The sequence below is a fragment of the Coregonus clupeaformis genome, unplaced genomic scaffold (assembly GCF_020615455.1).
Source record: "Coregonus clupeaformis isolate EN_2021a unplaced genomic scaffold, ASM2061545v1 scaf1657, whole genome shotgun sequence".
NCBI lineage: Eukaryota > Metazoa > Chordata > Actinopteri > Salmoniformes > Salmonidae > Coregonus > Coregonus clupeaformis.
In genome coordinates, this window is record NW_025535111.1 from 34,903 (window position 1) to 106,991 (window position 72,089).

The 72,089-nt window shown below is 43.2% G+C and overlaps 1 protein-coding gene across 2 annotated transcripts; it reads right to left on the minus strand.

The window, feature by feature from the left end:
- Nucleotides 1–8,812: 8,812 nt before the first annotated feature.
- On the minus strand, nt 8,813–45,297 carry LOC123487330 (sodium/hydrogen exchanger 1-like). Of its 2 annotated transcripts, none has more exons than XM_045218545.1 (12): nt 44,186–45,297; nt 27,079–27,542; nt 25,610–25,860; nt 22,719–22,936; nt 21,843–22,045; nt 20,003–20,092; nt 18,114–18,184; nt 17,005–17,181; nt 16,386–16,509; nt 15,732–15,833; nt 14,539–14,620; nt 8,813–13,280 (listed from the first exon to the last, which is right to left on the minus strand). In XM_045218545.1, exons 1-12 carry the CDS (start codon nt 44,496–44,498, stop codon nt 12,961–12,963), a joined length of 2,415 nt encoding a protein of 804 aa, XP_045074480.1. In that variant the 5' UTR covers nt 44,499–45,297; the 3' UTR covers nt 8,813–12,960. The 2 variants fall into 2 exon arrangements, with proteins under 2 accessions (XP_045074480.1, XP_045074481.1); XM_045218546.1 differs by lacking the exon at nt 8,813–13,280 and adding an exon at nt 13,846–14,018.
- Nucleotides 45,298–72,089: the final 26,792 nt, after the last annotated feature.

Genomic DNA, 72,089 nt, shown 5'->3' on the forward strand with positions numbered 1-72,089 from the left:
TTGGACGACATGGTTCCAGTAATGGACCTGGACGACTTGCCTTAATAGAAGGAACCATGAATTCTGCTCTGTATCAGAGAATTCTACAGGAGAATGTCAGACCATCCGTCTGTGAGCTGAAGCTGAAGCTGAAGCGCAGCTGGGTCATGCAGCAAGACAATGATCCAAAACACACAATCAAGTCTACATGAAAATTGCTAAAAAGCAACAAATTGGAAGTTTTGGAATGGCCTAGTCAAAGTCCAGACCTAATCCCAATTGAGATGTTGTGGCAGGACTTGAAACGAGCAGTTCATGCTTGAAAACCCACACGTCACTGAATTAAAGCAGTTCTGCATGGAAGAGTGGGCCAAAATTCCTCCACAGCGACGTGAGAAACTGATCAAAAACTACAGGAAGCATTTGGTTGGAGTCATTGCAGCTAAAGGTGGCACAACCAGTTATTGAGTGTAAGGGGGCAATTGGGTGTTGCATAACTTTGTTTATGAAATAAATATGTAATTGTTGTGTTATTTGTTCACTTATGTTCCCTTTATCTAATATTAGGTTTTGGTTGAAGATCTGATAACATTCAGTATCACAAATATGCAAAAGTAGAGAAAATTAGAAAGGGGGCAAATACTTTTTCATAGCACTGTATGTCATTGGACATCACTGTATTGACCTGGCTTCCTCTAGACTCACTGACCTTGCAACCTCACTGCACATCAATGTGTATCATTCAGAGAACGTGCTTGCTCTGCCCCCGACTGCCCTACAAAAAGTGTATTTGTTTTTATGTCCAAAAGTACTATAAAACTTAACTGGTTCCAAAGTAGCACCCACAGGGGTACTCCAGGAACGACAAATAATACCCTCAAAATTATTTTTCCTCCATCTCCTTCAGCTATATTTGGAAATAATGGGAAATAAAAATGACTTCAACAGTCTAAGGTATTATTCCACATGAAGGACACCTACTCCTAACATTAAAAGGCGATCAAGAGAAAATAAACAGGAGTATTCATGCAAATAGTGCACATTTATCTTGTCCCACCATATTAGAGAGCATTGTGGGTCCTCACCGCAAGCCATTTGACAAGCAAATGAGTCACGGCGACTTAACTGCGGCATAATATGAATAAACAGATTGATGGAGCCTAAATGTGTCGCTGCTTTCGGTCTAGGCCCCTTACGCATATTTGGGTAATTCTGCAAACTTTGTGACTTTGCCTCCCTTTGATATTTTAAGTAGAAATTGTGTACTAATATTGAATTTTAAAAGCCTGTTATATTAAATGAAGTGCCCTTTAATATAGACCACAAGGAGAATTCAATACATCCAGCAGTTTGACATGTCCCTCCGTGCATCATCTATGAATTCTATTAAGATTTTAATCCACTTATCCCCAAAATGTCTCCAAGTTTCACCATAATTGTAAAGCCCTAGTTATTTTGTTGCTTTCACAGTCATTTCTGAAGACTATTAATAATTTGTGATTAGTGATTTATTTACATCTGGCCCTCATTTTAAAGTCAACCTTGTTATGTGAACTGAACTCTCGTTTTAATATGGTGAAACTATTGCTTTTAAAATATTTGTTTCAAAAGAAACATTGAACATCTAATAGTCAAATCATAGTGTAAAAGCATGTGAGCTGGTTATACTCTTTTTGGCCATTTTCTGGTGGATAACTGAGTGGGACGAGCATAACACGTCAAACCTTTCACCCATAGATAGAAAGGCTAGAAATGTTTTAACAATTTCAACTTTTTGGCTTGCATTCAATTGCCCCTCCCTGTTGCACACAACATCTTTTATTTTTATTTATTTTTTATGCCATTTAGCAGACGCTTTTATCCAAAGCGACTTACAGTCGTGCGTGCATACATTTTTGTGTATGGGTGGTCCCGGGGATCGAACACACTACCTTGGCGTTACAAGCGCCGTGCTCTACCAGCTGAGCTACAGAGGACCACGTCCCTCTGTCACATTCCCTCTGGCTGATTTAAGATGAAATCTCCAACCCTGTTACAGTCAACTCTGTTGCTTTATTTGGCACTTACTATAGCCGTTTTTTACTTAACCTCTTGAGATGGTAAAACTATTTTTTTATAAAGTTGAACATGAGCTCTTTATCACAGAATGTTAAAATGTGAAATAAAATTATAATATATATATATTTTACCTTGTTACACTTCTCAAAAAGGCACCGAATTGCTGGAACGACCCATTTCACACTCCCGATGTGAATTGGCTGTGCTATGCCAGGATGCCAGTAACATTTTGGCAGGGCAGCCAACTCAATCTGGGTTTAATTCTGAGTGTCAAAAACAAATATAGGGCACATCAAATTAGAGTAAGTTAAGCATGCACTGTTTGTTCCAAAAGTAGTAACTTTATTGGACTTTTCCAAACTCAAAAATAAAAGTTCCTCAAAGGTTACTATGAGTGACCACTATCACATCATATATCACCCCTCTCTCTCTCTTTTACCCCTCCCTCTGCACGGTTAAAAACAACCCAACTTGGGTTATAGCCACAATCTGTATTGTGTAATTCCGTAAGAAATACACTCCTTGACATGGCATCCCAGAAACACAATCCTTTAATAAATGTATTGTCCCTCCTTCTTGAAGCAAGTGCAGGCAACGCCATAGGGTTGAACATTCTCCATCATGCTATAGGTAGCCCCAGATAGTTCCTCCCAGCATGTCGTGCTGCCATCTGTCCAGAGCTGTGTAGCGGCAGGCCTGTCTGTGTGGCAGGCATGTCTGATAGGCTGAAGAGGACCAGCAGCCAGTTAATGGCTGGCCCTTATTTTCATCTGCTCCAGGGGTAGTGGTTTACACACTAGGGCTCATTGTATTTCCTACTGGTCAACTCTTTTAACCCTTTACAGAGGAGAGGCTAGTTGTGACCCAGGGGTCGGTGTGTCCATGTTATATTTGCTGTATTTGATGCTTCAGGAAGAGTTATCTTCAGCTGGTTTGATGTGGAGTAGCTAATGTCCCTCAGAGCCTTTCAATAGAAGATCCGACGAGTCCGTGCGAGTTCTCGTTAATGGAAGGAAAACAAAAGAATGTCTCTAATGATTTTCTTTGCTCATCATGTAGTATTTGGTAAGATCAAAAGCAAATGATATTGCATTTTTCCCTGGAGACTTCAATAGACTCCTATGTTGCTATAACTTGTAACTAGTCACTAAAATGCTTCACTGTCAATTGTTTGTTTTTCATCCTGGCAGTTGTCGTGCTTTGATCCTCGAAGAGCCAGATTGGCAGCTTTGACTTCTGACTTCGGGGGATGGAATTTCCAAGTTGCATCATGATCGATCCCTGATTTGTTTTAACCACTGGTAATTACTGTGCTGTGATACTGACCAACTTTTCCCCCACGAACAGCCAATTAGATACAAAGAGCATCCAATGGTTCACTGGGCGGAGCCTGTTTATTTAGATCTTATTTACCCCAGTGAGAATCCGCCCATCTATTTCCATCCAAAGGTTGCCTCGGGGGTGGCGTGCTGGGGCTGCTGTAGCTGCCCTCGACTGGTGCCGTCTGTCTTCTGTGCGTTGGTGATGAGTGAAGGGTTGTTACTCCTGTGATCCTTGAACTCTCATGGTTTCTACTGATAATCACTAACTTCTTAAGGACCAGAACTGGTAAAGCATGTGTCTGTTGCCTACTCTCTTTGTCATGGTGCTTCGAGACGGATATGAAAAACTACCCCAGAACAACGACCGACTGACATGAGTCTCAGTCCACTTTTCCATTAGCGGATTATCCAGCTCTTCTTTTTCAATGGAATCCATTTCTATTTCAATTAAGAATGTTGAGCTTTCCAAAGGGATGGTGAACCTTCTGGCAATAAATCTATTTAGCAGGGGCAGTTGGGGGATTCTGAATCCCATTGTTTAGCTGTGTGGTTTGTGTGTGATAATTGCATGCTTGTAAATGTAATCCACAGCAAATCAATAATCCACCATTGACATTGGTGTCCACCCCAGTCCAATATAATTAGGGTTATTGTTGAAACCAGAGGGATATACTATAAAGCAGGATCAATGAGTTAGTCAGCTAAATTTGATAAACAACCAGAAAAACGGTTGATTTTCTGGTTAATTACAAAAGTTAAACATAGATATTTGTTTTTGGTTGATGAATCAATAGACCATGCCCATTTCAAGCATATGGTTCTGAAAACTAAAAAGTTATTTCAGAATATTCAGGCAAATTAGCTGGCTAACTCCATGATGCTGCTTTGTTGTAGGCGTCAGTTTAGTGCCCGGTTTCTTTGCTTCCGGTCTTCATTTTGGATGCACAACCGACCAAGGACAGATGCAAGGCGATCATTTTGGCTGAGTGATGGTTATCAACCAGGGGCTAACAGTCCCACCCACAGGTTTCTCTCAGCCTTTTCTAATGTGAAGTCCTCATGCGTTGGAATAAGATAACTGAGGAAATAATCCTCTCATAATGGATGGAGAAGAGGCATTTTACCCACCCACCCCTTTAGTAGACCTCTAGAGCCCGTTTGGTTTGCTCAATTCCAAAACACTCTCTTGATAGGAACATTAAAGCAATGGCTTTTTAATGGCTAAAACAACAATTAGCCATACTTTACAGCAGGCATATGGACCATGGAAATTAGCATAGAATGCAATAAACAGACCATTAAGCCGATGGAATTTGAACACTGTAACCCTTATTCCCTATCAACTGCAGTGATTAAATGTCTGCGTTTGCTAGGTAGTTATAAAAACAAAATAACTATCAATGGGATACAATCTAAAATGGAAAGCCTGCTCTATGATACTAGGATAGGGCTCACCCATCAGCAAAACCCATGTCCATTTTTGGTTGCACAGCACCATCTTCTGGCTGTTCCTGCCTATGTCTCTCAGGCAGGACAGATAAACCCTGCCCTTAAAACTATTTTCCCTGGCTCTTGTGCTGAATGTAAAAATTATCAAATATATGACTTAAAATGTCACATGTATTATTCCACCTACTCCCAACATTAAAAGGTTATCAAGAGAAAATAACCAGGGTGTTTTCATGGTAATAGAGCAAATGTATGTTGTCCCACCATATTACAGCGATCATTGTGGGTCCTCACGCAAGCCGTTTGGCAAGCAAACGAGTCACAGCGACATAACTGCGGTATAATTAGAGAATAGGACAAATCGACAGAGCAAAATGTGTTGCTTGTCTTGCATATTTAGCAGTCTCGATGCATGCGAATTCGCTGCTGCGCCAGAGAATGTAGGCGAAGTTACATCTTGGCAGGGCAGTCAATTCATTCTATGTGGGTCAAAAACAAATATATAGAGCACATCAAATTAGAGTAGGCCAAGCATCCACAGTGCTGTATTGTGTTCCAAATGTTAGAAATTATTCCCCAAAAACGTCAAAACCCTAGAGAGAAAATGCATCAAAGTGCAATGTTTACTTTGTCTAAAGTTATTGTACAGGGTTGCTGTAATATGTTGTTATATCACTCCCCCATCTGCAAATATTAAGAATTACATGTTAATAATGTACTGGGAAAGCATACAGAAGTATATAGCTGTACTATACTTTGGCCGGGATTCAATGCAAGGCGCGTCATGGCCCTGCGGACTATAACAACTTTACGCTTCGAACACACCGACTGTGTTTTTGCGGTTTGACACACCAGAAGTACATTAATTTTCAATGGAACGCTGCGTTTGCCTTGCAGCATTGTGTTGCAGAGGCAGTTGTAGTACGTTCTGTGTGGTGCATTCGTTGGATTTATCGAACGTATGCATCAAACTGTATGCGTTAACGGGTTGACAGAAATGGTAGCAGAAGGTGAATGTTGAACTTTTGTTGCACACATATCTAGATGATGCATCATTATGCAAAATAGTATGCAGTATCATCTAGTCGGTGTGTTCGAAGAGTTAGTCCACAATTTACGCTTGAGAGGACATGGGCAGTGTTTACCATAAATGTGAACTCCGCAAACGTTATGGAAATGTCTTTAAAAGGCCATTGTCGGCTGTATAGTGCGCCACACGATAACACCTCTTGCATTGAATCCAGGCCTTGTTCTTTATAGCGGACCTTTGAAGCAAATTGGGACTGCTTTTACTGGAGAATCAATAGTAATCGTGTCACAGAAACATTAATTTTATAAATTACAACTTTAATTTGGTATATTGTTTCATTTCAACATTACTGCATTAGTTAGTTTTTTCGAAATACAAGGATGGAATGCTTAAGCTAGGCTAACCAACAATACAGTGCACAGTTGTCAATAGTGTCATTTTTCATACAGTTTGATGTTTGTACAGTAACATTATATAATTTTATATTAACTTATATATTTGAATTTACTTGTATAGAAAATAAAATGGTTTTATTATTGCAAAGTATACATTTGCAAATCACTGGAGATCAATTTGCCGACATATTAAAACAGAAAAAAAGAGAAATACATACAAATACAACAGATGAGTGGCTGGTGGGCGATACAATAGCCATGCTGTGGACGCATCTGTAGTGGAATAAGGGAATTCATGAAGAAAAGCATTCATCCTAGTCTGATTTAAGTCAAAGTTAGACTGCATCCCTGCTTCTCTGTCTTGCATGTGGCATTGACAGATCCAAATTCGCACCTGACCTTACCTTAAACCATTATGCCACACATACATCCCCTGTGTCACACTAGCCATGCAAAGCCAGTGTGACCAAAATACACGTGCTTATTGCTCTTGCTTTAACGTGAGTGTTTTTAGTTAAAGGTATCGCTTAAAGGTATTGTTTAAAGTGCTTTATCAATATGGTGTGGCAAATTGTTACAGTCTCAGAGGTAGGGAAAGGAAGTCTAGAGGGTGGGGTGAGAGGTGAAGAGGAAAATCGTGTCCAGGAGAAAAAAGAAAACATGAAAGCTCTTTTAAAGTACAGACAGTAATGGGTCAGGCCATAATAAACATTACCTTCTGACAGATTGTCAACCATCATACAGTCCTATCAAAGTTGTTTTTATACCCATGATCTACTGCTCCAACCAATCCAAGTAAGCAGAACAATAATTTTGTAACGACACTAGTTTGGATGAATGAAGTGTTTGGTCTCTAATGGCAGTCTGTTTCGTTTCCAGTAAGGTAACCAACCATAAGATGGAGTAACTATAAAAGCACATGTACCCATGTAGAGCACATGTACCCATGTAGAGCACATGAAGCAATATAAAGCAAATTACACAAATAAAGCATATGAACCCAAATAAAGCACAAGGACCCAATGTAAAGTGTATGAACCCAAATAAAGCATGTGCACCAAATATAAAGTACTTGAAGCAATATAAAGCAAATGAACCCATGTGAACCAAATGAAAAAAATCATATGTAGCAATAATTATAAACACAAATAAACCCAAAGTAAAGCTCGCATAAACCAGACAGAACCAAAAGTGTGGCCAAACTTAATTCTGTATAACAAACACCCCTGCTCCTTACGATTCCATAAACACACTTCCAAATGAGGCCAGAGAATTTACACAGACATAGCTTCAACAATCCATTACGGTGAAAAATTATTCAGCGTGGAAACTTTTGATTGAGAAAGGAAACAAACATTAATTTGCATTTGACCAATGAAGAAAATGAGTAATGCAAGCCACTTAAAATGTTCACCTTTTGCTGAGTTGAGCAGGACATTTCCTTCCCTACATGAAATATTGAACAAAGGCTGCTGCAACGTGACAGACATAGCATTGTCATACACAAATTAATATTAATGTCCCTAGACAGATTGTACGGCTTGAGATTTAGATGTCTAAGGAACGATAACACAACGATGCCGAGAGTGTTATAAACACACTGCATGATTTTTCATACATACCAACCAGGGGTTGCTTCGACACGAAAACATCTGTTGGGATGGACAAATCACAGTATGGTTGCTGAGAAACACCCTGAATTTGATTTTAAGATAGCCTACAAGTACTAGGCAACTACACTGAACAAAAATATAAAACGCAAGATGTAAAGTGTTGGTCCCATTTTTTATGAGCTGAAATAAAAGATCCCAGAAATTTTCCATACGCAAAAAAAGCTTATTTCTCTCAAATTTTGAGCACAAATGTGTTTACATCCCTGTTAGTGAGCATTTCTCCTTTGCCAAGATAATAAATAATACAATATGCCATTTAGCAGACGCTTTTATCCAAAGCGACTTACAGTCATCCACCTGACAGGTGTGGCATATCAAGAAGCTTTATTTATTATTATATTATTATTATTATAATATTATAAGAAGCTGATTAAACAGCATAATCATTACACATGTTCCCTTGTGCTGGGGACAATAAAAGGCCACTAAAATGTGCAGTTTTGTCACACAACACAATGCCACAAGTTTTGAGGGTGTGTGCAATTGGCATGCTGACTGCAGGAATGTCCACCAGAGCTATTGCCAGACAATTTAATGTTCATTTCTCTACCATAAGCCGCCTCCAACGTCATTTTAGAGAATTTGGCAGTACGTCCTCACAACAGCAAGCCATGTGTATGGCGTCGTGTGGGCGAACGGTTTGCTGATGTCAACGTTGTGAACAGAGCACCCCATGGTGGCGGTGGGGTTATGATATGGTCAAGCATTAGCTACGGATAAAGAACACAATTGCATTTTATCGTAGACAATTTGAATGCACAAAAATACCGTGACAAGATCCTGAGGCACATTGTGAGGCCCATTTTTTAAAAAGCTATCTCTGACCAACAGATGTATATCTGTATTTCCAGTCATGTGAAATCCATAGAGTAGGGCCTAATGAATTATTTCAATTGACTGATTTCCTCATATGAACTGTAACTCAGTAAAATCTTTGAAATTGTTGCATGTCGCGTTTATATTTTTGTTCAGTATACATTCAAAGATCGGTCGTCTGAACACTAACGATAACAGTTGTTCCTCCTTTCCAGCAGCAAATCATTGATGGTCTTAAAGTGCTGGCCAAATAAAAGAGCGATGGGAAAGCTTCGAAGTAAACTGCTCTTCCGTTAGCGCTACAGTACAAGGCTCATATAAAAAGAGGGGCTTAGAAACAGTTTCAGGGCTAGTTTCCAAGTTAAAGTTGACTTTCTATGGCTGCCCTTACATAACCTGTTTCTGAAACCTTGTAAATGTCATGTTTATACTATAATACATTTCTGTGTCCTTTATATAACAATACAATGGAGAGAAAATCAGCCAGGGAAGTATCAAATGTCAATCTTTCCGTAAAGCTTCATTTTAAACCCCTATCTGACCAATAAGACCTTGTCCTCGTCTACTCTCACATCTGAAGCAGCCTGTCCTTTACAACAAGCTCTGACATTTCAACACCTAATTCAATTTGGTTTAGTGAAGGAGGTGAGATGCTTTATCTATTTCACCTTCCTGGACTCAACCTACAACTACCCTCCACTGCAATGCCCATGTGAGGGAATGGGGACATGACAAGGGGTGACCTGCTGGAAAGGAGAACATTTCTCTCACACACAGTGTAGTACTGTGTGTGTGCCGCGTGGCCATGGTTTCTAAGTACCACGCCATTACATCGTCACCCCGTTCTCATGTTCCCGTCTCTACTGTAACCTCAGTAACCACGTGCTGACAGGGTGCTGAGAAAACAGGAGATGAGAGTAAACAAACACACTACGCACTTCTTCCTCACCCTCTCTCCTCCCCTAAATTGTAACGAGACCCCTCTCTCTCCTCCCTCCTCTCCTAAGCTGTAATGAGACCCTCTCTCTCGCTCTCTCTGGGCGTAAAGTGATAGCACATAGAGGTCAGAGAGGGACAAAGGTCATTCTAACACCAAGGTGACAACTAGGCCACGGTCTTGGACATCTTAGGCTTCTCTAGTTGAGACAGTTACAGACTCCAGCTAAAGCTGTCATTCATGCAACAAATCTAAGATGGTTATACAGTAGGTGGGTTGAGGAGTTGCTATGCTATTGAATCAATGTTAGGTGCAATGTAGTTTGCACCTAAAAGTGGTTGAATGTCCCGTTGAGATGTTCAGATCGATGAGCAACTGTAATCACATTGACAATATAGCTAACAGCCTTTTCAAATCAAATCAAAACCTAAATCAATTATTCCTATTGATCCTAAGGCTTTGTGGAGAAAAGAAAAGCAATGTACTGTATACATAATACCTATACAACCATATACTGTACATATCAAGGTTTTCATAGTCTTATACAAACCCTAGACTAGGCTTACGCTGTTGTGCTAGCAGAATAGGTGTTGGCTCTTGCTTTCGGACGTGAATTAGCTTACAACTAGCTAGCATACTGCCCATGATGGTTATGGACCTCAATGTTAGCAGAGGAGCGATGACCTCTTCGTTTGCATTGACAACATTACAGCATGGCTTTTGCTTTAAAGGGCATCGTTCAATTAAATGGTTATAATTAATAAATCGCTATACACATTTTACACCAATGTACTGCATTGAATTACTAGATTTGCCCATGTCGTCATGCCTGTATCTCCAGGTCATCATTATAAATAACATGCAAACCTCACCGGCCATGTGGTGCTTGCCCGTGTGACCAAGCGTCTGCGTTGCCAAGCGCTAAAATAGAACTTGGTTCTATTAGTCGCATTGCAAGTCCCCTCCTTATTGGATATCAGGAAGATACAACCCAAGCGGATGTTTGAAAGATAAAACGAGGCGAGATTAATTACAGATAACGAACTAAAAACGAACTAATTTTCCCTTTTTATCTGTGGATTAATCGTTGGCGTAGGGAAACACACGATTTGTATGACTTCGGGTCAAAATTCTACAAAGAACCAGGTAATAAGAGGACCATATGCATGTCAGGTAAAATAACGACCCAATGTTCATCTCCTAGGACAAACTAGCTAGCTAAATGTCCATGAATGTTTCATGTGTGTTTCAACCTGCCCCCAAATAAATATAGTTGGTTTTGATATTTGAACCTGCTTGTCATGATCGTGTCTGGTGTGGATGGACAATATCATACGGCCGGTGGTCAGCGTGTAAGAATTTGTTTTTTAATTGACTCACCTGGATAAATAAAGGTTAAATTAATTATATATTCTTGGCCATTGAGGTGGTTAGACGATAAAGAGCCCCACACCTCATATCCTATACAGTGATGCCTAAAACCCCAAATGCCTATGGAACACTAGATTTTCAAAAGGGGAGTGCTAAAAACCAATGGGGAATGTTAAACTGGCGACAAGGTCTTTTAAAAATGTCAAAACACTTGATGTGAATAAGGTGCAAGAGAGTAAAGAACAATAGATCAGGCCCATAAGATGAATTGTAAGATGCGACTACCGACAAGAGAATATGGGGGGAAAAAACACCACAAAATGGTTCTGAAATGGCCCATACTAGAGCGTTTTCTTAAAGGGAACTTGTAACAAACATATCCTCCTGAGACCCAGCAATTCATTTTTTTGTCAACTCTCTTTGAGGCCATACATGCCACTGTGTTAAGTCCTGTTGTACCTGAGAGGACATTCTGGGCTTTTCAATGATATCACATGTGTGGTGGTGTGACCTGGATAACTTTCTCTTCCTGGATTTTCAAAATGGCTGCCAACACAATTAGCACATGTGGAAATGGTAAGTGTGTGTAATTGTGTAATTATAATTTTTGTGAGTTTGATATTCAAATTGCTTCTAGTAAGTAAATATCTTAGAAACTGTTTGAGTTTTCAGAGTAGTGTAATCATTTTTTCACATTAAATAAGAGCTTGTTTATAAATGTCCTCTGTAGTGGACATCAGGATGCGCCTACTATGTTTTTTTACCTACTGTACCCATTTGGTGTAATGTTAATTTTCCATATTCACTATCAACCGTTTCCTTGTGTCCACTACAGTGCACATACAATAAACTTTTTTTTTTTTTTCTTCAAATGTGTCTTTGTAAATTATTTTAATCCAAAACACTTAAGTGAAGTACAAAAAAAAATAACATTCTAAAACCTTTTTTTGCTGGGTCTCAGGAGGATAACAGTATTTTATGACATTTTAGGGTTTGGCTTATATAGGGGAGTTTAGTCCGTTCAAGATCAACAAATCTCTTTGTGTTGGTTGCATCACAAACCTCCCCATATGTAAATGATGAGCATATACTGTACAGTATAAACATCTCAGCGATGCTGCCAATTTTGTATGTTTGATTAAAATAGAGAGACGATGCTTGAAGCGGTGATGCCAGGTTTGCGTCTCAACATTTTCAAGTCTGCGCTTGACACATTCCTTAGCCTTAGGGCGAGGTGGTAAAGAAAGCGGTTCATCGAGTTTAGCACAGTGAAAACATTACATCCAGCGTGAAGTACATCGATTGTACAGCACCGAGTACACCAACTAGAATGACAAACGATGACAAAAGACAACCACATAAACAACAATCTCATATTAACCCTGAAATTAAAATCAAGCAGTTAAGAGGTTAATTGTGTGATAAAATGCACCTAGTGAAAAGAGGTTTACTCTAAGTGTCTGACTCAAAAATAAGGCTAACTTTTCTTGAAAGTAGAAGAACGATTGTAAACGTTATGAAAACAAATGTGGAACATTGTCTGTGACTAAAACAGTCCAACCCTTTGGTAACGCATAATTATGTTCCCTCGTCTCTCAGGCTAATTCCCCCAAAACCCAAGATCACCCAAGAAGGCGACTGCCTTCCTATCACTTAAAAAAAGAAAAAAAGAGCAATGACGACTATTGAAGAAAAGATGGCTATTTAGTCTCATTTTCTCTTTTGGTTCATAAAACAAGTTGTCCTAAGTCCTTTCTTAACAGTTTTGGCTTTATCGGTTCCTCAACCAATGGGATAGCGAACTCAAATGAGGTGGTGGTGGAGTGAGAGGAGGTGGACCTTTCCCCAGTAGTGCCCCGCTCAGGGGGAGGAGCTGCTGCAACCAGGCCCCTCCCTATTACTCACAATGGGAGGAGCTAGTTGTTGTTTTTTAGGGAAGAAATGGTTCATCCTCCTCATCCTCATTACTAGGGCCCGGGTCACTCAGACACCTCATCAGCCCTGGGTTCTTGTTGCCCCCCTCTTCCTCTCCCTTCTCCCCTTTCCCCGCCGAGGACGGCTTCATCATCAGGCCCTGGTCCTCATCCCGGTCGGCCCCCTCCCTCTGACCCAGGCCCTGGCCCGTGGCACCCCGCTTGGAGAACTCGTCCAGCATGTTGACAGAGTCCGGGGACTTGGGGGAGGCTAGATCCACCTGGATGGTGGGGATGCCGTCTGAAGACGCCTTGATGTTGTAGAAGGCGTTGGGGTCTGCGTGGGACAGGCAAGGAAAGGGTTAACGTACGGTACATTACTCCAAACAGGGGAGGCCAACCAAAGGGCACGTTGAGTAGGCAAACGTTGTGTAACGTTGGAGATAGAAATGTCATGAATAGAGCTTACTTGATTCCTATTCTACACGTCAAGTGTATGTTTGTTCCATATAATATCTTTATTTCTGAACGTTCCACAACGTCATGGCCGGCTGAACGTAGCCCTGGTAGTGGTGATGAGCCACAATGTGTGCAGGGATTTTGTTCCAGCCCTTGTTTAGTAGAAGCATGTGTGCTAGTGCAGAGATGGCCTAGAACAACAGCTCACACATTGTGCCTCTCCACAACTAGGGTTGGCCAACCCTGACTAGAACAAATACTTAAACTGTTACCGAACAAAAACCAGATATACAATACAAATTTTTAAAAAATCACAAAGCACCCACATTACACATTTTTAAATACACAATCATGAACAGACACTTACACCACAACTGTGGTGCTGCATCATTCCGTAACCTGATCCTGTCAATCACATTAACAATTTATGCTAGGATCATGCATATTGCATTTACAACTGGAAGCAAGCAACAGTTAAAATATGACATGCATATACAGTAAGTTTGTAGCCGAGGCCATTGGTCGCCACAGCCCATCACTTGTCTACACTCACTAGAACTGTACTACATACCTGGAATTACTTTGGCCCCTCCCTTTTCAGCTTTGAAATCACTGCCTAAAATAGAACCAAGTGCAATACCGCTTTACATGCCAACTTACACATGCAAACATATTTCCAGTAGAAATGTAATAAAAGTGGAGTAGCCTACTGTATAACAGAGTGACATAATAGTGCATTCTGTAGATAGCATCATTGGCAGCCATTAAACTTCATAAACGTTAACAATCTTGCCAAACTAAGTATACTAAATATGAAGCAAATGGGTTCCTTCCGACTCAAAACTCCATCAAAAGTGATAAAGTGCAAAGGTGCATGGTGTCCAAAAGGTCTGCAATGGAACAAGTCTGTTTCCATCATCTTTCCTATTGCTTCATAAGCAACCTTACAATAAGTGTTGATTCACACTACTAAGCCAAGCTAGCCTGGTTACACATCTCCATAGTTACTGGAACCATGCTGGAAAGGACAATTGTAAAATAAATATCAGCGCCAGCACAGTGCGGTAAGGTAGGGGTTGGCACGGTAGTGTAAAATGGGAGCTTCAGAGTGTGACGTGGGTGTAGGATGGACTCACCTGAGGCCAGTCTGGCTCTGCACATGGTGGGGGAGTCAGGAGGGGCGGCAGGGACCGTGAGATAGTTACTCATCTCTGTCATCTGTTCACAGGCACACACACACACAAGCAACCCTTTCAATATACAAGAGCTGTGGGTTCAATTCCCGCATCAGACACACATAGTGAATACTGTATATGGATTGTCGTCGACTGCCAGTCACTTTAGTTGAAAGCATATAGCCATACAGCCATATTATTTACGATACAATAGGATACTTTATTGTCCATTTTAATGGAAATACTTTTAGTGAGGTCAGCAATACATTCAAACACTAGATAAGCCTACACCAAATCAATACAACACAATATGGCTGCCAATATCATAAAGGCCAACCAAGACACTTCTTGAAGACACCGCTGTTTAAAGTGCTATTAAAAAGTTTGACAGGTCAGTAAATTGTGTTTACTGGTCTGTTGGGATCAGCATTTTCCTCCACTTTTAAAAAGTTATATTAAATCAAAATGTTAATTTCCAAAATAAACAATGCTGCTAGTATCTGCAGATCTCTCAGGTCTACAGTGTCCTTTTTAATCAAACAGTTCTATTTAATCAAGATGTTAGTTCCATTTTCATTACATAATTAGAGACTGATTAAATGCAAGTTGGCCGTCGGGCCACAAGGCTGCATAAATAAATCAGGAACTGATTGTGTCAGGCAAATTATTTGAGTGGAGGGGGGAGAGACAATTTATGGAAAACTTTAAATGACTAAATCCATCATAGTTAGACTAAATTAATGCAATGGTTTTAAAGAAAGTTTACTACTGTGAGCAGTGAGATAACTTTGTGTCTGGTTGTCTGTTGAAGTTCTCTCTATGTCTGGGGGAGTCTTAGCATGGCTTCCAAAAATTATTTTGCTAAATTTCATTGTTTCACCCAGAAGAACCGATGTTTTGACCAGATCCAAAGAGCAGCGTTTGGCAACGTGGGCTTCTATCCTAAATCCCCTCTTTCAGAGAATAGGCTGTTTGGACCGGTTATTTTTGTGAGGATTCCACGTACCCGTCTATTTGTGTGTCATTTGGCCATGAGGGGATAAATAAAGTTCTATTGAATTGAATTAGTGGCGTTCCAGACTAAGTGAGCACAACAATGGAGAGCGCAGCGTTCAATCTGGTTTAACCAGGCTAGGTGATTCTGGTAGTCTTACCTTCTTCTCTAGCTCGATCATCCTCTGCTTCTTCAGGATGAAGTCGTTCCATCCATCCTCGAAAGGATCAGCCACCAGAGTGTGTCTGTTGTATGAGCGCAGCTGGAGGGAGAGAGAACACACACTCAGCTCACACTATGGGACAGCAATGTTATAGAGCTAGGATCACACAATAATAATAATAATAATACACTTTTCAGGCACCAGAGTGCATCTGTTGTAGGAGCGCAGAGACAAAACACATTCATTCAACTCACCACGAGACAGGGAGGTCTAGGCTAGGACCACACAGCAACAATGCACACTTGTATCCATAATGATACAGGCTCATGACTACTTTAGTACTATAATCTTAAGAGATTTGACGTTTGACAATACTAATGAAGAAATTACAAACTGCGAAGCAATGTGATGAACGTAAAATAGATGAAAGCATGACTAAGTCGCTGTGGATAAAAAGCATATATTATATTATTATATTATGTACAATTGTAATCTCTTTACAAACAGAGTGAGCATCTGAATTCCTACATTACTAGCTGAGAGCAAGCCCCTAATCGCTAAAAACGGATCTGAGATCAGCTTTGCAGTTGCCCTCCTAATGTTACCCCTCAGATAAGCTGAGGGTAAATCTGATCCTGGATCAGTGCTCACCCTCTGGCGGGTCTTCTGCAGGTTACTCCTGAGGATCTTCCTGATCTCCTCCTCACGGCCCTTGGTGAACTGAGGCAGGGCCCGCTCTGCTACAGGAGGAGGCAGCTTCTTGGGCTGGATGTTCCTGGGAGAGAGGACAGAGAAAAACAAGATACATGTTCAAATCAAATCAAATTTTATTGGTCACATACAAATATTTAGCAGATGTTATTTCGGATGTAGCGAAATGCTTGTGTTCCTAGCTCCAACAGTGCAAGAGTATCTAACAATTCTATCTAACAATTCAAGGAGCTAGAAGCAGAGCTGCCATGTCTGTCGGCGCCATTATTTTTTTGACTGTGGTTCTATGGTTGTTTTTGGCCATTACCAAGCTCTAACTCACTTAGCAATTACTTCCTGTAACACCCGCGAGAAAGATTCAGGCACATTCTCCCATACCAGTTATTTACAGGAAGTAATTGCTAGTTCAGCCTCTTGACTTTCAAACCTCTCTGGCGCTCGCACGCACAGGCTTGTGCAGATATAGGCTAACACAACAATGTGGAAATGGCTATTAAGTGTAGAGCTGGTTGTGGTGAGCTAAAAGGAGGTGGAGGAGGGAAGAGGGTGGAGCACTCACTGCATGGAGACCTGCGAGGGCATGGCGGAGGGCAGCTTGACGCCCCCGCCGCTCTCCACCAGCTCGATGGCCTGCTTGAACTCCATCTTGTGGTAGAAGGCGATGAGCTGCGGCTCCTTGTAGCGCTCGCCCGCTATCAGGCACTTCTTTATGTACTTCTTGTTGAAGCGGTTCAGCCTGCAGGGTGGGGAAGAGAGAGAAAACAGAGAGAAAAGAGAGAGAGGAGAGAGAAAGAAGAAAACAAGTCAACCTTCCCATCACACAGCCATTACCAGCCTCATTAAAACATTAGAAAAAGGTTAAGAACACTTTCCAAATTGATGAAAAGCTCTTGAATAGGCGTAGAGCACACACACTACATTGGAGACAGTGTGGTCACTGGCAGGAACACACACTGTGAAAACCGACCACTATAGGATGAGCCCAGAGTTTATCATAACGCTCTAAATCCAGAAATCAATACAGTTACAAACATTGTTTTATCCCGCTGCTCTAAAGTCTGTATGGAACTGGATCTGAAGGTGAAATATGACAACTGTCGGGTGATAAATCGGCTTACAGAGCTGTCTGAACAAATCTTATACATGGTTATCTTCAGAGGATAACTGCCACATATAACGCCCAAGGCTGTTCAAACGCAATACTGTTGTGGGTAAATACTGCATAGGGAAAGAAAACTTACAAAATGATTCAGGTTCACTTGGTTATGAATGGCAATGCTTTATGATTACCATTACATTATTGGATTCAATAAGATTTCATTGTAGGAAAAACATCTGTTCTGAAAGATAATCAACTTAAGGCGCTAGCTGTTACTAACAATGCCTGAGGGATCACAGCTTCACCACCACGTTTGAGTTAACCGTGTTAACAAAGATGCTAAGGCTAAAAGTTCTAACTTGGAACACAATTCAAACAGAAGGAAATAGACAAACAACTATAGACAACACAGGACAACTAACAAACAGATTACTGGACTGGGTACTAGAAAGTTGTTGCCTTAATGATCGTAAAACTTGAATAAGAGGTATTCAAATGTTTTTATACAGTGAACAAAAATATACAGCACTTGTCATCATGACCATTTTAGCCCCGCCTCTGCTACGTACTTGTCTTTCCAGTGGTGATGGCCGTAGTGTCCACAGATGTCCTCGATGCCAGTCAGCAGATGGTCCAGGAACTAGGGGGAGAAAACAATGTTTAAATATTGTATCTACGCTAACCAACAAGAGGAACAGATATTTGAAATGCTTTTACAATGGGAAGTAAAAGTGTAACCAAGCCTAATCTGTTCCTCCTTTTTTTGTTTCTATTACAGGTAAAATAGTCCAGTAAAGTATATTTTCACGTCATACAGGCCACCATTTTGTCATTTTTGGATGATCCCTTAAGTAGCCTTTTCTCCACGGAGATTCTCCCAGAATCTGGCCAATAGAGAGAGCATTAGGCCTAGATGATGTCCATCACATTCACAGATTGAAGCAGAGAAATAGGCACTGACAGATTACGTTCAGTCGGTGGTCAATTTTGTTCCTGTACTTTGATTATGGCAACTGCTGTGACAGTTCTGCACAGGGACAGTTTGCAGAGTTGCTATGGGAACAAGCAGTTTGGTCGTGCCACTGAATTTATTGCATAGCAATATTTTCAGGCAGTGAAGGGATTTTTTTTTTTACAGTAGTTTCTGCATCAGTTCTATCTCTGGTAGAAAAAAACTTTACATTTGTCACAATAAATGGTACTTTATAATGAAAGCCTCAAGCAAGGTGACACACAGTATGTCAAAGTCAGCCCCAGGTGCCAATTAGTCAAGAGCTTCAAATATCCATTCATCAAACAACCTACTGACCAATTTGTGAGACCACAAACACAATGGTCTCGACATTAAAACCCTGAGGGACTCTAAAATCCAAAAACCCACTAGGCTCTTAAACACCCTTATCCACTCCTGGTGCACTCCAGGAGTCCTACTACAGCTCTGTTTACTTGAATCACTGCCATTTACAGTGGAGAAGAAACGATAAAGCTGGTGACTGGGCCCTCTAGCCTAGAGCGCCGGTGACTCATCGCTCCTCTGTGCACCAGAGAGCCAACAGAGCCCCGCAGAGAGACATTGTGTGTAAAGTACGTGTCACGCCACTATTCTGTGGCTATTATTAGCAACAGGAGCTACTGAGAGACGGTGTGCCATTCTGCTCAGTGGTCACTCAAGGGCAGAGAGAGAGAATGATCAGTAGCACCAGAGGAAGCCAGGCCTAAGCAGGTGGATATTACTCGCCAATCTGGCAACCCGGATCGATGTGTCAGTGGAGGCAGTGGAGAATGAGAGGACGGTCCATTGGGAGCCATGGAGAAATGTAGGAAGCTTAATTAGTCTGTGTTAAGAGGAAGCAGGGGAATACAGCTTTCCATTGGCTTTCCATTATTAAACCCCCAGCAAGGCAATGTCAGCAAGACAAAATTCATTAGCAGAAGATCATTCTATTAAAATGGCCAGTAGGGGGGAAGCGCAGAGCAATGTTTGGCACTCAACATGTAATGACAGTACTGTACATCTGGACAGACACTGAATTTGAAAGTCAAATGAACATCCCTCAGGTGGAAATAACCAAATCACTAATTGAACCACAGCCACTAATGCAATAGCCCATTTTAAAGGGCAAGCTGGTTAGATAATTAGAGTGAACAAGATCAGCCTTGCAGTGTAGCTTCAGTGCGTTTCTTGTTCTTGTGCTGCAAATGTCATAACATGACCAGGGCCTGTATTTATAAAGTGTTTCAGAGTAGCAGTGCAAATCTAGGATCAGTTTTGCCATTTAGATCACACAATATCAGCACTCTTACTATGAGACGCTTTATGAATACGGGCCCAGAGCTCGTCTATCCCAGGAAAAACATAAGGAAATTAACTGACTTGTCTGATGGGTGGTCTGGCTACAGAGGAGGGGAAGAGTAGGAGGGGCCAGGAAGTGAGGGGGTTGATGGGGTTAAAGGTTACCTGGGTGTGGATCTCCTCATTGATGGAGCGCTTGGCCTCCTGCTTCTTCTTCACGGCTAACAGGTCCACCAGGGGTTTGATAGTCATGCCCTGAGAGGGGGAGGAGAAGAGAGAGAGAGAAGGGAGAGGTTAATAAGGTAACATTTGAGATCCTGAAGAACAAATGATAAATGTCCATCTTTAAATACTACACGACATCAGCGACCCAAGAGAAGCCTGTAATGTCCATTACAACACCTTTCATTCGTGTGCATGGTGTTTACTTACTGCACAGAGAAGCACTGGCTATGGACAGATGCACACATTCACACTATGAGGTGATTTGTAAACTAACGCATATTGACTAGGCCTTACCCAAACTAAAACATGCCGCACACACACACACACACACACACACACACACACACGTCAGGCCCCTCCCCCCGACCCTTTTTTCTCTTATGGTGTGTGAGGAGTTGCTAAAAACCTTTACTCTTGACTAGAAGCAGCAACTCAGGTGGAAATAAAATACATCCAATGTCCTTCCATAAAACACACACAAATCAAAAGGAATACCTCGGATGAGGGGTGACTTTCATATCATTTATTTTCAAAGCTACTGTATTCTGTATCCATTTAGTGTATGTAGCAGTCAAGCAACATTTGCATTTAAATGAAGTTATGCGCAGGTGGTTGGTGGTCCGTGCATAAGGCCGTTCCATCTATGGCTGAGTCGTGCTGGGAAAAGGTTTGATCAGTGCTGGTTAATATACAACTTGGCATATTTGTTCTAGCAATCTCTTTTATCCTGTTCTAGTGTGTGTCTGTCTGTCCGTGTGTCCGTAGGCTTTAGCGTATCATTCTCTCTCATAAGGAGATTAAGTCTATCTGGTTAACTATTACACCCGAAGTAGATGACAACATATTCTGGCCCTTAAATAACACCCCTGTCAGTACCACGCACACACTCCCAATCAAAACACATGCATATAAACACTTATGGACGATAGCGCACACACACAATTCAAACACACACACATGCATGCACTTACACATTCTAAAAGGCTAATACCACACACACATTCCTACTGCAGCAGTCGCAACACTGTAGGTGAAACCCCCACCTAGTCTATAGCTAAGAACATCCCAGACTGCCAGCACTGAGTCATTTCCTGAAGACATTCATTTCATAAAAGGCTTATAGAAGGCTTTCTTTTAGTAGCTGCCATTTTGGGGATACTCTGCCAGATGACGCGTGTCCTAGAACGTCAACATGCATCAACAGTTTCACTGTAAGATGAGTTTGCTCAGCAGGACTGGGGAATATTTGACGCAAGAAGCTTCAAAACGGACCGTATGTGCACTTCAAAGTAGTAGCTGCAGTGACATTTTGTCACACCAGCATTGCATTGGGCTCAAACAAACCATGAAAACCACTGACCACTTTAGGCCTTAAAATATACTAAGGACAAGAGAGCAACAGCACAATTGAGCAGCAAAGCAATCTATTTTGACACAAAAGCACTCTGTAATATAGTCAACTTCCTACTAAATTCGGAATAAATAAAAATGCTGTCCTTAGTGTTCACTCAGTGACAAATTTAATTTGATAGTCTTTTTAACTTAATTTGAAGAGTGCTTTCGATTTAATTATAAATCTGAAGACATAAACAGAAGTAGAGGGTTGCTAGCCAGGTACCAGATGTTTTTGTGCCGTCTTGCCAACTCCTATGGTCATTGGCGTGACTACTATGGCTGGCGTGACCCCTGTGGTCATTGGCGTGACCCCTGTGGTCATTGGTGTGACGAGACGGCACGAATCAGATCTGGGACCAGGCTAGAGGACTGGCCCAGTACCCACCTGTACAAACACTGTGAAGAAGATTTCGGTGATGATGGCGGTGAGGAACATGGTCCTCATGGGGAAGTGGTCCTCGTCTAACAGGTAGCCCAGGGAGAAGGCGATCGCCCCTCGTAGGCCACCGTAGGCCACAATGAACTGGTCCTTGGTGGTCAGCTTGACGATGCGGAACTTGTTGATGATAAAGGTAAGGCCCACCACGCCTGGGAGAGAGAGAGAGAGAGAGCGCAGAAGAGAATCAACCTGATTGAGTCCATGTCTGCTCCCGCCTGACACACAGCCAATACCAGCCTCTTAACAACCTAAGAAAGTTTAAGCATCCACTTTCCAAATTGATCAAAAGCTTGAGAGAGAGAGAGAGACAGAGAGCACACAGATTGTGAAACTAGCAGAAACTATAGGATGTTTGGTGAGAATAGAGAATGGTCAATGGTGATAAAGTGCAATGTCAAGTCACTAGGTTTCAAACTAGCAACCAAAGTCAGATGGAGGTCTGCTTTGGGTCTATCTATAACTGCGGAAATGACATAATACTTAAAATATTTATGCCTCCTTTTTTAGGGACGTGTATCTGACGAGTCTGTTGAGATCTGGGCTTCCTCGATGTGAGGACCATGTGGAAATCACAAGGGGCACTTCCTCTAACAGTTGCCTCATTACCTAACTGAAATGTAGTGACTGGTATTTCAGTCTGGCTTCAAGAATAACTATCCCTAAAAAAATCTGTATCACATCATCTACTGAAACAACTTGACCAAATGATGACAAACTATGAGAAAGTTGGGCCTGTCATGTAATTTCTCTCACTATCTTTTGGAGTCATATGATGTAGAGACTTGTTCAGTACTGTGAAGAAGGTATCCATATCTGACTCACCGATGACACGTGACACCAGACAGAGGATGACGGTGACGGAGACGAAGGTCCAGTTCCAGGCATGCGGCCCGGCCACCGTGGCCACGCCCAGGAAGATGAAGATGAGCGTCTCACTCACGCTGCTCCACATCTTCAGGAAGTACTTGATGGTGGTGTGGGACTTATGGGATACGTTGGCCTCCACGTAGGGCCGCATCACCGCGCCGCACGCAATCAGCCTGGATTGAGAGCGAGACATGGGGTGATTATAAATGAGTTCTCTGAGAAATAAAACTTTTTCTTGTCTGACAATGTTCCATCATTTAATGTATATTCTGAATTGTAGTATCTTAGATCAAACACTCCAGACATGTAAGTACATTTTAGAATTGAATTGTAACTTAATCCTGCCATCTATTGGTAAATAGAATACTTACCATAAATATACCAGGGGCAACATATATACACGTTATTATTGATCAATCGGAGCCATATTATATTTGTGCGCTCGTGAATGAGCCCTACAACCCCACCTTTTATGGTAACAAAAACACCATAATTTGTTGTATGATTTGGAAATGTTGGAACTGGGCCATGATCGTTTCTAAAAGAAAGCGCAAGGGCAAATTTGATCACATTTCTGTAGAAGTGTGGGCAGAATGTTTGAATCTTTTGCAGTGACTTTTTCAAACAAAAAATGCATACCGCCTATAGCGAGTGCCAAACACTGGCCACACATTCTCCAAGATTGATTGTCCTTTCAAACTACTTAAAAAGTAGCCTAAATGCTATAGCCTACACTTGTATGCAAAAGATGAATTGTTGTTCAATATATTGTTTATCAATACATGATTGTGTTTCTATCTCCTGCCTTGGTATAGGCTCAGATTATATAGGCTTTGATGTCGCGCTCCTATCGCACAGCACTGTAGCCTACACATCCTGTCAAATATGTTAAATAGGCTACCGGTCTATTTACTTTCGAGCACGCTTGGCTATTGAATGAGCAGTTGGTAAATGGTAGTCTACTATTTGTTGTGTAACGGGAATAAACCAGTCAGGTCAGAAAAGGAGAAGGAGAGACATGTCCTGCAATAGGATTATGACTTAGGCCTATATAATAAAGGTAAAAAGAAACCGTTAAGACTACACGCTGCTATGCGATCTCCTTACCAACGGCAAATGAATCCGTTTTATCAATAGGCCTACGTTTTCAATGTTATTAGCCTACCATTATTATAATTCCTGTGCATCAAACACTTCCATTTCATCCACAAAAAAAAAAACTACATTTACGCACACTTTCCCGTCAACCTTTGCGGGAAAACTGGCGCACAAAAGGTTTAGTATTTTTTGTGCGCACGCACTTTAATAATTACGCCCCAGGTTCCTACATGAATCCAACTACCTACAGTGTAAATATAGGCTACATTACATTCAAGTTAAAGCTAATGACTAAGTTATAGCCTAGTACTTCATTGACATGGCATAGAAAGCAGTCAATTAAACTGGTTTAAAAACAATACAGTATATGTATTTACATGCTAAGAGAACAGTAGAGCCACAGCAACAAGGATACAGTTTGTTTTGGAAACTGTGTTGTAAGAGCTTATGAAACAAGGGCTCAATTTCCTCAGCTTGTTCCACGAGAGAACCAATGACTCACTGTGATTGGACTTACGGAATCCGAGTTAAGATGTCCACATCCCCTCCCCTGTACAGCATGGCAACACCTCTCTATTCCTAGTGTCTAGCGTGAGGCAACCCTCCTCAGTGACTGTAAGGGCTGCTTGCTACGTCATTCCCTTAGATAACACACTGCAGTTGTCCATCATTCCGTCCAATTTCACTCCGGGGGCGAGATCTCTGGCGTTCAGCTAATATAAAAAACAATAAAAGATAAAAGGCTTGGGGAGAGGTGAGCCTTTTCCCATTGTATATATAGGCCCATATACAAGCACTGGACAAAAAGCACTATATACTAATCTAAAATCATCTTTATGATGGACGGCACGGACGGAGCACACAATAAGCCTCGGAACAGACTGTCCTACAGTCCTACCATTGCTCCTGTCAACAGGAAACTTAATTCATCAACAGCACCTATGTTTATGATGCATATTTCATAACTCGCCACCTTTTATAAAAAGAGGAGACGAAAGCGGAGGAGAGGAGAGGAAGGGAGACGAGAATGATATTTACATTTTTGTCATTTAGCAGACGCTCTTGTCGACAGATTTTTCACCTAGTCGGCTCGGGGATTAGAACCAGCGACCTTTTGGTTACTGGCACAATGCTCTTACCCACTAAGCTACCTGCCACCCTGTGATATGTATCACAGGAGTACTTTGCTAGGGCCAGAGGCATGACAGGGGGATGTAAATTGAGCGTTGTATCCCTGCTCTGGGTTGTACATCAGATGGCCTGTCATGACATGTAGGTGAGTTATTGCCGCTGTGATATAATTCATATGAATCTCCTTGGCTGGGTCAGACCCGGTTACATTGTATTTATTTGACCATTTAATCATCAATATTGCCAAGAAGCTATTAATCTAATTCAGCGTACACTTATGAGTGAGATCTTTTCCCAAGGAAATGTAGAAGATAATGCAGGAATTAGACATAGTCATACTTTTCCTTTAGCTAAACATAGAATCAATGGTGTTGCTGGACCAGCCTGACAGAGGATCATGTATCACAGCCACTCTGTCAATGCATTAGAAACACTAAACCTCCACTTAGCCTAACAATTACTCTCACAGAAACCGTTTTTTATTGTCAACAATATCTAGGATTCATGACAGAGAGAAACTCAAAAAACCTTGGCCACTAGGAAGATTGTGTGTGAGTGTGCGCACGCGTCTGTCTGTCTGTCTGTGAGCGTGTGCGTACCCCCCACCCCCTACTTACGCCATAATTCCAGACAGGTGGAACATCTCAGCCGACAGGTAGGCCATGTAGCTGTAGACGAACACGAAGAGGGGCTCGATGACGCGGGTGTGCGAGGTGAACCGGGAGGTGAAGGCCGCCAGGATACCGTAGATGGCGCCAACGGCGATGCCGCCCAGCGATACAATCAGGAAGCAGATGACCCCAAGGACCACGTCCATTGGCGTTACCTCACCTGCGCCAGAGTACTCCTCAAACAGATGGTATAAGACCTAGAGAGATTGGAGGGGGTTTGACACTTTAGAGCCTACAATCGAAAATAAACAACCTGTTTGGATTCCGTTGGTAAAAGCATGGTGCTAGCCTGCCAGGGTCATGGGTTTGATACCCGCTGGGGCCACAATAAAATGCACACTCCCCCTGTACTGTGGATAAAAGGGTCTACTGAGTAGCATATAAACCAGCGATATTATATGGTCTAACGTTTTGGTATAGTCACTACAGAAAATATAAATGTTCTCAATCTCTCGTGGACAGAAACACGTAACATAAATGGTATCATAGCGTCTGTCAGACTGTGAGATGCGACAACTAACATGGAACTTTGTTCCGGGGCCCTGATTTTGTCACTGATCATTTGGACAAATCACAATTTCACAGGTGCTTGCATTTCTGCACACTTCGCCTGTCTGGCCCACAATATTAAAATGGTTCGGCTGAACTATCATTGATTTAAGTCTCATGACTCCAAGGCTATTTTAAGTGAACTAGTCCTATCAAACACTATGGAGCAAACAAGACAGCCAGTGTGTGGGTATAATCAGTAGAACATAAATATAGCAACAGGAACCACTGTGCCTCAGGACGCAAACAGGAAAAGAAAATACTCCAAATGTTTTTTCTACTTTATATTTTCAATGACCAACCCATAAGAGAGAGATGGTCCATCCCACAGAGGAAAGAGAAGGAAGTGGTGAGAAGGCACTGGGGGCCCACTAAACTGGGTCATCTTTTGTAGAAGGTCACAAATTTCCAAAACATCACTTGTGTGGAGTCAAATGTGACGTCAGCTAGAAGGTATGAATTCTATATCCAGTGACATAAATATGGTGGGATTTTCCTAAAAGACTAGGCCTAATTGAATCTGGCAAGATGGGCCAATTTGGAATTAAGCTATTCTGATTTCTTGTGCCAGTCCAAATCAATATCCTGTCCACAGAAATAAGAACACAATCACAGGCCAACTAAAAACTGAGTCATCTTATATGGAGGATGAATGTAGCCTACTTCTGAAAATATAGTTTTGTTTTATTATATTGCAGTGCATAACATAGTGCTGTATAGTACTGTAGTGCATGGCATTATCTTATTTGGGGGGTGACCCTGACGTGAATGTACTGTAATTCATTCATTGATTGACTGTCTAGAATTGCATTGTACTGTATTTCCCTGCATAACACCGCTTACCACCCCACCGACCACTCACTCACCACAGTGACGGCATCATTGAGCAGCGACTCTCCGAACACCAGAATGTGCAGCAGCTCGTTGATGTGGATCTCCTCAAACACAGCCAGCACGGCCACCGGGTCCACGGCCGAGATGATGCTCCCGAACAGCAGGCAGGGCAGCAGCTCCACCTGGCTCAGGTTGGTGCCCTCGATCTGGCACACGGCGTAGAGGAGACCCCCTACGAAGAAGGCGTTCCACAGGGTGCCAACCACGGCGAACATCAGGATGGTGCCGATGTTCTCCATGAAGGGCCGGATTGGCAGGAAGTAGCCCGCATCCAGGATGATCGGGGGGAGGAGGCACAGGAAGAAGAGTTTGGAGTCCAGCACTGGGGGTACCTCCTCGCCCGCCAGCTTGATGAGGCCCCCGACCAGGAGGCCCACCACAATGAGCAGACAGGACTCGGGCACGATGCTGGACAGCCGCGGAATCAGGTGGAACCCTGAGGGAGGAAGGGAGGGAGGGATTAGATTAATTGTTCTCATTGTTACCACTTTCTAGGCGGCATCTCGAATGTACCAGTCACCTGAAACTTCATTGACGATAAGAACCATAAAACAAATCACCAGTGACTCACTGAACCTGTTTGAGTTAAATGCACCACCAAAAGCATATTCAGTTTCTAAGTGAGCCACCACATTCATAGTGCGTAGTAAGGTCCAGATACTGCCAAATTCAAAAGGATGAAATGTATCAACTAGTCTTAATTACCTCTGAAAAAAGTAATCAGTATTCAGAATAGGCTTAGTTTATAAGTGGAACAGAATCACATTATTTTTATATTTTTCAGAGCTAATTTAACATGCCATTTCAACAGACCAGAACATGTCTAGGCCTCGTAGATATGGCTGGTGGGTGAGAATGCACAGAAGAAACAAACTTGATAGATGGCCAGAATCTGCAAGTCAAAACAACCCTGAACATAACACAGGAAGTCACAACAAATAAAGGGCCAAAGAACTAGGAACAGAACACGAGAAGGGTCTGCTGCATCTTAGCAATGTCACATACCACACACCCACAGTAATCACATGCATTTCCTCAAAAGTGGAAATGGTTACGCAAAACAAATTCCTCACAATATGAATCTTGTGACTCCATTAATAGAGAAACCACACACAGACAAATCGGCCACATCCATAGTGATCATATGACATCATCACAGAGGAAAACTTGACTGAAAAAAGGTTCCCTTTCTACGAGATGTCGCCAAGCCAACAGATGGCGCTGCTGTTATGTGTATCTGAGTGTGATACTATATAGCACTAGTGAGCCAAGTTACACATGCATGTATGCATGCTACAGAGTGATGCTGAAGTAAATACTTTATAAATCAACATTAACTTGCTCTTGTATAGAATAAACACCATACAAAACATGGTGTCAGAAGTCAGAACCAAATAGGTATATCCTTGAGGAATCAAAATATCAAAACGACACACGGATAAATGCACAGTAGGAAGGGACGTGCCAACTAGCTAACCAGCTAAAAAAAATTGGAATAACGACAATGGCTTACCTGGTAATTCCAGTCCCAGAGCCTATGGACATGAAGGGCGACACATACAACAACTGGACATTTTTTCAAGCACAAATGGGAAAACTATGAGATAGCTACCGGTATAGACAAAAAGGAAGCAAAAGTCTGCATAGCAACTCTGCTAACCGTGATGGGAAAGGACATATGACCCCAGCCATTCAATGAAATGTGAACTAGACACAGGATCACCAGTGAATGTCATAAAGCTCCAACAGAGGGAGTTAACAGTTCTCCGGTACAGCGACTCATGTCCAGTTCTCCTGTTTATGAGTCGAGGAGGAGTTATCTTCATTTGTTGGGTAAAGGAAGATGTTACAAGATGTCGCCACGCCAACAGATGGCGCTGCTGTTATGTGTATCTGAGTGTGATATTATTTACAGTGAGGGAAAAAAGTATTTGATCCCCTGCTGATTTTGTATGTTTGCCTACTGACAAAGAAATTATCAGTCTATACTTTTAATGGTAGGTTTATTTGAACAGTGAGAGACAGAATAACAAACAAAATCCAGAAAAACACATGTCAAAAATGTTATAAATTGATTTACATTTTAAATGAGGGAAATAAGTATTTGACCCCTCTGCAAAACATGACTTAGTACTTGGTGGCAAAACCCTTGTTGGCAATCAGAGGTCAGACGTTTCTTGTAGTTGGCCACCAGGTTTGCACACATCTCAGGAGGGATTTTGTCCCACTCGTCTTTGCAGATCTTCTCCAAGTCATTAAGGTTTCGAGGCTGACGTTTGGCAACTCGAACCTTCAGCTCCCTCCACAGATTTTCTATGGGATTAAGGTCTGGAGACTGGCTAGGCCACTCCAGGACCTTAATGTGCTTCTTCTTGAGCCACTCCTTTGTTGCCTTGGCCGTGTGTTTTGGGTCATTGTCATGCTGGAATACCACATCCACGACCCATTTTCAATGCCCTGGCTGAGGGAAGGAGGTTCTCACCCAAGATTTGACGGTACATGGCAACGTCCATCGTCCCTTTGATGCGGTGAAGTTGTCCTGTCCCCTTAGCAGAAAAACACCCACAAAGCATAATGTTTCCACCTCCATGTTTGACGGTGGGGATGGTGTTCTTGGGGTCATAGGCATCATTCCTCCTCCTCCAAACACGGCGAGTTGAGTTGATGCCAAAGAGCTCGATTTTGGTCTCATCTGACCACAACACTTTCACCCAGTTCTCCTCTGAATCATTCAGATGTTAATTGGCAAACTTCAGACGGGCCTGTATATGTGCTTTCTTGAGCAGGGGGACCTTGCGGGCGCTGCAGGATTTCAGTCATTCACGGCGTAGTGTGTTACCAATTGTTTTCTTGGTAACTATGGTCCCAGCTGCCTTGAGATCATTGACAAGATCCTCCCGTGTAGTTCTGGGCTGATTCCTCACCGTTCTCGTGATCATAGCAACTCCACGAGGTGAGATCTTGCATGGAGCCCCAGGCCGAGGGAGATTGACAGTTATTTTGTGTTTCTTCCATTTGCGAATAATTGCACCAACTGTTGTCACCTTCTCACCAAGCTGCTTGGCGATGGTCTTGTAGCCCATTCCAGCCTTGTGTAGGTCTACAATCTTGTCCCTGACATCCTTGGAGAGCTCTTTGGTCTTGGCCATGGTGGAGAGTGGAATCTGATTGATTGATTGCTTCTGTGGACAGGTGTCTTTTATACAGGTAACAAGCTGAGACTCCCTTTAAGAGTGTGCTCCTAATCTCAGCTTGTTACCTGTATAAAAGACACCTGGGAGCCAGAAATATTTCTGATTGAGAGGGGGTCAAATACTTATTTCCCTCATTAAAATGCAAATTAATTTATAACATTTTTGACATGCGTTTTTCTGGATTTTTGTTGTTGTTATTCTGTATCTCACTGTTCAAATAAACCTACCATTAAAATTATAGACGGATCATTTCTTTGTCAGTGGGCAAACGTACAAAATCAGCAGGGGATCAAATACTTTTTTCCCTCACTGTAGTACTAGTGAGCCAAGTTAGACATTACTTACTATGCACTGAATGGAACTGTTTGCATGCTACAGAGTGATGCTGAAGTAAAGACTTCATAATGAACATTACCTTGCTCTTGTATAGAATTAACACCATACAAAACACACTTCAACTTGTTAACTAAGCCTAAATGTAACAGAAAATGATACAGGATGTGCCAACAGTCCTTTCTCTGATGGTTTATTTCATAATCCCATTTCTTTGTGAGTCATTTCAAGTAAACTATCGCAATTAGCTGCCATGGCTCAAGGCAACATAATTAATGCAGGCTCAGATAGGCTAGCCTAGTCCCTGGGCTCAGTGTTTCAAAACTTTGAATCTTAAATCAGAATGAAAAAAAATGTGGAAAAAGTCAAGAGGTGTGAATACTTTCTGAAGGCACTATATACTGCAGTCAATTTAACATAATGAACCTTTGGTTTTCAAATGTAAGAATGTTTTTTAAACCTTAGTTACATTTAATTTTCTTGGTTGTAGGGCCTTTCACCTTTCTAAATCTACCGTGAATCCACCCTTCCTGTGGGATCGAGATAATCCAGATTTTCAGCATCAAAACTACACTCTTAGGGAAAATAAGTGCTTTCTAGATCCTAAAATGGTTCCTCGGCTGTCCCCATAGGAGAACCCTTTGAATAACCATTTTTGGTTCCAGGTAGGACCCTTTCCACATAGAGTTCTACATGTAACCCAAAAGGGTTCTATGTGGAACCAAAAACAGTTCTCCCTGCAACCAAAAAGGGTTCTCCTATGGGTACAGCCAAAGAATCCTTTTGGAACCCTTTTTTCTAAGCGTGTATCCTAATCACTACCTTTGAGTTTTGAAAAACGCAAAAACAACATTCAAACCTCCTGATTAAAAAGGTCAGATTGGATAACCTTATCCGGTTTTGAAAAACCCAATTCTAACATTTAATCCTATCTGATTGACGAAATCCGATCACATAACCTTTGAAAAACTGGGCCTGGGAGACTCTGCTAAATGAATGCCTTTTCAAGCCTTATGTGGAAACTGCCTGACAAATGTTTTTAAGGGGGAAATTGTTCAACGACTAGTTCTGATAGGCTAGCCAGTCAGTCAATGGACTGCATCAGACACTATGTGACCCTTCAAATCCCATTCCTCCTGAAGCCTTTCTGTAGTCTGACACGAAACCCTGACACAGTATCCACACAGTGTATATTTACACTGCTGCCGCATGAGGTAATGTCACCTTGCAAATGACATCGTGCCACCGAGTTACATTGCAGCCAGTCAAGGCCCACCTTACAGACCATGACTCTGCAATATTAAAGCCCTTCTATTCAAGTTTTTTTCTGGATCAAAAGGAGCTTAGGTGGGCGTGGCAGGGGGCGCGGTCAGCCCATCGGTGTATCTGAATTTGAGAGAAAACGTTAAGAGACGCTGTGTAGAGAAGTTTCTGCATTTCTAAGTCAATTTCCTGCATTTCTACAAATTTCTTCATGGAGCGGAGAGAAAATGTTGCATTCTAAAGCACATTTTTCTGCTATTCTATGCATTTTGCCATGGCCAATGCTGTGTTATTTTGCTCAAACATAAAATCAATACTGCTAAATTCATTGTTTTGGGTATTTTCCTTTCTCCCTGATTGTCTAGCTTTTATATTTTGGTCATTCTTAGTTCACAAAGATTATATAATGAAAAACAGATATAGTAGGTCAATTATCGTTTCTACATCCTTTATATCTGGTTTTAGTAGTTTAAGTTTACACTGAAAGCGTTTTTCCATCACAAAAAATTGCCCAAACATTCTTTTATTTTCATGTTTTACTTTTTGGACGCTTAAGCACCCTGCCCAAGAAATTCATTAGAAGAAAAATCCCTGATTTTAAAGTGTGGGATGGCACGTTGGCAGCCATTCAGCGAGGGTAGGGGTGGCACATTGACAGCACCATCTGGTCTGGCTAGCACAGGGTGTGATCCCACTGGGACAGAGAAAGGAGATGAGAGGCAGGCAGGAAGGCAGGTAAACTGCCCTTCTCCAACACTCACACATAGTTAATTAGCATGTCATCATTAGCAGATCACACAGTTACATAATGGTCAGGGTCCTTATTGCCGTCAGAGGTTTTCAAGGATAAGGGGTCAGGAGAGGAATGTGTGAAAAAGAGCAAGCATTTACAGTGGGAAACAGTAGAGTCTGTGAATTATAAAATAATGAACATTGAGAATGTCTGAGCAGAGGATGCCTTTGCCTAGCTTAAACGCGCTCAGCAAACTCCTAGGTATACAGGGCATCTGATGTTTTTCATCAACTCAGTCAGCTGGAAGGCAACACTTTCAGTGTTGGACACACTCTTTCACAGGCTAAACAAGGCCATCTCTATGGAGTCCAGAACACTGCCAAACACAGCTGCTGTTTTAAAGTACTACAGTGCTAGTGCCGAGGAATGTCCAAGGAATTCCAGTGATGAACGGCCCAAAGAGGCCTAACCTTCCCATAAAGAGATGTGGTGCTTGGGGCACTCTCTTTCAACCGGCTTCGTCAGGAGACTGGCACCCTTCCACAATTTAGAGGAAGCATCTTCACCATGTGGGCGAACAAAGGAGTTAAGATAACACAGACTGCTTGGAGGACACTACAAAAGGCTCAGGCTAGATTTGAGCATCACTCGTTTGAGAGCTTGACGTGTACCATTCTTACTCCGAGACTTGTGTTTAAGCGAGATCTGAGAAAATGCATTAATCTCTGACTGATTTGATAGAGTGCTGGCTGTTTAATTAAAGTTGCAATTAAAACAGATAGACATTAGCCTACTGTCATCATGCAGTCAAATCTATAACCACTTTTGGAGCCAACTAGTGCTCTCAAATCATATCCTGATGTCGCCAGCAGATGGGAGTTGTATTCATAACATTGATAACTTAGCTAGCTAACATACATTTCGGGAAAAGTTATATTAAGTGGCTAACTAGCTAGCTAGCATTAGCAACGTTTGGTGGTCAATGAGACAGAGCTAGTTAACCAACTGAGCTAACAAGCAATGTAACAAAAGTATAATTTTGGATTTGAAAAATCCTCCATCAACAGGCTCTGCATTTCAGGAATCACAGTAGAAAGTGCTCCTGATGCACTGTTCAATTATTAAGCCATTCAAACAATTCATTATTTTAAGAAAACTCACTGGCTTTCATGCGATTTAAACGTGAGATTGTCCGACGGTGTTGGACTCGACGACAGTTTCTATCCATTGGAGCACTGCGATTGGTTGGCCAAAATTCTGGGACGGGACTTAGCAAAGGGTCAATTGTACTTCTCTGACATGCTAATTATTCCACCCACTCAATAGAATAGATTACTTAGAACAAGGTTGCCTAGGAAACCCACACCCATAACAACAGTGATTTCTGCCAAACTACTTCTGAGGAGCTGTCAGAATGCCTCAGTAACTTCCAGGCTATTATTTCCTCACAGCAAGACAAACAAGAGTGCAGAGAATTGCGATGCAAGTGTTTAAGAAATCCTTGTCAACAATCATTAAATCACATTTTATTGGTCAAGTACACAATTTAGCAGGTGTTATGGCAAGTGCAGCGAAATGCACATTCCTTGTTCTTGAGGTCCTTGATGATCTTCTTGGCCTTCCTGTGACACTGGGTGCTGTAGAGGTCCTGTAGGGCAGGCAGTGTGCCCCCGATGATGCGTTGGACTGACCGCACCACCCTCTGAAGAGCCCTGCGGTTGCGGACGGTGCAATTGCCATACCAGGCGGTGATACAGCCCAACAGATGTTCTTAATGGTGCATTTGTAGAAGTTTGTGAGGGTCTTAGGGGGCCAAGCCACATTTCTTCAGCCTTCTTCACCACACTGTCGTGTTAAGGGAACATTAAAGGTCCTCAGTGACGTGAGATTAGTCATTTCAGAATCAACACTGTCAATATTGTCAACAATATTAATTTATGTAAGCAGAACCCAAACTCTAGTTACTCATCGCAAAGGTGTTATTAGTAGTAGAAACATAGCAGGGTTGGAGTCAATTCCATTTAAATTCAGAAAATAAACAAAATTCCTATACAAATTTTTCCTCATTGAAAAGCGAATTTACCCCAACCATGATACATAGCCTGCAAAACATAGTGTTGGTCCCTAAGAGTTGTGTGCCTTCTATTTCCTCTGAGAAGTGAATCTGAACCGGAGGGACTTTAGGTTGCCAGACTCCCAACTTCTGAATCACGATCCATAAATAACCTGGCTGCAGCAACCGGTCAAATTCCAGAGATTCAACAGGGAACAGGATACCAAGTTTGTATGTGTGTCAGTGACTGTGTGTGTTTGGAAAGTTCTGAGCTGTCAGCACTCGGTCTGCCGCATCTCCTCAATGCATTTTCTGATGTCTAATGTTGTCACTATGTCATGACATTTCTCAATGTGTTGTTTATTTCAGTCTATTGTGTCAGTCAACTTTGGTACAACATACTATGGGGAGTCACGCTCTCGCGACTTCGGTTTAAGGCTCTAGAATCACGCCTGACAAGGCCAAATGAAATCTGTGCCTTGCTGGAAGCCCCACCTTCCACAGGTGATAAGCGTGAGGCTCTGATTAATTCCTTCAATTATTCCGCTCTTCACCTCAGTTTGAACAGGAACGATTCACACTACTAAAACAAACAAATTGGAAAACGAGACAGACAGTCTTACGTTGTGCCAACTAAACTGTCCCTTAGTGGCAGAGCGTGCTCACCCCCTGGAGGTTGTATGGTTCTCATCAGTTTCCTAGTCACGAACAATTAGTTATTCTTCTAATTACTTGGCCTGGCTATAGCAATAAATTAGATGGCTAACACGACCGAAACGACGAAGTCTGACAAGCCGGGTTCAGGTTTGTGACCATGCCCCAATGAATTGACCCCCTAGAGTCTATTGACACTGAAAAAAAAAATATAAACACAAAATGCAACAATTTCAAAGATTTTTCTGAGTTAGTTAATATAAGGAATTCAGTCAATTGAAATAAATAAATTAGGCCCTAATCTATGTATTTCTCATGACTGGGAATACAGATACACATGTGCTGGTCACATCTGATCAGAAAACCCGTCAGTATATGGTGTGACCACCATTTGCCTCATGCAGCGCGACAGCTCCTTCGCATAGAGCTGATCAGGCTGTTGATTGTGGCCTGTGGAATGTTGTCCCACTCCTCTTCAATGGCTGTGCAAAGTTGCTGGATATTGGTGGGAACTGGAGCATGCTGTCGTACATGTCGATCCAGAGCATCCCAAAAATGCTCAATGAGTGACACAAAATTCAATTGTGTTCGTTGTCCCCGAAATGAGCGGTCTTTCTCCAGCTCAGCGCTTTTCATTCCTGGAAATTAGATTAAATTACGAATCTAGGTTACAAGGTGCTTTGTCGCCAGTACCCATGACTGGTCGGTAGAGTAAGCTCCCTGGGTCTATTTTTCTATTGCATGCAGTCCAGCGCTGGGTGGCAGCCGGTTACCGGAACGCATCTTACCGCCTAAACCGAATGAGGCTTGTTGTGACAACAGTACCCCCAGGTGGCACTGCCAATCGGGTTACATCACTGATTGCCGGAGCCCTTGTACCCAGAGTGGGCCGGTATTTAGGCAAACCTTGACACATGAACACAGTTTTTCTTCAACCCCAAGTGTTTACGGGTGTCAATCATGTCAGTTTGATGAAAAGCGTCCCTTCCCCACATTCAGACACACGGTTGTCAAGAGTGGTGGAAATGCCCCTTTCAGATGCACTTCACGGGAGGCTTGATGTCTGTTACATCCAATGGAGCGCATGCGCAGTGTCACCCTGGATCATGCGAACAGTGACGTCAGGGTACAAGCTACAATTTGTTGTGAGTCCCCCATGCTTCTGCAGCGTCATCACGTTGACTGTTCCCGAGGCCTCAGCGTACGTTTAGAGGGGGGAAATATCCTCCAGTCTCCAGAAGCGGGCAATCCGAGTGTTTCCTATGTCGAAGACACAGAACGGCTAGTATAGATGGTATTTCCTGGTTCCGGAAAGGGACGGGACTTTGCGTCCCATTCTAGACCTACGTGCCCTCAGCAAACACCTCAGTCTACAAACTTAGAATGCTCACGAGCCGCCGGTTATTACAGCCGATTGGCTGGTGGTGGTGGAGTCGAGGGGGCAAGCAGTATTACACACATCCATGCTAGTGTCCCGTATTCAGTCCCTAGGCTTCATAAGAAACCAGAAAAAGAGCTGTCTGACGCCATCTCAGCGCATTCTGTTTCTGGGACTTGAGCTATTCATAAGAAACCAGAAAACGAGTTGTCTGACGCCATCTCAGCGCATTATGTTTCTGGGACATGAGCTAGACTTACTCGCGATTGCACTTTTCTATCCACCACGGAAGGTGTCCGGGATCCGGCTCTGCTCAGCCAAATTTTGGCTGGGTCACAGTGCGTTTCACCAGTGTTTACGCCTATTGGGGATGATGGCTTCTGTGATGGAAGTCGTTCCTGTGGGGCTATTGTTGATGCGGCCTTTCCAACGCTGAGTGCTAGCAGCGTCGGGTGTCCGTCAGGCCTACGGGCCATGGCCAAATGGTGGGACCCTCTGCTATTGTCAGTGGGCTCCCATGGGCTGAGTTGTATCCCGCAAGGTGATCACGACAGAGGACGGGGAAAGAGACGACAAACACAGTAAACTATAAAAACGGACATTTCAAAATCGTGCATGCAATATGCATCACTTGCGATATGGATATTACACAAGTCAATATTGTGATTTTGATGTGAATTCATTTATTATGAATTAATTATACAGCCCTAAAACAGGTATATACACATTAGTATAAAAGCAGCAGGTTCCTGTTGCCAGGCTATTCCAACCGGTTGCAATGACATAGCAAAGCACTTATCTCAAGGAAAAACTCCAGTCTTCAGAGGAATTTCATTACAGATCAATTCGAGTAAATAAGATGTAGCGTGCAGGAAAAGGGCAGACGTAATAATTGGATGGACTAAAGTGATTACGACTGCAACCGCTAACAGCCAGAGACCAAACAGTCAATTCAGGACTGGAATGCTAAATTACCCCTGGACAAGGAGCTCTTTCACCTACAATGGTCTGTGTTAGGCCTCCTAGCTAGGTCACACCCAATGGCTTAAGACAATACAAAGCCAAGAGAGGACAGGTAGCAAGCAGAGCTGAAATAAATGTAGTTATAAAAAGGCCCTTTCACTTGGCTCCTGTCCGTCAGGACATACTGTTTTACACTATATGGTTGAGCTCCTTTGAGAAAATGATCATTTGTTTTACATTTCAGCCAATGGTTAGGCCTAAACATTGGAGGCACTGTTGATGTGCCTGAAGCTCCTAACCAGATTGCAGACAGCTGACACATTCTCTAGAACAGGGGTGTCAAACATACGGCCCTCTGTGGTTTGAGTAAATAAAATAAAATACATTTTGTTTTATGCAGAGGCATAGGAATCTATGGTCAAGGCACAAACTCATTTATAGGCTTAAAATCAGCAAATCTGGGTTTGTTGTAGTATCAAAACAGTACTTGAGTTGAGTTTCAGTATACTGTGCAACACTAGTGGGATCTTATGCAACACACATCTTACTGGAAGTCCTTTCTGAAGGAACTGGTTCAGTAATAGTGTGTCCTTTACACTTCTTATGCTCATTCCACATATTTCTGCACCAGAGGTTTGTTTTCATAATGATTTTTGGCAGGACTGTGATACTAGCCCTGTTGACACATTGCAACTTCGACTGTCACACACGTCGCTTCCAATGCTGCAACCAATTGATGAGATCCGGCCTGAAGAGGCAAGTCAAATAGAACTCTAATCAAAGCCCTAAAAGAAAAAAGTTAAACATTTGTAGATTAAAGGCTAACTCTGAGGTTTACAGACCTTCTTTGATGTTTAAGATAACTGAGCATTAACCTATTGCCCTCTGAAGATTGTCACTGAGGCATGACTAAACTGTGAAGACAAATCTTGCTAAATGTTGACATGTGAAGTCATCAGCGTGTCCCCCACAGGGGTTCCCTTGTATGTATGGTAAGGAGTGGCTATATGGCCTAATCCATCAGATTAAGCTGGATCTATTTCTTCCCGTATGCTATCGGTGACAGATTACAGTGAGCCACAGGGATGAGAAGACTGCAAAAGATAAGAGCCAAAACCAATGTCAAGCCCAAGGCTGAGACAAAGACTAAAGCGTAGGCTATCCAACACAATATTCACTGCAATAATTGTAGGTCTGTATCCCCAAGACGTCGATGAATGCTATTCAATTCGGATATTAGTTTATATGGACAATCAACCTATGTGAATACCCTGGTAACACATAACTAGCCTAAGTTTTTTTACTATGTCGATGGGATGAAAAAGTTTTTAAAAAAGAGCGATATAAGCAAATAATGGGAAAACCTTGAAAGTCATAACACTTTGGCAGGAAAAGTGAGTGGTGTTTCAGTTAATGATATAGGCCTACTTGTTATCTCTCCCAGACTTCCACACAGTCATTAAATATTAGGTCTGAAGGCCACTGTGACAAATCAGGCAACCGTTGCATCTTCTGACTTCACTGTCACATTACTCAGCTATGTGCTAAGACCACCTAACCATATCAGTGCTAGGCTTGTTTGCAGAGCCGAATGCGCAAATCTTTTACTCTTCGTACCCTGGAGTCGTGTCCTGTAATTCAGTTTTAAATACTCATGCTAGAAGCAGTGCTTAGATAAACAGATTATGTAGGCCAGGTTTCTCATTATAGCCTACTCATTTGTAAGGCATATATCTCCTTATGTTCACCAAGAAAACCAACCTTGAGCAAACTGAGATAAAATTACAAACCTGGGATTTGAGTCCACTGGAGCCATTTAGCCTACTAGCCATAGTTTTAGACCACTCCCAGTTCCTGACAACTCAAGGTGACTAACAAGGTGATTGGGTTTGATGTTGTAAAATGATTAGGCCCAGGCCTAATCTAATTATGGTTTCCATAGTCAGACCACGATTGTAGTAGTAATATTTTTATATTGCTTTGTGATGTACAACATCTCCATTGTGCACTGTTACAGTATGTGGAGAAGTGCACCAACTGACAGTTGTGCGGTCCCCCTCTCAGGTTATCATCCATCTCAGTTGTATGTTTACTGTAGATAACGGCCTCTTAAGGAGTGCCTTGATCTTTCAGTGAACCATTTGTGGTGGAAACAAAATCTAACAGGAGATACACAGGACTCAAAGTATAAACTCTTGAAAAGAAACAAACAGGGCTTTTTGGAAATTCTCCGGGCCGGTCAATCAGTGGTCCAGTGAAAAAAAAAATTGCAACATTGTATAAATATTCTGGGTCCTCAGAGTTTCCCGTGCCAGTGAGCTCCAAACAGACAGAGACAGCTGTAGGCTATTTTCTTAACACTTATTTCTCTTAAAATTGCATTGTTGGTTAAGGGCTTGTAAGTAAGCATTTCACAGTAAGGTTTACATTGGTTGTATTCGGTGCATGTGACAAATTTGATTTGATTAGATTTTGCAAAGTGATCAGGTAGGCCTATTTTATAATGTTTCCACCAGATCAGAGCATTACATTTTTCCCTTTCACACTGATTGGTTATCGAAATGGAGAGAGCTGGAAAGATTTTTCAAATAGGCTATGTTGAGAAACTATTGTCATCCTCAATGGATGTAAAAACAGACTTTGTTTACTTGCTGTTTGAGGCGAAGAAAACAAATATTTGAGAAGCTCCACAGTGATGGTGAGTTAAGACAACCAGAAATAGTATCACTCCTACAATGATAATGGTAAGACTGTAATAATAATAATAATAATAATAATAATAATATATTGAATGCATTAACAGAAGTTACCGTAACCAAACAAACATTGTAAATATACTACTGGTGATACTTGTGTGCCAACCCCCGCAATGGATTAGTCCACTCAGACAGGAGTGAATCAGACGTGTCTCGTGTGCCATATTTTTTTAAAAAATATATTTGCCACTGCTCTACAAAAAAAAATCTTGGTCGACCAACAGCCTATCCTCCAAACATTCGACCAGTCGACTAAATGGGGTCAGCCCTAATTGAGTCAAAGGTGCATTGAAGGGACAACTATGCAATCTTATGCATTGTGAGTGAGTGTTGTAAGAGTGAGCCAAGTGGAAAAGAGCTTAGCACGGACTCTCTCCATTTATTTTCTTCAGTTTCCATTCAAGCACCTCCAGGTAGCAGTTGGTTTACCCCATGACAAATATTGACCACTGATTAGACCAACGGCCCATAATGTGGGTGGGTAGGACTTGGGCTCTCAGGAGAACAGAACAGGGCGCTGCCGCATTCCATTTTAGTTTAAGTTACCACCATTTGTAATGCAAACATGGCATGACAAACTTGAGTCGCCAAATCAAATCAAATTGTATTGGTCACATGCGCCGAATACAACAGGTGCAGACATTACAGTGAAATGCTTACTTACAGCCCTTAACCAACAGTGCATTTATTTTTAACAAAAAAAGTAAAAAATAAAACAACAACAAAAAAAGTGTTGAGAAAAAAAAGAGCAGAAGTAAAATAAAATAACAGTAGGGAGGCTATATATACAGGGGGGTACCGTTGCAGAGTCAATGTGCGGGGGCACAGGCTAGTTGAGGTAGTTGAGGTAATATGTACATGTGGGTAGAGTTAAAGTGACTATGCATAAATAATTAACAGAGTAGCAGCAGCGTAAAAAGCATGGGGTGGGGGGGCAGTGCAAATAGTCCGGGTAGCCATGATTAGCTGTTCAGGAGTCTTATGGCTTGGGGGTAGAAGCTGTTGAGAAGTCTTTTGAACCTAGACTTGGCACTCCGGTACCGCTTGCCGTGCAGTAGCAGAGAGAACAGTCTATGACTAGGGTGGCTGGAGTCTTTGACAATTTTGAGGGCCTTCCTCTGACACCGCCTGGTATAGAGGTCCTGGATGGCAGGAAGCTTGGCCCCAGTGATGTACTGGGCCGTACGCACTACCCTCTGTAGTGCCTTGCGGTCGGAGGCCAAGCAGTTGCCATACCAGGCGGTGATGCAACCAGTCAGGATGCTCTCGATGGTGCAGCTGTATAATTTTTTGAGGATCTGAGGACCCATGCCAAATCTTTTCAGTCTCCTGAGGGGGAATAGGCTTTGTCGTGCCCTCTTCACGACTGTCTTGGTGTGTTTGGACCATGATAGTTCGTTGGTGATGTGGACACCAAGGAACTTGAAGCTCTCAACCTGTTCCACTACAGCCCCGTAGCCAGGCATATTGTAAAAGAGGTTATTGTACCTACCTGGTCACCTGTTGCCTAAACATACTGTAGGAGTAGACCTAATTGAGCTGCAAAACCATGCAGACCTACCAATGTAGTCTAGTCTTCAGCCTAACTCTTCAGATAGAGGCCTAATCATATCAACCCTACTGCATGTAAATGTTAACAACCTACATTCCTGGCTTTGATTAGCCTATCCTATCCTTATTAGTGTTGTATACTACTACCACCATGACCCTTCGGAGACGCAGGGTTCTAGCTAGCATATAAATTGCCTTCTGTGCCTATCGTCTAGTAGTTGAACTGAACACCAAACTACATGTGCTTTGATGCATTACACATTCAAATGTGAAACAGGGTCATTTATAGCAATGGGTTAATAGCTTGTTAACACACATTCCCACTGTTAATGGTTAGACAGAGTTTACGAGAGAGATCTAGGCCAAGTCTAATACACGTCTTCCGATGTACAGTAAAGATTGCTGAGGTAAAAGCACAGGCTAGTCCTGAATGTGGGCCACAACTCATGTGAACAATGTTTGTTTTGAACACTTGAATGTTAAGTGTAGCTAGGCCAATACATTGCTATCCGTCAATATGGTCTGCACTCTTTAGGCCTAATCAGTGTTGGCACACTTGCTAGAACATTTAATAATCTGAAGATCTCCCTCTCACCACACTCTCTGCTACAATAATCATATCTATCCCAAGGCTATAGACACATAGGAAGAGCCAATTCTTAGGGGAATAAGGCATATTGATTTTAGGGCCTTCTTATCAAATGAAGGAAGTCTTGGAGAAAATGACCAGGGCAAGCACAGCCAGTCTGACAGGACAGCAAAATAACTTTTCAATAGAAAATGGATGCAGCTTTAGGCTTAAAAAAAAGAAAGAATGAGATCTGAGCAGGACACAGGCAGGACACTGGGGCTGAGCAGTGTAGCTGCCACAGCAGATTATAAACACAGGAGTTTCAGCATAATCAGAAGCTGAAGGTCACCACTGCTGTTCATGTTTCTCTCTCTCTCTCTCTCGCTCTCTCTCTCACTTCATCTTTCACATCTGCCTCCCTCCTCCTTTCTTTGCGCTCCTGCATTCTCCCTTCTACCTATTTCCCCTCTGTCTCTTTCTCGCACTTCCATCACATCTACAATTTCCTCTTTTCCACCCCATCTTATTTCTCCCTCTTGACCTTCACCTTGCCTCATCCTCACTCCCCTCTCCTCCAAACCACTGCACCCAGCTGGGCGCTCTCCCCATCTTCCGCTAGGACAGTGGGTAAGTGGGACAGTCCCTCTCTGGCCTGGCCACAGGCTGGCAGGCTGCTGGCTCTTAGCAAACGGCAGCAGGGGACAGTGCAGGGGCATGAGGAGAGCACACTGCATACACGAAAAGGAGAAGCAGAGAGAGGGAAGGGAGTGGGAGATGAGAGGGTGAGAGAGAGGAGAGCGAGAAGGAAAGAGGAGTGTCATGATAAGAATGAGGGAGTGGAGATGGAAGGAGCACTGTAAGAAGAGCAATAACCAAGTAAAGGAGCTGAGGAAACTGAAGATGCAGTGCAAGATGAAATGATTGCAGCAAGGAGAAAGACAGAGAGCAGCGAGGGGACCACAACCAGTGAGCTGAGGAAAAGTGTGGGTGCGTGTCTCGTGTTTCCATTGCCAAACATCCTGTGTCAACAAAACAGCTTTCAACAGGAACAGTGTGGTCAAAGATGTCCACTTGATGAGAAATTGCAATGATTTCAGTCTAGCCTATGCTCAAAAGTGCAGCATAAAACTTGCTTAGTCATGCATCACATCATTATGGTAAGTGTCAAGGAGCACTGATTGCACCTTCCACTTCAAAACATGACCTAAGTGTACGGCCATCATTCCCAGGAAGATCACTTACTATACAGAATACAGGAAAACAAGTCCAACCAATACCTGAGTCACTTAATCCTGTAACATCTTTATGCAGAGTACAAGGGAGTGTCACATTATGGACTACCACTCCATAATCACCTATTGACATTACTCTGCCCAGTCAATGTTGTAGTATTTTCCCATCTCATAATCCCTGCTAGGGAACAAACCCTATTTTCTTAGAACTTTAACATTTGATTGGGGTTCAAAGGGTATGAACTCTGAATATCAGGCAAGACATCCTCTTGATAACACTGAATTGAAATAGAAATCAATGGTTTGCTCACCTCAATCAACTGGTAAGGCTATGAAAATAAAACAAAGTGAACCTCAAACCAAATTTAGCTCAAATAACATATGACAGTATTACTCACCTAATTTCATTAAAGAGGCCAGCAGCACCCATAACGAGATCTCGAAAGGCACCTGTATGTGATGGTAATCTAGAGACAGGACAGGGAAGGCCTTTTTTGTGTAGGTGTAGTTAGTACGGTCGTAGCTGCCTTCTATCCCTTGGTGGTCATGGAGTCCTCCAGCGTTATCCCGAGCGCTGATGTCCGGTGAACTGGCAGCTCCAAGCGTCAGTACGGTGCCCTCCAGAAATATCAATATCACCAGAAGTAGGAGTCCCCGCTCCAGAAAACTTCTGGAGCCAGTGGGTGACTGTAAAGCTACCCGAACAGACATGTTGAAATTCGTTTTTATAACTTAAAGTGAGCTTGAGATCGTGTAAAGTTTGCGTGTAACAAACACACTTTCCTCACTAGCAACTGGTTTTCCAAAGGACATACAAAATATCAATTTTTGACAATTGGCTGGCTAGCTAGCCAACTTTAGTTAGCTATTTGAGATGGGTGCCGCAGTTCCAGGTAGCAAGCTGGCTAACAACATTATTGAAAGTAGGAAACGTCGAAGGTGCACGAGCTAGCTATCCTACCGGACATCGAGAGCTCAAGACACGGCTACAGTGCTATGTTAGTTAGCTAGTTACATGTCCTCTCCTAAATAAATCCCACATATTTGAATTGACAACTTGGTCCGATATCTTGTTTCAGATACTGACAGCGTAGGTTAATCTCTTCCGCGAAAGATGTCATTGCTCACGGCCGACGGGTAAAAAGATGCTGCTCATACAATTCCTGTTCCACAAGAAGAGAAATATCCTCGATAATGACAGCGGTTACAGCTGATCGAAGTCCAATATTGACCTTGAATGAAACGTTTAGAACTGTCACGTTGCATTTGTGGGGGATCCGAGATATTTCAACTCCATTCCATGTATTTGCATCCGTGTATGCGGCGTACCCTGTCCCGACAGGACAAGACCTTCTTTGAACTCAGTCAGTATGAGGATGTGTTTGTGGCTCCATCAATCCTTTTTTAGCTCCAACATCTCTCCAACAGTGACTTCTAATGTTATCACTCCGCAAATGTACTCCTGTAGTGTGATGTTAGCGAGATAAATACAACCTTCAAAACGCAGACCCTTTCGCGCAGGTTTGAGGGAGGAGAATTGGGAGGGAGCCCTTTTTATTTTCGACCACAGTGACATCTGTTGGAGAGGAGGTGCGTGAGAGGACTTGGGAAAATGTATCTTTAAATTCGCATATATGGCTAAATGTATTTGTTCCTTTTTGCTAAGAGTCCTGTTCAATAGTCTGTGTAGGCCTAGTGGGCAGTTGTGTCGCGCGCTTCACATTCTGTCTCAGGTGACTTGAGGGCGTGCACTGCTATTGCTGATCTACCTGCATTGCAGGGCAGAACAAAGCTATGGCTAGCCTAGTTTCTGTCATCTGTTGGAATTGATTGCGCCATAAACTCCATGTTATTTAAGTCTTCAATGTGGGCTAATTCAAAATGTACCTCTAGGGTGAGAATATATTGTTGTAAATGCATTGATTTGAAAGATACCCAACTGGAGTCTTCTCTTTAAAATGATTTTCAATTCAATATCAAAATTGTGTTATGGAAATAGGTGTGTTTTTGTGTGTGTCCAACCAAAAACGTTTCACCATCCCTTCAATATCAAATATGTGTTATATGGAAATGGCTGTGTTTTTTTTACGAGTACAGCCAAAACATTTTGACCTGCCAGCACCTGTATGCAGCCTACCACAGAGATAATATCTGCATGAATAAGTTATGATGTACTCCAGTGGTCTAAGGCACTGCATCGCAGTGCTAGCTGTGCCACTAGAGATCCTGGTTCGAGTCCAGGCTCTGTCGCAGCCGGCCGCGACCGGGAGACCCATGGGCGTGCACAATTGGTCCAGCGTCGTCCAAGGTAGGGGAGGATTTGGCCGGAAGGGATGTGGGTTCGTATCCCACGGGGGGCCAGTATGAAAAAAATAAAACAAAATAAAACAAAAAATACATGTATGCATTCATGTAAGTCGCTCTGGCTAAGAGCGTCTGCTAAATGACTAAAATGTAAATGATGAATACCAATCAAATGCCTGTGTTGCTGCACTTCATGCCCTTGGGGTTTGGGCACACACGTTGGCATGGGAAACCAAGTGCATGTACCCTTGCACTCTGTGCAGCATTATAGTGAGATACACACACACACACAGAGGTTTGCTGTGCCTATTTTATAAATGACTTCTTCAAGCGATATTGCACAATAGATTTTTCTCATTTGCTTGAGATAAAGCGTACGATACAAGTCAGGCAATACACACATTTTAAGGCCAGGAGAAAGTTAATTGAAATTGATTTCCCCCATCTGAAATCTATTTGTCTGGATATGAACAGTTATATAAATGGCCCAACTTACTTTTATGGGTCGTTCCATTCGATTGCAATCACTTTTTGACTGCACCCCTTTTGATTTGAAGAAAACGTTTTATACATATTTTAGAAGTGTTCAGAAAGTAACTTTTTGGACCCGAATGCCAAAACATTTAGGAGATAGAGGTGGTCAAAGTTGACCCATGAGACATTCATGTCTTCATCTCTGGAAATTATAAACGATTGAGTTTGATATGATATTTCAAAGCTTACAAACAGGGTTGTCCAACTATTTTATAATTTCTTGAATAAAACTTTTATCCTTAGATGTAAATTATCAAAAAATGTGTAAACCTATTTTACATAATCTGAAATGTTTGTGTTGTGCCAGCCATAGGTTTAGACACAGCATGCTCTTAAATTCAGGGTGAGTGTCATGTTTTGGCTTAGAAATTTATCACAATAGGAATACATTGAAAAATTCAACTTTCAGATGGTAGCACAAAGATGGTTGGAGGTCCACACATCAGAGAGAGTTGTTGACTTGAATGTGAATATTAGTTGTTTTAAATTATACTGTCAATCTTCCATTGGGAATCTATTCAAATCATAGAAATATTGATTACAGAAAATGCATTTCCATTTATTAAGTTCAAATACGATGGTGGGTGGACCGGAGACCATCTTTGTGGTAGTAATTGGGAGTTAAAATTGTTATTTAAATGTCAATGGTGTACCAGCTAAATTGCATTGGTTTGAAGGGATATGTCCATTCTATGAATTATATTTCTATGATTGAAATGACACCCACCCTGTATTCAAGAGTATGCTGTGTCTCAACCGATGGCGGGCACAACTCAAACACCTCAGATTATGTAAAATAGGGTCTAAAATACAACATATGCGAACATTAAAAAAATCGAGTTGATGCGTTTTTAGATAATTTACCATAAATGTAAAAAAAAGAAATTATTAAATAGTTTGACAATACTGTTTGTAAGCTTGATATTAAACTCAACCGTTTATCTTTTCCAGTGATGAAGACATGGATGTCTCATGGTAGGGTGGGGTATGCAAAATGGGTCAACTTTGAGCACCTCCATCCCCTAAATGTTTTAGCATTCAGGTCCAAAATGTCACTTTCTGACCACTTCACCATGGGCAAATACATATGGAAAGTTTAGTTCAAATCAAAAGCGGTGTGGTCAAAAAGTGATTGAAATGAAATGGAATGACCCTTATGCAACGCGCTGTGGCTTCAGTCATGGCATGATGCTCTCATTTGCATAGTTTGGAAAGTCCATTAAGTTTGCCCTCATTTCAATCATGGAGAGCGAAGCCAAAATTTTGGCAAGTCTGGACTATATTTGTACACATAAATGTGTACATTTACTCTCTCCTCTCTATTGTGGCTAAGGTCATGGTGCCAATGTTTGCTTCAAGGACTGAAATTGCTACAACATGACTCCAAACTACATCAAACACTTTGAGAAAATAAAAAGAGACATGTCGTTGTGGTCCGTGGATATGAACCAAATTACCCAGGACGCTTAAGTTAAACACATGTTTGGTTTATCTTTTTTCAGCTTGGTTAGTGCAGATATGTACATCATGTGTTTGAAAGGGCACATGAACCCAAAGGCCTCAGGGCTCAATTCTGAAATCTAATGTGCATTGGAACCAAGCCAACCCCAAGAAAAATATGATTGTTTGATGTCTGTTCGGATGAAATGTTGTTCCTTTGAACCTTGTTTTACAACCCTAACCCACTAAACAAAATGTTGTCACAAACATCACACGAATTGCAAAACAAACTTCACTAAAAGAAAGCATTCCCTTCCCTTTTCAGGTTACCAAAACCAAAGAACTCATGGCTTTGTAGTAAAGAGGTGCCATCATACTTGAACCCAATTTATATTAGAGTATATACATTTATAAATGAGTCATCGTTTTTAAGGGTTGTCACTTTAGCCAGTTTAGTGTGCAACCATTTTTGGGGTCACATGATAGCTTTGAAGTGTCTATTTTTTGCCCCTCTCTTCATGGAGTAAACAGGTCACCATGTCTTCTCCTCCAACCACATAATGTGGAACAAAACAAGCCAATTACACCCAGGCAGCACTTCAACCTACAGATGGGGACTGGGTGTAATTTCCAGCATGTTTCAATAGAAGAAAAACAGGTGGGACAGACCATATGATTCAGACCCATAGACTTAGATAGACATCGCATCATTGTACCTGTCCCATTATGGCGTCTGTGAGAGGATGGCAGCGCCATTGAGGCCATCTCCATTTTGAAGTAGTCAATTTTCTTCTTCTACTACTACTACTTCTATGAGTTAGCAAACAAACTGAAAGGGTGCATACTGCCACCTGGAGTGTGTTGTTTGAACAGGTATAAAGCCAAGGTTGGCGATTTACTGCCACCCGCAGTTAAGGAATGTTTGCTTACGAGTATAATTAATTGGCTGATCCCTCCTGGTGACCTAGATGGAATTATGTGATCCTTCATTAACCCATAGGAAGTCCCACCCAGTTGACTTCTTCAAAATGGTGAATGTCCTCAAGCTCTATTTTATGACTCAACGTTAGTATAGCTATCTGCTAGGCAACTAGCCCTGTTTAGCTTAGCATTTTACGTTGCTGCCCCCCTGGGTTATTAAACGTAACATTTCAATAAAGCAAATGTTAGCTGACTTACTTATATATTTGACACCTTGCTAGCTAGCTATCTAGCTAGGTAGCTCTAATAATTCAACATAAGTAGCTAAGAGGTTGCTAAATGTTTAGCTAGCTTGCTCTGTTTAGCTTAGCATGTTGCTGCTAGCTTGCTACATTTCCCTCTTTGCTTCAAGTCAGGAGACCAGTTGTATCTTAGAGATATTGTCAAATTTGTCTGACTACTGTAACACAATAATGATTTCAAAACGTTACAACTTTTAACTCAAAGTTTTATTTATAAGATTCTCAGTTCAAACCTCGGGCCATGTTTTTAAAAGTTGCATCTGTTAAACTCTGCCCATTGACCTTTTAGAAACCAATCGGATTTGTTTTGCCCTAAACCAATCAGATTCTTTCTGCCCTTGGAACAAAGTTGACGACACTTTATATCAACCTGCAGCGCTGCCCATGCTAAAACAGGCTTTTGGGCTCTAGTGTCCTCTATCTCTATGTTCAGACCATATTTCTGTAGCTACCAAAGCCACTGTTTGTATACCCCCATGGTGTATGTGGCCTCGATATGGAAAACATTCATTCTAAACAGCACTGTAGGACCATGCTCACACACTCATGAAAAAACAAACAACTCACACACTTCGACACAAACAAATAAATGCACACTGTACTCATACAAATAGCCTGTGCCCTACGCCTACATCATTGAAAACAGGTCAGCAACTAAAAAATCATAATAATCGTAACCTTGAGTAGACAGTGTGCTGTTTTGTAAAGCCTGATGAAATAATAACAACAATACTGTATTCATTGTGTTGCCTGCTTTATTTCCTCCACATGGCCTGATGAGATCATGCTTAGATACCATCTACCGTCTAAGCACTAGTGTGATTTTGACCGGGCTACGTCAACAGACCTTTTCATTAGTGGCAAACCACAAGATCCCTGGCAAACCGCTAGCCTGGTTAAACCAAACTGAACGCTGTGCTCAAGTTAAACAATGGTGAGCGTAGCATTCAAACTGGTTTAACCAGGCTAGCAGACTGGTACTGTCTCATCCTATCCACAACATGCAGCCTAGTAATCATGAACCCTTAGACTGTGTTCAATTCGAAAAACAAATGCTGTCATGTCATGCCACATTGTCACTGTCTCCTAATGTAAGCACTGTGCTCACTGACAAGCCCTGACAACATGTCTAGTAGAATGTCAGTCACCATAATATTGTGACAGCATGAAACGAACATAGACTGTGGCGATAACAATTTTGATTTGTAGAGATGCTCAAACAACAGTCTACACTTCAGTGCATTTCAGAGGAATGTATCCTAATTTCCACTTTAGAATTTTCACTTAGTCTCCCATTGACATTAATTTAGGAAGTTAGAATTGGCTCTTAAGAGTCAGAGTTATTCTTCCAATGTAGAATAAATTTCCTCATTAACCTATTATATCTGTTATATTATATTCAGTTATATAAACATTAGCATATCAGTGAATATCATTTCCCAAACTGCAAAGGTCAAATCACATTAAGGTTCTCAGAGATTGTTCTTAGAGAGTAATAGAGGCCTGGTATTTTTCCCATGACCACAGAGCCTATCTAATGTATACTGAACAAAAATATAAACACAACATGTAAAGTGTTGGTCCCATGTTTCATGAGCTGAAATCAAATATCCTAGAAATTGTTAATACGTACAAAAAGCTTATTTATCTCAAATTTTGAGCATTTCTCCTTTTCCAAGATAATCCATCCACCTGACATGTGTGGCATATCAAGAAGCTGATTAAACAGCATGATCATTACACAGATGAACCTTGTGCTGGGGACAATAAAAGGCCACTCTAAAATGCGCAGTTTTGCCACACAACACAATGCCACAGATGTCTCAAGGGAGCGTGCAATTGGCATGCTGACTGCATGAATGTCCACCAGAGTTGTTGCCGGAGAATTTAATGTTCATTTCTCTACCATAAGCCGCCTCCAATGTCGCTTTAGAGAATTTGGCAGTACGTCCAACCAGCCTCACAACCGCAAAGCACGTGTAACCACGCCAGCCAAGGACATCCACATCCGGCTTCTTCACCTTCGGGATTGTGAAATCCAGATTAGGGCCTAATGAATTTATTTCAATTGACTGATTTCCTTACATGAACTGTAACTCAGTAAAATAGTTGAAATTGTTGCATGTTGCGTTTATATTTTTGTTCAGTATACATATACAGTGTGGCTGATTATATGTTGGCTCGGGGCCAGCAGCTAAACTACTGTATTATAACAAAGAGTTGCATGATAATATGGTAGCCTAGGTTAGCATTAGTGCTAAGGTGTATGAGGAGTGATCATTGTCTGTCAGCAGAGCACAAATTGGGACAGCTTGGGAAAATGTCTGTATGTTGTTTAGCCCTCCTTTTTCGTTTCACTGAAACCAAGAATGTAAATTATCGTTTCCTTGTGCTTTATAGCAAGAGCTATCTAAATACTGCACTGTACTGACTGGGTAACTGGAAATGCAGGTTATACAAGACAATGCTTTCTGGCATTAATTTGTTTGCAGAATGAGAGGTGTGTCTCACGCCCATTGGCTCTGCTCTCCACTGCAGCATGTAATACAGCTATTAGAGACTCTATTCAACACCCCCATTTCTAATCTCATACACATCTATTCTTCTCTCTCTCTCTCTCTCTCTCTCTCTCTCTCTCTCTCTCTCTCTCTCTCTCTCTCTGACACACATATACACAAACATTTATTCACAACCACACATCATGCACACGATTAAGAAGTTAAGCGATTTAAATTAAGAGAAGTACTGTGGTGTGGTTTCTCAAATATGGCCCAAAAAGGGCATTCTCTAATCCAATACAGTTCAAATGCCAATCGTTGTTACTGGTTTATTAATACTGCCTTCCTAAATCCAATAAATGTCAATGTGAATAGGTGCACTTGCATATTTCTACCTGAAGATGGCACTACCTGCACAAGCAGGCTACATTTCTCAGCTGTGACTTCAGAAGTGTCTTTATACTACTGTTTACATCTCTTCACATCTCTGCATGAACTCAAAGAATAACAAAGACTGAAGCTTTCTAGTTAAGTTATATTATGAGCTATAGAGTGTGTAGTAATATTAAATGATCATCAGATCTGTACCTTGCAAGAGATCAAATGAAGTATACATTTACAGCTCATTCTCAAAAACTCAAACCTAGCACCTAACAGTGGGGGACTCAATTTGCTGAGGAAGACCATATATTGTGCTGTATATCAAAACTGTGCAAACAAGTTTCAGATGTTTGAGGCCTGACTGAAAATGAAATATTGCAAGGCCTTTTTGTGGCACTTTTCTCACGTTTTAATAAATTCCATTGTGATTGCTGAAGCATGGCTATGTTTTGTCAGTCAGACCTGTACAGCATCCATATTAGGAAGGAGATTTGGTCTGAGTACTAAGAGAGTTTGGTCTGAGAACTGATGGAGTTTGGTCTGACAATTGAGGAAGTTCCTAATATGGATACCGTAATATTTTGATTTCCAAGGTGTTCCTCTGTTCAGTTAGTGCTCCAGGCAGACCTCTAGCTGCAGGGGCGATGGTGATGAACTGATGGCTGGAGGGATGGCTGGAAGAGGGAGTTACAGAGAGTTGGAGCAACCCTGGAGAAGGCCCTGTCGCATAAGCTCTGGAGCTTCTATCTGGGGATGACAAGGTGGCAGGGGCGACCCATAACTCTTTCCTCAGTACCGTGAGAGGTGTGCTCACTCAGCTATTCTGCTATAAGGCCACATCTGGTATACCTACAGAGATGAGGGAGGGAGCTTAGACTTTGAAGTTTAAAGCGGGAGGTAGGCTAAGAAGTGCTGAGCGCTATTGTAGCCCTGTATACATCACATCACATTCTATTCCATGTAATTTGGCACTTGAAAGTATTGGACTCTCACTCTAAATCTTGGGATATATGGGTGTGTATTTTTTCTGCCCCCAAAGATTTGGAGATTAAAATAGTGATAATTTTTTTCAGCGATCTCTAGGCGCAAAGTTTTCCAGCCAACTTGATGTTGAGACGTTGAATCTTACTAATATCCACTAGAGGGCCTCGTTGACCCCCTTGTTGTCATGATGGGCTCGCTTAGGAACATCTGCTGGAGTTATGACTTCATCCTCATGGCCAAGTATGAGGGGGAGACAGCTTACATCAGTCGCGCCTGCTCCAAGGTCAGTTTTGATATGAGCTGTATATTACCACTCCTCTGGATATTTTTTTCAGAAAACATGAGCTTCTGATATCATCAATTAGAAAGTCTCTCTCTCTATCACAATCTCAAGAACACACACAGACACGCATTCACTGAGTGTACAAAACATTAGGAACACCTTCCTAATATTGAGTTGCACCCCCTTTTGCCCTCAGAACAGCCTCAATTCGTCAGGGCATGGACTCTACAAGGTGTTGAAAGCGTTCCACAGGGATGCTGGCCCATGTTGACTCCAATGCTTCCCACAGTTGTGTCAAGTTGGCTGGATGTCCTTTTGGTGGTGGACCATTCTTGATACACACAGGATACTGTTGAGTGTGAAAAACCCAGAGGGCTGCAGTTCTTGACAAACTCAAACTGGTGCGCCTGGCACCTACTACCATACCCCGTTCAAAGGCACTTAAAAATGTGTCTTGCCAATTCACTGTCTGAATGGCACACACACAATCCATGTCTCAATTGTCTCAAGGCTTAAACATAATTATTTAACCTGTGTCCTCCCCTTCATCTACACTGATTGAAGTGGCTTTAACAGGTGACATCAATAAGGGATCATAGCTTTCACCTGGTCAGTCTGTCATGGAAAGAGCAGGTGTTCCTAATGTTTTGTACACTCAGTGTATATGTATATATCCATATGTTCATGTGTCTGTGTACATATGTGTCAGAACGTACACACACACACAAACACACATGTGCGTGCATATTCATCGTTTTTTCCACAACGCCCCGAGCAGAGCTGAGAATGTGTGAGTCAATATGGACGGATATGAGAGCGGACAGGTTTACGACAGCCAGCAGGGCACTGCAGCATCAGACCAAGGCAACATTTGAATATTACATTAGACCATCCCAGGACCCTGCAGGCTCTGCAGCAGAGCTTCTGCCCAACCCAACCCTTCTCTCTCAGTGAGAGAATATACACCATTCTGGGTTATGACTAGCCTTGATTTCCAGTCTTTCACATAGATGTAGGTATAGGTCGTTTTTCAGAAACAATTGTCTGACTTGAAGAGACTAGGTTAAGGCCATTCTCGCTGCTCTCGTGTCCAGCCTACCAAAACCAGAATGTTTATTTTGAAACAATGTAACCACAAAATCATGTTCTGTGAAATGTGTTTGGTAAAATGATATACCGGTATTAAAAATGTGTAACATGTAACGTAATAATAATAATAATACATGGGACTTATATAGCGCTTTTCAAGGATCCAAAGTCACTTTACAATTGTAGAAATGAAACATAAAACAGGAATCAAAACAAAACAACATCAGACTAAACAAAAACATGAACAAAGATGGGGGTGGGCTCAAGGAAGGGAAAGAGTGTGACTGTAAGTCGCTCTGGATAAGAGCGTCTGCTAAATGGCTAAAATGTAAATGATGTATCAGTGTATGGGGAGGGTAGGGTTGGGGTTTGGATATGAACCCGGTTTAGGGTAAGGGGTAGGGTAAGAGTTTGGGTTAGGTGGTGCTCAGTATGGTGGAGAGGAGTGTCTTTGTAGTATTCAAAGAAAGCGTTCCAAAAGGGTTCTGCGGCTGTCCCCATAGGAGAACCCTTTGAAGAACCCCTTTTGGTTCCAGGTAAAGCTTTTAGGTTCCATGTAGAACCCTCTGTTCTACCTGGAACCAAAGGGGTTTTACCTGGAACCAAAAGGGGTTCTTCAAAGGGTTCTCCTATGGTGACAGCCTAAGAACCCTTTTTGGTTCTAGTGAGCACTTTTTTTCTAAGAGTGTATTGCTTTGCTTGTATGTGTTTGTGGGGGTGGGGGCTTAAGGGTAGGCCTTGTCAAAGAGGTCGGGCTTTAGGAGTGACTGAAAGATGGTGATGGACTGATGGCTGGAGGGATGGCTGGAAAAAGGGAGTTACAGAGACTTGGAGCAACCCTGGAGAAGGCCCTGTCGCATAAGCTCTGGAGCTTCGACCTGGGGATGACAAGGTGGCCTGCTGTGGTGGAATGGAGTGCATGTGTGGGTTGGTAGGGGAGAAGAAGGTCTGAGAGGTAAGGGAGGCAAGTAGGTCAGAAGGAAGATCTTGTAATCAATGCGTTGGGAGACAGGGAGCCAATGGAGTTCACGGAGGATAGGGGTGATGTGCTGCCAGGACTTAGTGTGGGTGAGTCAGGCTGCAGAGCTTTGAACCATTTGGAGCTTATGGAGGGAGCTTGAGTTGATACCAGAGAGTAGTGATAATGATTCTAACAATTCTAACACGCTGTTTATTATTCAGCAATCAAATGATTCATCTTTTCCCATGACTAAGGTCTGCTAACCACAGGCAGCTTATGTGTGTCGGTGTAAACGTGATGACAGGATTAACTAGCTGCTACTGCAGGGTTGAGGAAACTGGACTCCTGCTGTTCTATGGCTGACTGAGGAGAGCCTGACCACAAACACTCATTCTGGACAGGACCCAAAACCACAGGGCTGTTGTAGGAGGTTGGGGCATGCACAAGCAGGAGATAAATACAGACTACCAAAGGAGTTGGGGAAAATGGAATTAGCACAAAGGAGTGCAAGTGAATGGGAGTTTAGAAGGATTGTCAAAGAAGAAAATAAACTGAGCCTTTAAAAAAGTATATTGGAAATGTAAACCGTATTACAGAGAGAAAGGGAAAAGGCACGGGCCTAAAGAGAGATAGGAGAATGATTTTAGAAAGTGCAAATGAAGAATAGAGACGGATGCAATGAGAAAGTACAATAGAAATGCATGTAAATGTATGACAGAGAAAAAGGACGAGAGAGAGAGAGAGTTAGGCTTAACATGTGGTGTTTTGCAGGCCTGACTGACTCTGAAAAGGTAAATGAGAACTGAAATGAACACGAGGCACATCTGGCTGCGTGGTTGAGTTGCGGCCGCAGTTTATCTGACTGGACACAAAGGGCATGAGTCACTAGCCGTTTCCATCAGAGCAGAGGTCTAACTAGACTACAGTGACCTGTGTTTCAACAACAGTGGGCTGAGTAAGAGACCTGACTACAGACGCATACAGACAGGCAGAGCAGGACTCGCGAAACAATACCAAGCTGTGTATTCATCGGACACGTACAGTAGATTGGCCTTCACCGATAAAAAACTGAACCCAGTGTGTTCTTGGTAGCTAAACCCAGACACATTCTGTTTAGCTACCAAAGGAACAATGCAAGAGGGGATTGGTTCACCACTATCAGCCTCTCCAGTGCAAAACATGCAAATCTCTGTGGTAGACTGCAATCGTCATAGAATCTAGAGATATTAATGTTTGAAATAGGCTGTTTCAAGATTACTATTGAGTTCTACTATAATAGGGACTATAGCGTGAATTATGATGAGGTTATGGTATGGCTGGATATACAGTACCAGTCAAAAGTTTGGACACACCTACTCATTCAAGGGTTTTTCTTTATTTTTACTATTTTCTACATTGTAGAATACTAGTGAAGACATCAAAACTATGAAATAACACCAATGGAATCATGTAGTAACCAAAAAAGTGTTAAACAAATCAAAATATATTTTAGATTTTAGATTCTTCAAATTGCAACCCTTTGCCTTGATGACAGCTTTGCACACTCTTGGCATTTTCTCAACCAGCTTCACCTGGAATTATTTTCCAACAGTCTTGAAGGAGTTCCCACATATGCTGAACACTTGTTGGCTGCTTTTCCTTCACTCTGCCGTCCGACTTATCCCAAACCATCTCAATTGGGTTGAGGTCAGGGGATTGTGGAGGCCAGGTCATCTGATGCAGCACTCCATCACTCTCCTTCTTGGTAAAATAGCCCTTACACAGCCTGGAGGTGTGTTGGGTCATTGTCCTGTTGAAAAACAAATGATAGTCTCACTAAGCCCAAACCAGCGTGTCGCTGCAGAATGCTGTGGTAGCCATGCTGGTTAAGTGTGCCTTGAATTCTAAATAAATCACAGACAGTGTAACCAGCAAAGCACTTCCACACCATAACACATCCTCCTCCATGCTTTACGGTGGGGACAACACATGCGGAGATCATCCGTTCACCCATACCGCATCTCACAAAGACACGGCGGTTGGAACCAAAAATCTCAAATTTGGACTCCAGACCAAAGTACAAGTTTCCACCGGTCTAATGTCCATTGCTCGTGTTTCTTGCCCCAAGCAGGTCTCTTCTTATTATTGGTGTCCTTTAGTAGTGGTTTCTTTGCAGCAATTCGACCATGAAGGCCTGATTCACACAGTCCCCTCTGAACAGTTAATGTTGAGATGTGTCTGTGACTTGCACTCTGTGAAGCATTTATTTGGGCTGCAATTTCTGAGGCTGGTAACTCTAATGAACTTATCCTCTGCAGCAGAGGTAACTCTCGGTCTTCCATTCCTGTGGCGGTTCTCATGAGAGCCAGTTTCATCATAGCGATTGATGTTTTTTGTGACTGCACTTGAAGAAACGTTCAACGTTCTTGAAATGTTCTTCATGTCTTAAAGTAATGATGGACTGTCAATTCTCTTTGCTTATTTGAGCTGTTCTTGCCATAATATGGACTTTGTCCTTTACCAAATAGGGCTATCTTCTGTATACCCCCCTACCTTGTCACAACACTACTGATTTTAAGAAGGCACACCTGTTAATTGAAATGCATCCAGGTGACTACCTCATGAAGCTGGTTGAGAGAATGTCAAGGGTGTGCAAAGCTGTCATCAAGGCAAAGGTGGCTATTTGAAGAATCTCAAATATAAAATGTGTTTTGATTTGTTTAACACTTTTTTGGTTACTACATGATTCCATATGTGCTATTTCATAGTTTTGATGTCTTCACTATTATTCTACAATGTAAAAAAATTTAAAAATAAAGAAAAACCCTCGAATGAGTAGGTGTCCAAACTTTTGACTGGTAGTGTAGAAATGAACCCAAAGGGTAATTTAGGGTCAAGCTCCGCACCAGACTGACTCTCTGTTGGGAGTGCACACAGCAAAGACCATTCCTCCTCTATGGGTGGTTGTGGACATTGGCATTTGTAACAGACATCTTCCAACATAGTACAAAAGAATGCACTCATAAGGCCTCATCTCAATAAGCCTTTGTCTGAATCTGAACTGCACAATAAAATAACATCACCAGGAAAGATGAGCGAAACAAATAACAATTGTACTTGTTTTGGGGGATGGAAGGAAGAAGTGGGCGATTGTGAAGTTTCTCCACGTCAGAGATCATAAGGAGAGGAGTGGGATGGGGAGAAACAAAGAGACTTGTGATGATGCTTGTTTTTAGGAGAGCGGCTTGGACCGCCTCCCCTCATATCTGAGAGAGGAGTGGGCCTGTGCATGTGCATGTGTATGTGTGTATGTGTGTGTGTGCGTGTGCATGTGTGTGTGCATGCGAAGTGTGTGTGTCTGCATGCGTTTTTGTAGCTCTAAATACATTTACATTTACATTTTAGTCATTTAGCAGACGCTCTTATCCAGAGCGACTTACAGTTAGTAAATACACAGTATCCCTTTGAAGTGAAGCTCCAGAACAATTCCAGTTTCTAATTAATCCCAATTTGCATTATGTATCTACATTGATATCAATCTTTAGACAACTAAAGCAATCCTAATACAGTGCGTTTCTTCTAATTATTGTATTTCCATTATCAGAGAGAATGAGAAGAGAGAGAGAGAATGAGAAGAGAGAGAGAGAATGAGAAGAGAGAGATAGAGAATGAGGAGAGAGAGAGAAGGCTTAGCCAGCAGACTACATCATGGGAACGTTGCATGTTAGTGTGGAGTCAAGGCCATCCAAGATTAGAGCTCTCTTCATGATGATGATTTATTTAAATGAACCACATTTACGGGTCCTTTGGCAACCAGAAGTCTGTATATACTTGGACAGTAGCCTACACTACAGAGTACATTAAAAGCTGGCAAGGTTGTACAGTAGCTGAATATCACATGTACAGATACATTCATGTACAGTATCGTATGACACATATGGTAGAACGTTTAGCTGTGCACTAGTCTGTATCTGTGTAGTATTCCACATGTCCTAGGCAAACATATACCGTAGATAGTTTCTATCATGCTATCAACTATCATGACTCATTGTATATTTGTATGTATATTGTTACTTATTAATAACCATAACTTATGTAATGTGAGGCTAACACAGTCTACTGTGCTAAACAGTAACTTTCCTAGCCTGTTCCCAGATTTGTTTGTGCTATATAGCCAACTCCTATGGTCATTGTCATGCATAACGACCATAGGAGTTGGCAATACAACACACACAGATTTGGGACAAGGCTATAAAGAGTTAGATAAAGTTCTGGGTAGTTTCCATGGTGACAGGTGTCATCAGTCCAACCGTGATGGGGACACTCACTCTGGTGGATGTACAATACAGTGAAATCAGAAACAGACTCTATCTCAACCAGTCAGACAGATCAAAATGATTGATGAGCCTGTCTACATGTAGAAATGTTAAAGAACTTGTCTTAGTGCCAGCTCTGTCTCTTATTAATGACTGATGTAATTCCAACGTCTTATTCAATATTAACTTAGTCCTCCACCATGGCTTTTGAAATATTCCGTGCAGTTTAATCTAGAGTGGGTAATACTTTTACTTTGACATGAATTAAGTATTTAAGTATTTTGGGATTAGATTCCACACGAGACTGTCGATTACTGTTGACTTGGTGTGACACTGCCACAAGTGTGAGTTGATAGGCACATACAAACATACTTATGACTGCTTTAAATAATAATAATAAATGTTATTAAACTTCTATAGTGCTTTTCATAGAATCTCAAAGCGCTTCAAGAGCAAAAAACATACTGTAAATGTACTGTATCTGCCAGTTCTGACTGCATTATTTGCACTGGCAATTCAAAGATGGCTGCCAATGCCATTTCTGGTGCACGTCCATTTAAGGTTTTGCATTATGCTTAATTGTTGACAATATGACCGAGTGGTGCAAATTAGCGTTCGATTTGAGCACGGCACGACTCCCTCACCGGCTTCACCCGGTCACGTGACGTGCCATTACCCCGGTTCAACCTGGGGCAGTTTAATCGATTTGCCTCATTGGTTACAATATATACTTATTTTGCTTACATAATATCACTTTACCAGTCTTGCTTTTGTTGCTCTCATATTGACACATTATTTCCTTGAACTTTTAAATTGTAACTTAATTTGAGATCTAAGCTGATTGTTACACTGGCTACTACTGTAGTGTTCTTCTGAGGTGTAAGTAAGGTAAACAAACAGGAACACACACACATATTCATGCCAGCTCAGGTCCAGCTTTAGAGTGAGGTTGTGAACTGTGTTGGTTTCATGTGCCAGACTTGCTGACTTTTTATTATCATTAAAGATAGACTATCTGTCCGGCTATATTTCACCTTGACTCCATGCCAAAGCTTCTAAACTAACCCTACTGGTGTGCCTGTGCCAGTCATTCACAGTGGAGGAGTTTGGGGAGTGACGCAACAGGCTTAAATGGCTGAAGGGTATCGAACTTAGGTCATGCAGGCCAAACACCTCGCCAGACAGACATCAACCATGAGCAAAGCTCTACCTTCATTAGGATAAAGCCTGGTCCCAGATCTGTTTGCACTATCTTGCCTGTTCCTATGTACATTGTCATGTGACCAGTGTACGCAGAGGCATGTAAGAGTGGAGTTTGGAAGAAATGCTAACATTAATAGAAGTGGATTATTACTGTAACAACACTGAGGGATGGAATTACAATGAACTTGTCCTGAATACGACAGCATTCTTATCTCAATAATACCTGTATATCCAGGCTTATGATATGGGGCATACACAAGCACCTCTTCTAAATACCCTGGCTTGTTGTACTCATCACCATAGCTGAATGCCAGGATAAAGTCAGTGAGAGAGAGAGAGCACACTAAAAGCCTATCTGAAGAGGTGAGCCCGGCTCCCTTCACTCCACAGCTCTTTGATGCCTACATGTCTCTCTTTTCCTGCTAATATCATAGGCCCTCTGGGAACTGCCAGAGCAGCACACTCCATCAGTTATCCTACTCATCAACACACACATCTATGATCACACACCAGTAGCGTAGCCAGAAATGTGTTGGTGGTTGGGCCCATAGAAACTGAATTAATAGAATGTGATTGGAACCTCTAACCCTGGCAATTTGACCGGTAAAGTCATCATGGGTACACTCACAATGGCTGCCTGGTACTTTGATGCAATAATTTCCATGGTAATGTAGAATGTTCATTCAAATGATGTTAACTGATGTGGCTCATGCGATGGAATATACACTATATGGCCAAAAGCATGTGGACACCTGCTCATCGGACATCTCATTCCAAAATCATAAGCATTAATATGGAGTTGGTCTCTCCTTTGCTGCTATAACAGCCTCCACTCTTCTGGGAAGGCTTTCCACTAGATGTTGGAACATTGCTGCGGGGACTTGCTTCCATTCAGCCACAGGAGCATTAGTGAGGTCGGGCACTGATGTTGGGCGATTAGGCCTGGCTCGCAGTCGGCGTTCCAATTCATCCCAAAGGTGTTCGATGGGGTTGAGGTCAGGGTTCTGTGCAGGCCAGTCAATTTCTTCCACACCGATCTCGACAAACCATTTCTGTATGGACCTCGCTTTGTGCACGGAGGCATTGTCATGCTGAAACAGGAAAGGGCCTTCCTCAAACTGTTGCCTCAAAGTTGGAAACACATTTTACATTTACATTTACATTTACGTCATTTAGCAGACGCTCTTATCCAGAGCGACTTACAAATTGGTGCATTCACCCTATAGCCAGTGGGATAACCACTTTACAATTTTGTTATTTTTTTATTTTATTTTTTGTTTTGTTTTGTTTTTCTTTCTTTATTTTTTATTTATTTTTTAGGGGGGGGGGGGGGGTAGAAGGATTACTTTATCCTATCCCAGGTATTCCTTAAAGAGGTGGGGTTTCAAATGTCTCCGGAAGGTGGTGAGTGACTCCGCTGTCCTGGCGTCGTGAGGGAGCTTGTTCCACCATTGGGGTGCCAGAGCAGCGAACAGTTTTGACTGGGCTGAGCGGGAACTATGCTTCCGCAGAGGAAGGGGAGCCAGCAGGCCAGAGGTGGATGAACGCAATGCCCTCGTTTGGGTGTAGGGACTGATCAGAGCCTGAAGGTACAGAGGTGCCGTTCCCCTCACAGCTCCATAGGCAAGCACCATGGTCTTGTAACAGATGCGAGCTTCAACTGGAAGCCAGTGGAGTGTGCGGAGGAGCGGGGTGACGTGAGAGAACTTGGGAAGGTTGAACACCAGACGGGCTGCGGCATTCTGGATGAGTTGTAGGGTTTAATGGCACAGGCAGGGAGCCCAGCCAACAACGAGTTGCAGTAATCCAGACGGGAGATGACAAGTGCCTGGATTAGGACCTGTGCCGCTTCCTGTGTAAGGCAGGGTCGTACTCTCCGAATGTTGTAGAGCATGAACCTGCAGGATCGGGTCACCGCCTTGATGTTAGCGGAGAACGACAGGGTGTTGTCCAGGGTCACGCCAAGGCTCTTCGCACTCTGGGAGGAGGACACAACGGAGTTGTCAACCGTGATGGCGAGATCATGGAACGGGCAGTCCTTCCCCGGGAGGAAGAGCAGCTCCGTCTTGCCAAGGTTCAGCTTGAGGTGGTGATCCGTCATCCATACTGATATGTCTGCCAGACATGCAGAGATGCGAAACACAGAATCATTTAGAATGTCATCGTATGCTGTAGCATTAAGATTTCCCTTCACTGGAACTAAGGGGCCTAGCTCGAACCATGAAAAACAGCCCCAGACCATTATTCCTCCTCCACCAAACTTTACAGTTGGCACTATGCATTGGGGCAGATAGCGTTCTCCTGGCATCAGCCAAACCCAGATTTGTCTGTCAGACTGCCAGATGGTGAAGCGTGATTCATCACTCCAGAGAACACGTTTCCAATGCTCGAGTCCAATGGCGGTTCTTGTGCTGACGTTGCTTCCAGAGTCAGTTTGGAACTCAGTAGTGAGTGTTGCAACCGAGGACAGACGATTTTTACGCGCTACGCGCTTCAGCACTCGGTGGTCCCGTTCTGTGAGCTTGTGTGACCTACCACTTCCTGGCTGAGCCGTTGTTGCTCCTAGACGTTTCCACTTCACAATAACAGCTCTTAGTTGACCAGGGCATCTCTAGCAGGGCAGAAATATATCGAACTGACTAGTTGGAAAGTTGGCATCGTATGACGGTGCCACGTTGAAAGTCACTGAGCTCTTCAGTAAGGCCATTCTACTGCTAATGTTTGTCTATAGAGATTGCATTGCACCTGTCAGCAATGGGTGTGGCTGAAATAGCCGAATCCACTAATTTGAAGGGGTGTCCACATACTTTTGTATATATTGTGTATTCTTTTGAAACGTCAGTTGAATTGAATCAACAAATCACAGCACAAATTGATGGGTACACTTTCTGCTTGTACTTCCTGCTTTGCTCCTATGGGTACACTTGCAATGGCCGCCAGTCCACCCATTATGCAATAATTTACTTGAATGGGGACGCCCGTTCTATTCATTCTATTTCTATGGGTGGGAAAACATTTTGGGGGCCAAAAAAGTAATATATGTAGGTAGTATTTTTTTTGGGGGGGCAGCTAACTTCCTGCAATGCTACAGATTTTGCCATGGGGCAAAGAGAATAAACTGCATCTTTATAGCTAATCCCATGCTATTCTACACATTTTGCCATGAAGTTGAGAGAAAATGTTGCTGTTTTAAAGCTAATTAAAGCTATAATATAGGTGTGTGGACAGTGAAAAAGGCACTGGATTATGAGCTGTCTTGTTTCCTAAATGAATAAATTAAGTAGGCAGTGGCATGGTGCATATAGCCTCAATGCGGTCATATTCATGCCTTATTGGGGGTGTGGCTTTCAGTTAGTTATTTTGGGCCACCCATCCCTTGAGAGTACATTTTATTCCAGTTCATCTGAATGTCATTCCAGTAAACTGCTTGCTATTAATTATATCTGATGATGTTTGCATGTTTAGGTAAAAAGACAAATAATGTCCCGTTTGGAACACTGACAAGTAAAGAGCATTAAAATAATATCTCTCTATATATCTTTTTTGCTCAATCTGATTGGGTGGGACTGGCTCCCCACTGGGTGGGCCCGGCCTACACACCTGTCACACACACATGATCACACTCCTGTACCAGCCAGGTCGCTCAAGATCCACTGCGAAATTTGACATCTGTCCAGGTAAGCAGGACGTCGGGAGATGACTTCAAAACCGGCCACTAGGGGCAGCGGTGATCGCTATTACCGTCTAGGGTGTTGTGGACAGGGATGGCGAATGGGTGTAAGATGCAAGCTTTGGCTCAGAGGATTGCATGTTCAATCCCATTGCTAGGCACTCATTTTTTTAACCCTATCCCAAACCCTAACCCTTAACTTAACCTTCGAAATTTGACGTTTACGCGCACACACACAGGATCACATGCAGGTACAGCCACACACACTTAAAAATGTCACAAAGACACACAAATAATCACATGCACACACACACACACACACACACACACACACATATACACACACACACACACACACACACACACACACACACACACAGACACACACACAAACACATACTTAAAAACTGGCATATAAAGCCCCAGGGGAGCAGGGTGTGGAGGATGGGGTGATAGGGGGAGGAAGAGAAGAGACAGTCCAACACCAACACGACCCCCTCGTGAACCTGGCATTTCCTCTTCCCTCCTTCTCTTATCTCTTTTCATCCCTCTCTCATTTTCTCCCAGATTTTTTCACCTTCGCATGCTGACACAGCTGCAAGTCTGTGAGACTCGGCCCCCTCTCTGACAAACTTTAAACTTTATTTGTCCGTGGGTTTGTGTTTCTGTGTGTATGCAATATATTGGTGAGGAGTGAGGAATGCAACATTCTTGCAGATAGTGAATAACTGAACACCGATACTCAATGACTCAAATCCACGTCAATGAAAAGTGCTCTGTCAATATGCCAGTTCAAACAGTCAGTATCAATGGAGGCAAAACGCATCAATGAGGTTAAATTAACTTCCCCAACACTACTGTAGGAGTTACAGTGGAACGCCATCATATCCTTCCTCAGAGAGAATGTTGTCTAGTGATTCACATGCTTTGTTCACTTGTCGGTAGTCACATTCATTCAGTGAATTTGCCGTTATTGTTTGGCAACTCACTCTGTTGATACCAGATTCAGGGAATTGAATTGAAGTGTGATTCCAGTAACTGATAAATTGGGAATGGCAGGGAGGAAGTGAGCTCACCAAGGGGTGGGGTCTGTCTGTATTAGTGTTATTTTCCTCCATTCATGAATCAATGGACTGGATTTCCACACGGCCTGTTTTCAAGGCCAGTTTTGGCGTCAGAATCAGAACTGTTTTCCTATCCAATTTTGAGCATTAAACAAATACCATCTTATAGAGTGTCCCACTCCCAACTCCTTACACAGTGAAGAGTGGGCAATACAGGTACAAAAAATCCTGATACTAAATAAACAGAGACTAAAGCTGGACCTTAGCTGGCATTAATGTGTGTGTGTAACGATCCCGGCAGTCTGAGTCGGGTCCTGTCTGGTGACTAGTGTTTCCTGTTCGTAGTCTCCAGTTTCCCGAGGGTTCGGGAACGCTCCGGGGAGCTCTCTTGTGTTCCGCACCTGCATCCCGTCAGCAATCTGCACACCTGGCCCTCATCATCACCCTTTTTAGGCTCTGGCCAAACATCCAGTTCCTGCCGGATCGTTAGCCATGAACATCACACGTCCGGAACCTTCACCCCACCTCTGCCTGATGGTCGGCGGCTGCCGAGCCATCACTGGACCCAGTACTGCACCCCCAACTACTCAACCACGCCGCCCGCTCTGTCCCTGGATTATTCTGCACCTTTTGTCGTATCTAATAAACCCTCACCTTCGTTCAACTCTCCTTGTCCTGGTCTGCTTTTGGGTTCTGGCTGAGGGAACTGTGACAGAACGATCCGGCCAAATATGAACCCAGCGGACCTGGACTCTGTTCGCCATGCCATTACCCAGCAGGAGAAGATGTTGGGCCATCATAGCATGGTACTACAGGAGATCGCGTTGTCAGTTCGGAACCTTTCTACCGGCCTGACGGAGGTCCAGAACCAACGCCAGTGTCCGGTGGAGGACTCACTACCGGTTTCACCCATCTCGCCTGCCGCTTCTGAAGTTGTGTCCCTCCGTGAGCCCAAGGTTCCGACGCCGGAGAAATATGAGGGGGAGCTGGGAAGATGCCGTTCCTTCCTTATGCAGTGTGGATTAGTGTTCGATCTACAGCCCTACTCTTATGCCACTGACAAGGCTAGGATAGCCTTTTTGATTGAGTTGCTGCGTGGTCGAAGCGCTGGAGTGGGCTTCAGCCGTTTGGGAACGACAGGATCCCTGCATGGCTTCATACCAGGGGTTCACGGCCGAGATGAGGAAGCTCTTCGACCATTCCGTCCGAGGGAGGGACGCAGCTAGGCGTCTGTTTTCTCTTCACCAAGGAACTGCGCAGCGTGGCCGACTTCGTGATCGAGTTCAAGACGTTGGCTGTGGAGAGTGGGTGGAACGAGGAGTCTTTGCAAGCGGCCTTTTACCAGGGCCTGTCGGAGCAGCTCAAGGATGAGTTGATCTCCTATCCGGAGCCTAGTGACCTGGACAGCTTGGTAGCCTTGTCTATTCGGGTGGATAATCGAGTCCGAGAGCGAAGGAGGGAGAAGCAATGGGGTCCGTCCAATCGATCAGCTTCTCAGTTCCCAGTCGGGTCGGGTGGTGGACCAGAACACGTCGATCATTCTCCACCACTAAGGATTAGTGGAGAGGACCTCTCTCCCGATTCTGAACCCATGCAAGTGGGGCGGCACGGGTTAACCAAGGAGGAGCGTCAACATAGACGTAAGACCAACTGCTGCCTCTACTGTGGTCGCTCGGGACATTACATCTCCACTTGTTCCCGGCGGTCGTCAAACTGCCCGGCTCGCTAAAGTTGGGAGGACTTTTAGCGAGCCAGTTTCAACCTCTTAGTACCTCTGTCAGACCCCGCTTCCCGGCTACCCTTGTGAACAGGAATCAGAGCTTAGCGCTTAACGCTTTTATCGATTCAGGTGCCGATGGAAGTTTTCTTGATGCCGAGTTGGTGGAACAGCTGGGGCTTTCCAAGGAGCAATTGCCGGAAGCCATTGAAGCGACCACTCTGAACGGCAGTAGTCTGGCACGTATCACGATGAGGACTGAACCGGTTAAGATGCGGTTGTCGGGGAATCATTCTGAGATGATTTCATTTTTCATTCTGCCGTCTTCCCATGTTCCTCTGGTCCTTGGATACCCCTGGCTGAAGGAACACAATCCCACGTTCGATTGGGTGACGGGCAAGGTAACGAGTTGGAGCCTTGATTGTCATGCTAACTGTCTCAAGACTGCCTGCCCCCATTCGGTTCCCAGTCAGGTGATTGAGGCTAAACCCCCAGATTTGTCCCTGGTTCCCGAGACATATCACGATTTGGGGGAAGTTTTCAGTAAGCAGAAGGCTCTGTCACTTCCTCCCCACCGACCATATGATTGTGCCATCAACCTGGTTCCTGGAGCTGTCTACCCCAAGGGAAGGTTATACAGTATCTCCCGACCTGAACGTGAGGCGTTGGAGACCTACATCAAGGAGTCCCTAGCTGCTGGTCTCGTTCGTCCCTCGTCATCACCCCTGGGGGCAGGATTCTTCTTTGTGGGAAAGAAGGATGGTTCTCTTCGACCGTGTATTGATTATCGGGGGTTGAATGACATCACGGTCAAGAACAAGTATCCCCTGCCCTTGATGAGTTCTGCCTTCGACTCCTTACAGGGTGCTACAGTGTTCACCAAGCTAGACCTACGCAATGCGTATCACCTGGTCCCGGATCAGAGAGGGGGACGAGTGGTTGACGGGTTTCAATACACCGATGGGTCACTTCGAGTATCAGGTGATGCCGTTTGGACTGACCAATGCTCCAGCGGTATTCCAGAGTATGGTGAACGACGTCCTGAGAGATATGATCGGTCTCTTCGTGTTTGTTTACCTGGATGACATTCTGATCTTCTCGAAGGAACCTTCCGACCACGTCCAGCATGTCCGGCAGGTTCTGCAGCGATTGTTGGAGAATCGCCTGTTCGTGAAGGCCGAGAAGTGCGAGTTTCACGCCCACACTACATCCTTTCTCGGGTACATCATCTCCAGGGGTGAGATTAGGATGGATCAGGAGAAGGTTAGAGCGGTTCTGGAATGGGTCCAGCCCGGTACGAGATTGCAACTCCAGAGATTTTTGGGGTTTGCGAATTTCTACCGCAGATTCATCCGGGATTACAGCCGTGTGGCCGCTCCATTAACTGCCTTGACTTCCAGTATCAGGACCTTCAAGTGGAATCCGGAGGCGGATCGAGCGTTTCTGGATTTGAAGAGGCGATTCACCAACGCACCGATTCTCTCTCAACCGGACACGGCCCGTCAGTTCGTCGTTGAAGTGGGACGCGTCTGATGTGGGAGTTGGCGCCATCCTGTCGCAGCGACGCTCCACGGACAGTAAACTCCATCCCTGCGCCTACTACTCTCGTCGCCTTTCGCCTGCGGAGAGGAATTACGATGTGGGTAACCGGGAGCTTCTCGCGGTGAAACTTGCCTTGGAGGAGTGGCGCCACTGGTTGGAGGGGCGGAGCAACCGTTTATTGTCTGGACTGACCACAAGAATCTTGCTTACGTGCAATCGGCTAAACGTCTCAACTCCCGTCAGGCCAGGTGGGCGTTGTTTTTCGGACGATTTAAGTTTGCCCTGACGTTCCGACCTGGATCTAAGAACGGCAAGGCGGACGCCTTGTCCCGGATGTTCTCCAAGACGGAGGAGAGTGGGTCCAAGACCGAGACTATTCTCCCCCGGAACTGCGTCGTGGGAGCAGTGATGTGGAAGATTGAGGAGGAGGTGCTGGCGGCCCTTCGGACTCAGCCCGGTCCCGGTAACGGTCCACCCGGTCGGTTGTTTGTGCCTGAGTCGGTTCGTCCTGCTGTCCTCAAATGGTCCCACGCCAGCAAGATGGCTTGTCACCCGGCGTGGCTCGGACTATGGCGTTTCTTCGCAGACGTTTTTGGTGGCCTGCCATGGCCGAGGATACTCGAGGTTTTGTTGCTGCCTGTCCAGTGTGTGCGCAGAATAAGAGTACCAATCGGCCCAGCTCTGGACTACTTCACCCCCCTTCCTATTCCCCGGCGTCCATGGTCGCATCTGGCCCTGGACTTCGTCACGGGGTTGCCCGCTTCTGAGGGGAACACGGTCGTTCTGACTATCGTGGACAGATTCAGCAAGTTCGCCCACTTTGTGCCTATTGCCAAGCTTCCCTCTGCCTCGGAGACGTCCGAGATCCTGGTTAGGGAGGTTTTCAGGGTCCACGGTTTGCCCAGTGATATCGTTTCCGACCGTGGCCCTCAGTTTACCTCTGCTGTCTGGAAGTCCTTCTGTTTGGCCATTGGAGCTACAGTCAGTCTCACATCTGGTTTTCACCCCCAATCCAATGGTCAGGCGGAGAGAGCCAACCAGAAGATGGAATCCACGCTACGCTGTCTGGTCTCTTCCAACCCCACCTCCTGGGCCTCTCAGTTGCCTTGGGTTGAGTATGCCCACAATACTCTCCCTACATCTGCCACTGGGATGTCTCCCTTCCAGTGCCTGTATGGCTACCAACCTCCCCTGTTCCCTTCTCAGGAGAGGGAGCTATCAGTGCCTTCTGTTCAGGCTCATATTCGTCGTTGCCACCGGACCTGGCATCGGGCCAGAAAGGCACTCCTTAGAGGTTCGGATCGGTATCAGCTCCAGGCGAATCGTCGCCGGATCCCCGCTCCCACCTATACCATCGGAGATAGGGTTTGGTTGGCCACACGGGATCTTCCGTTACGGACTGAGTCTAGGAAGTTGTTACCGAAGTTCATTGGTCCGTTTGTGGTGGAGAAGGTGATCAATCCGGTGGCAGTTCGACTCAAACTACCGAGGACGCTCAGAGTCCATCCCACCTTTCATGTCTCCTGCCTCAAGCCTGTCTTCCTCAGTCCTCTGTTGCCTCCTCCGCCTCCTCCTCCTCCTCCTCGGATGATCGGAGGTGGTCCTGCCTACACGGTGCGTCGCATCATGGATTCCAGACGGCGGGGCCGGGGTTTCCAGTATCTCGTGGACTGGGAGGGGTATGGTCCTGAAGAGAGGAGTTGGATTCCGCGGCGACAGGTCCTAGATGCTGACCTCATCAGGGATTTCTACCGCCTCCATCCTGGCGCTCCGGGAGGTCCGCCCGGTGGCGTTCAGTCGGAGGGGGGGGTACTGTAACGATCCCGGCAGTCTGAGTCGGGTCCTGTCTGGTGACTAGTGTTTCCTGTTCGTAGTCTCCAGTTTCCCGAGGGTTCGGGAACGCTCCGGGGAGCTCTCTTGTGTTCCGCACCTGCATCCCGTCAGCAATCTGCACACCTGGCCCTCATCATCACCCTTTTTAGGCTCTGGCCAAACATCCAGTTCCTGCCGGATCGTTAGCCATGAACATCACACGTCCGGAACCTTCACCCCACCTCTGCCTGATGGTCGGCGGCTGCCGAGCCATCACTGGACCCAGTACTGCACCCCCAACTACTCAACCACGCCGCCCGCTCTGTCCCTGGATTATTCTGCACCTTTTGTCGTATCTAATAAACCCTCACCTTCGTTCAACTCTCCTTGTCCTGGTCTGCTTTTGGGTTCTGGCTGAGGGAACTGTGACAGTGTGTGTGTGTGTGTGTGTGTGTGTGTGTGTGTGTGTGTGTGTGTGTGTGTGTGTGTGTGTGTGTGTGTGTGTGTGTGTGCAAGCGTGCCTGTTCTGTTTTGTGTCACTCATTGATAAGGGATTGTTTCTTCCTGGGAGAAATGAGAAGAAACTGTAGAAGGCCTCTTCTTCCTGTTTATAGCATCTGCCTTGCTAACACTTAGTCCCCCAAAAAACACAGAAAGCATGGAGAGATAAGGATGGAAAGGGGTTAAGGACGAACAGGCAGAGATAAAACAGAATTTAGGCTTGGGTGGCATAATTAGACAAGAGGTAATCTGTTACTAGTGGTATCTGAACACTAGGCCTGTTCTGATATCTAAAGACATGAGGATACTTATAAACCAGATGTCTCTGATTGCCTATTTTAGGAGAATTTGGGTAATTGCTTATCTGGATCTCTCAGAGTGATACAACAAAATCTTCAGATAAATAAAATGGCGACCACCTGTTGCCATTGGTATACATTGGTATACATTGCCACTGGATTTCTGAGCTCTATTGGTTATATCAAAGTATTTCCAAAAGTGTATTGCAATGACAAAAAATGCAAACAGTATGGGGTAAAATGTTAAGATTTACTATTTGCAACATCGGACAACTCATCTTGTAAACATCATTGGTCATTGGGAATGTATCTGATAAGAAAACAGAGGCACGAATGGAGGAAAACAATACCTACAGGCTGCCAAACTCAATGGCTGACATGGGTGAAGCCTGACCAACTATCTCCCATAAAATTACAGCAGACACTGACCATAGCATTAGCGTGGCGGCACCTCTACCCTGGACAACAACATGTTCCTGGGAGATCTGTGGCAAAGGTCAAG

Coding starts and splice junctions, on each gene's coding strand:
- LOC123487330 (XM_045218545.1), bottom strand. CDS start 44,498: ATGTCTGTTCGGGTAGCTTTACAGTCACCCACTGGCTCCAGAAGTTTT. Junction 20,093..21,842: donor TCTTCACAGTGTTTGTACAG/GTGGGTACTGGG, acceptor TCCCCCTCTCAG/GGCATGACTATCAAACCCCT. Junction 16,510..17,004: donor CCCTCGCAGGTCTCCATGCA/GTGAGTGCTCCA, acceptor CCTCTCTCCCAG/GAACATCCAGCCCAAGAAGC.